Source organism: Dreissena polymorpha, chromosome 2, assembly GCF_020536995.1.
Source record: "Dreissena polymorpha isolate Duluth1 chromosome 2, UMN_Dpol_1.0, whole genome shotgun sequence".
Taxonomy (NCBI): domain Eukaryota; kingdom Metazoa; phylum Mollusca; class Bivalvia; order Myida; family Dreissenidae; genus Dreissena; species Dreissena polymorpha.
Genome location: NC_068356.1, coordinates 87501043 through 87573131, shown reverse-complemented (window position 1 = coordinate 87573131; position 72089 = coordinate 87501043). Strand labels below are relative to the sequence as shown.

At 33.4% G+C, this 72089-nt stretch overlaps 2 protein-coding genes across 2 annotated transcripts; both read right to left on the bottom strand.

Moving 5' to 3' along the window:
• Positions 1-33610: 33610 nt before the first annotated feature.
• On the bottom strand, positions 33611-51400 carry LOC127867954 (uncharacterized). The gene is made up of 6 exons (XM_052409474.1): positions 51308-51400; positions 42124-42254; positions 39669-39782; positions 38385-38519; positions 37679-37772; positions 33611-36438 (listed from the first exon to the last, which is right to left on the bottom strand). The coding sequence occupies exons 1-5, from the start codon at positions 51372-51374 to the stop codon at positions 37755-37757; spliced, it is 465 nt and encodes a 154-aa protein (XP_052265434.1). The 5' UTR covers positions 51375-51400; the 3' UTR covers positions 33611-36438; positions 37679-37754.
• Positions 51401-60040: 8640 nt separating this feature from the next.
• On the bottom strand, positions 60041-65045 carry LOC127867953 (uncharacterized). Its single transcript, XM_052409473.1, has 3 exons — positions 64637-65045; positions 61787-61910; positions 60041-60899 (listed from the first exon to the last, which is right to left on the bottom strand). Exons 1-3 carry the CDS (start codon positions 64959-64961, stop codon positions 60893-60895), a joined length of 456 nt encoding a protein of 151 aa, XP_052265433.1. The 5' UTR covers positions 64962-65045; the 3' UTR covers positions 60041-60892.
• Positions 65046-72089: the final 7044 nt, after the last annotated feature.

Below are 72089 nucleotides of genomic sequence, written 5' to 3'. Positions count from 1 at the left end.
TAACCATGATATAAAGTTGCACATTTTCCATGATCACTTTTTAATAAATTAGCTCTTTTTGTTTCATTCAACTGAGTAATTGAGCTGAAACCGTTTTACAAGAAAGGATCTTAACAGATCCCAGAATTCATATCTAGATATATGTATGTGATATCATGATTACCGTAGAGATCAGCAATATCTCGTAGAGATCAGCAATATCTGCCTGCATGTCGTATTTGTATATTCTTTTACCAAAGTTAATTAATAAATAATATGTTATATGCAATAATATTGCTTTTAATGAATTTATAACCATCAAATTTCTAAAATCCGCAAAAAAACAGAAAAAAAAACATGTTTTCACAATATTACACATTGAAACAGTTGGTGACGGTTTCTAAAAGCATATGCATATATTCAACATAATGAGTACCATAAGCGTTTTTAAATGTGTTGTTATACAAACACTTTGTGTAAATAAAATGTGTAATCTGATTGAGGTAATAATTGTGATCCGTACAATGTTATTATTGATGTCAATTAAATTACAAGAACCCAAATTAATTTATTTTACAGGTGTCTGGTATACTGTATAGCAAATCTGCAAATTGCGTAATTTACCTAAAGAGATTTGTTCAGAGATTTGTGCATTTGTGAACAATGACGTTTAAGTAATATACTTATACAACTGCAGAATTTTACCAGTTTTATATAAGTATAACTACACTTGAAAACATAGAAATTACTAGAAATAACACGGCAGAGGCCGACGCGTATCCCCACGCCGCATGTTTGACCCAGGGGCGCCCCAGGGTTGGTAATGGGACCATGCATAGTTGAGATTGACCGTATTGTCATAAGAGAAGTTCAGTATCAATTATCAATTCCTTGCGCTGAACTGCACCCTAGTCCATATAAACGGACTCCCAGAACCTTTGATAATTCTTGCTATCGCGGCTCTGGGAGTCCATATGCACTCCTTCATACACATGGGTGCAGTTCAGCGCACGGAATCCGTGCGCTTCACTAAACAGAGATACAGACGTCGTTCGAGCCAACTGAGGAAAATAATGAATAAACTTCATAACCATGTTAAATTTACCTGAATGGAAACCTACGGATGTTATCCTTTGCATGCATCCGATAAAAAAACGACGATGTTTCAACACACTTTTCTCGCTGACATTGTTATGTTTAAATTTGAAACAGTGTATTCTGTATCAAATACCACATCGTTATCGACTTTTTGGCTCCAACACATAATGCGACGTAAAAAATATTGGTGTAATGCGACCTGACCTATATTGGGTCAATTTTCCAATATGGCGGATACAGCGTACAAAACAAAACCTTAGTCAATACAAATCAATTATTTCTTGCTTTAATTGTACCATTTGGGTGAGTTTGTGGTATTGATAGGTAAATTTTAAAGGGGCCTTTTCACAGATTTTGGCATTTTTTAAACTTATTCATTAAACGCTTTATATTGATAAATGTAAACATTGGATCGTAATAGCTCCAGTAAAAAATCAAGAATAAAATTAAAAAAAGGAAAAGAACATTGCCCGGAGCAGGTTTCGAACCAGTGAACCCTGGAGTCCTGCCAGAGTCCTGAAGTAAAAACGCTTTAACCTACTGAGCTATTCCGCCGAGAACACATGCTAAACGTAGTTTATACGTTATATAAGCAATCTTCGTAGTTTCACAAAATTTAACGACAAAAACAGAACTCTCCAAATTATTCAATCGTTTCGCGTTGCAACGCTTTATAATTTTTAGGTTTAAAATCGTCAAAAGATGCATATAATGGCTATATTAGAGCATGGTAAATGTTCAGTATTACTGTTTCCTCACAAATATCATAACCAAAACGAAAATTTGCGAATCTGAAACAACTTTTTTCAATTTTGTCAATTTACCAAAGCGTGAAAAGATCCCTTTAATAAGCTCTTGCAGTTTCAGTGTTCATTAATCTTTGAATTGTTGATAACATTTTGCACCCATGGACAAGAGAGAGCGCATTGCAACTCTTAGCCTAAGCTGAGAGTTGAATTATTGCAACTAGCATCATAATGTTATAAATTGTAGTATGCGTGTGTGTTTGTAATTCAAAGTTTGTTTACAGGTCTGAGTTTTCATGACTACAGTATAAGATTAAAGTTTGAGCCAAAGTAGGTCAAATTTACCCCGGCTGCCCGGGTGTTGGTCAAAGAAAAAGTTTGATCCAAAAAGACCTGTGCACGATGTTCAATGAGACCTTAATGTGCACTGGTAGACCATTAATAAATTGTATTATGCATAAAACCGACATAATTATAAAAATAGATGTCCACGCCCCGCCTGCTCGTTTGCGGCATTGATTAACTCCGCCTTTTCATCTCTATTCACCGCTTACATTGACTGCGCATGCGTAGAGATTAATTAATCCCTTGTAGAGTTGAATTCATCCCTTGTGCTGAATTCATCTTAGTAGGGATTAATTCATCTCTAGCGATGAATTCCTTAGAGAGCTTAATTCATCGCAATTGATCCCTAATAGAGATGAATTCGGTGAAAACGGGGTGAAAACGGATTAATCCCTAAAAATCGGCTGAATGAGGGTTATTTTGATTCTTGAGAGATTAATCCCGGTACAAAATCCCTAACCCCACTATAGTACCTTACTTAACAACTGTTGTAAAGTGTTCATATTTCAGTATATTCTTAATACATTTTACTGGGGATGTCTACCAGATAACTACCAGTTTACTATAAATAACGCCAGTAGATTGATCATCATCGTCACGTGGTAAACCCAGGAATGCAAATTGTGCATGCGTAGTGAATTGTATATATTTTATATAAAATTATCAATCTAATAACGTTATTTATAATGCGTTTATTGTTGTGTCATCTATTTTCGCGATGTACTTTCGATTTCACAGCGCAAAATTTTATTTTCGAATATACTGATAATATGAACTGTTTTCAAGTAATGTAATATACCAGTCGTGTTATTTTAATCAATATAAAGTAATAATTATAAAATAAATACGGTATTTTAGAACTTATCTTTTTTCGTCATTCGTGGTTGACGGTCCCTTAAAATGTTAGATCGCATTTTGACATGTTGTTACCTTTATGACACGTAGACAATGTTGCATAGTTCATAGAGAAACATATAAACATCGACAAAAAAGTGCCGGTGACACCCGCATCGAAACTAAAACATTATTCGAAGCGTTTTAAGTGCAATATATATCGTGTATGCAGATAAAGTTAGTAATACCTATTTATAAAACGTAACGAAATAAACACACATATGCCCGATAAATACACAACATACATTCAAAACAAACCCTACATGTTTTACCATGATCTTGTTTTGAGTTAATCCTTGCAGCGAAAAAGCTGTTGTTGCTTTCTTTATACATTTTATGTTTTAGGTAGTGCGTGATCAAGACGATATAAAGAGCAGTAATGCAATATAAAATAATAATACGATATATTGCATTTTGTATAAATTGCGTATCACAAATTATTTTTCGCAAATAGAAAAATAATTTATAATGGTTTTTATTTCATAGCGTAATCAAGCAACATGCATATGAGTTTGCTATGCGTAATTTATTCATTAGAAAAAAGTTTTTAAAATATCGCAGAATATAATGTTATGAATATTGAAACGACGAGTTTGTTCTTGACAAGAATGTTAAGAGCTCCTGTCATTTTGGTTATCATTATAAACAAATATAGATGTGAATGCGTGTTTAAGATAAATGACTATCCTCAAATACATTTAAATAAGATTAGGCGTACTTAATGCTTTTACCATTGTTACAATGCATGCACATTTTGCATTAAAAAAAGCTTTTTGCATAAAGATTTTTGTTTGCAACCTTTTACTTCTTTATATGTGAGTTCAGATCCTTTGAGCCCTTCCACTTTTAGATTACATTCAATTCATATGAGGCACAAGTTATGGAATTATTTTATTTTAATTTCTACATCCTATTAATAATAACAATATACTGATGTAGATGTAACCGTTTATGAAGTAGTCACATTGTTGGAGTTCAAGAACAAATTTTAAACAACTATGATTGACATTTCAATCATGACTGAACGGTTATCAAAAAAAACACCACTAGCTTTAACTACAGTTTGCAATTCCATCATACGTGATTGCAAGTCCAGAAAATGGATTAAATCGTCTGGTTACAATTATTCTAGTGACGGAGGTGCTTGGACTGATAACGTTAATAAAAGTCAATAGCTTTTATACATACACAGAAAAAGAATTTGTCATTCAAACAGTGTTCATTTACGTCCATTTAACTGTATGTGTACATAAACCGGCCTATACAAATACTTCAAATCTAAGCAGCGTCTTTTAGCATTTGAAGGGACCTTTTCACAGATGTTGGCATGTATTGAAGTTTGTCATTCAATGCTTTATCTTGATAAATGTAAACATTGGATCTAAAAAGCTCCAATAAAAAGAATTAAAGAAAGAAAAACGTAACACTCTACTGGGCTCGAACCACTGACCCCTGGAGTAAAAGTATTTCGCTTAAACCACTCGGCCATCCGTGCTCATGCAATGAAAGATGTATTTTATACTTTATATAAGCAATCCTCGCAATATCGCATAATATAACAAAATATAACAACAACAACAAAACTCTCCACATTATGTAATCGTTTTGCGTTGCCACGCTTTATAATTTCCAGGTTTTTAAATTGTCAAAAATGCATATAATGAATATTTTAGAGTATGGTAAAAGTTCAGTATTACTGTTTCCTCACAAATATCATAACTACAAAGAAAATTTGAATCTGAAACATATTTTTTTATTTTGTCAATTTACAAAAACGTGAAAAGGCCCATTTAATAACGAATGTTTGTTTTCAGATTTAGCATACTTAAAAAAATATTTTATTTTTCAAATCATTAACTGCCTCGAACGTTTTTTGGACAGTGTTTTTTAGGGAGCTATCAATTAGAAAGTATGAACGAAACCTTGGATAAATATTCCAATTTAGCAAGAATAATATGTTTGTGTCCGTGCAATACAACAAAAAATGAAAAAAGCGGACATCCTTTCTGCTATCTCTATTTACAGTTTGAATGGTCTGTTTTTTACGAGCATATAATGTTTAACGACGCACAGACAAGGAGAGCTTCCAATACCAAAGCATTCGTTGAGAGAAATGTAAACAAATAGACGTTTTAATGGATCAGATCACTATCTAACAAACTACTCGTAAGTTTATTTCAATTCGTTCACCAATATTCATTGTTAATGTTTTTCATATAAAAATGTGCGTTGCTTTTAAAACAAGGCTTTTATTTTAATTAGTTTACCATCTTCATGTAAGCTGTAAGATAATAATAATATGAGAAAAACTGTCGTTTTTAAAAAAGCAGAAGGTCTAATATAACAATTATGTTACAATAGCACTACACAAATAATGATGACAACCATGGGTTAATTGTATGTCATCTAGACGTGCGCAAACTCAGTACTTTAAAACAATACTAAGCGAGAACAAACATGTGTTTTAATTATTCTTACGAAGAAAATCTTCTATGCGCCATTTGTGGAAGACACTTACAGGGATCGCACCCATTGTTAAGAAAAACATGCAATACAGTTATGTTTACGTACCATTCATTTCCTGCAGCTTCGGTATTCGAAAAACAATTTATTTTTAAATGAGATAAACTATCGTTGGATGGAATACGCTAGTCAAAATAATGATTCGGGAAGCAAGCTTGCAAGTAATGTACCTATTGTAACCAATTGCTGAATAGTCTTTTTATCTGCATTACGTAAAAGCAGCACGTTCCCGGATAATACATGTAAAACGTTACGTGTGTTTTCATGAGAGTACAGTTCTTATTGTAATATGTGTGTGATATTGCATATTTAAGAATGGAACCAGACAAATCCATTAACCGAAAAAAACGTTTGCTGGGAGATATAATTGCAGCAACAATATTTTTTTTAAGCTCATAAACACAACGACAACATATGTGTTTTATTATTAGCGATTGTACGCACAGTATTAGTACTATGCATTAATGTGTATTATTTTTTAATGTATCAATATCACATGATGTTACAGTCAATTTAACCATGCCAAAAAACTGGTTGTAAACGTATTAATTTTTGACATATCGTTTGTCTGTTATGACAGTTATATCAAATCGCTTGACTTTGGAAATTGTGTTTCGTGCACATGGAAAATGGTAATGTAATACATCCACATCACTGCCAAAAGCAGGTCTGCGTTGTTTTTACTGCATGTCAGCCTTGCCACTGTTGGCTACTGACCCATTATTACATAGCTATGGTGAATAAATGATTGTTATTATCCGTGCGGTACAGATCAAGTGTTTTCAGTAAAGGCGTTCATTAGAGCTCATGTCTTTGTGTGTGTATCTGTCGTTCGTTACTAATTAGGATGTAATTTGACAGCGAGCATGGAGTGTAATGACTCTTTTCAGTCTGACATTCATTAGATTACAGGATTCTTTGTATGTGTCTGTCTTTTGTGACTAATTGGGGTGTAATTTGACATCGACAATTAAGTGCAATGACGCATCATCCGAGTTAAGTCTTTGACCTCCTTACTTTTCTCCAGCACGGAATGACGCACTGTCCGGCCATACGTCTTTGACGATCAAAGCAAAAACATATATTTGTTATTTCCGGTACTATAATCTCTAATAGCAATGTACAACTATATCTGGAATTTCGGCCACATGTATATATATTTATTTTTTTAATTTCGAAATGGTATTTATGTATCTTTACTGGAATTCAAAGACAATTACGTTGCTACAACACGTACTGAGCTAAAAAATGTCAATATTATTGCCTGGTCGTTCCAGTTGACTGTTGCATATGCATTACCACATCGCTTGCTCCATAAAATCAAGACTTACCGCAACACATTGTAATTTTCCTTCGGCGTTGTCAGAAAGAAATAATAAGATCATTGGGTACCTATCCATGTGTGTGCTGGTCGTTGTAAAAATTATCATCGGAGCGAATGATACATGGTCATGGTATAAAAAGGTTAGGAGAATATCTGTATACCGAGAGGCGAGACATGGCAATACACGATTAACGAAATTCACCGTGAGCAGTTGACGAGAAATGTGAAAATACAAAATCCGTACTTAAAGTTCTTCAGCTTCAAAGCAATCTCTGACAGGAAATTATATATTGAGAAACCTTACTATTAAGGAAGACGTATTCCACAATAAGCTAACTGTCGCGAACAAAAGTCATTAATTATGAACCGTAGACTTACCTTACGTCTTTTTAAAGCCATTTCGCATGACAACATACCAAATATACATTGAACTTGTGACATTTATTTCACATTTTCGCAAACATAAATTCAATGTTATTTAAGCTACATGCTCGTTCACATTTCAGTACAATTGAAAATGTATTTGACAATCAGCGGACAGTAGTAATGAATTATGGGTCCTAATATTTTCTTAACTGTCCCTGCAACAACGCATAAGAAGAGTGTAAATATAATAATTGTTCAGCCATCGACATAATGGCCTCAGTCAAAAAAATATTTAATATGTCAATATTAATGGAATATTTACTGTCTATAAATAGTGAAAGATGTTCTGATTGGATGAATTGAGCCACAAACGTATTAACATTTCGATTCAATTTCGCGCATAAATAAAACTGGATTTAGAAACAATTTACTACACCCAGTCCACTTTTTTCGAACAATTGTTAAAGAATCAACTGTTTGATTGCTTCTATTACGACGTTGAACGTTTCGCACTAGGAATATCCTTCTTCAAAGCATAGCGAATAGCAGCGCTGTTAATTCATTCATCCTAACATTTTGCTCATTACTTTGTCTAGAAAAAATATATCTTAAGCAGAAATGTAAGTCCTGATTACATGGATAAAAATAAGCAAAGATGTTTTTAGACCTTACTTTATCGTTAAATGCCAACTCTATGCGAACTTTCTACAACATTACAAGAAACAATGTATGGATTAACTGTTAGTGATATTTTATAGTGATGTTCCAATTAACAATTTTGAACTTACTACTAAATATATTGTATGTTCTTTACAAATTAGTGGTATTCATCATATTTGCTAACACGGTTATTACAATTGCACATCTTTAATCTATAGACGGTAACTCCGTTCCGTTGTCCATAAAAACCCTGAATTGTTAAGGCCTTAATAATTTAATACCAAAGAGCTGTTCCTTGTTATTATTATACAGGCATTTCATTCAGTTGATGTATGTGCTTTTCATTATTTCCTCTTCCAAACGATATGAACTGATATTATTGATAAAATATCGCTTATGTAAAACCCCATTGGCACTTGGGATGTTGCATTTTCCTGTTAAGAACAAATCCCACATACATCACAATTTCCTAAACAATCGTACTCTAATTTTGTTTTGATTAAAATATCAAACGTTAAACACGCGAAACGAGTCTTGTTGACAAAGCATTCTCTTCTATGTCTCAAGCAATGTTTGAAATGTTAAACAATAAATATATTAACGGCTTATACTTACGAATAAAAAAGATAACATTTTTTATCAAGCTCAATTCGAAGGTTTAAGTTAATTAGCTTTTAATAATCAGACTATTGCCTATTTTTTCAATGCATTTTTATAAGGAAAGTTGCTTCAAGTATATTATCATATAATTAAAACTGCAATAATATCAACCTTAATTTGCAGGAACTGCTACCTGCCCTAACAAATCGCAAAACTACTAGGGCCGTCATGTTTAGCCGTCTTGGTCCTTGCATACGTGAGAAATGAATTCACCTTTACAGAATGGTAGAGGCTAAGACAAAGTAAACAGTCCATTATCATAAAATGGAAGCAAACAATCTTATCTCAGAAGACCTTTTTAGCAACTGCATTAAGGCCAACTCGTTACGAATCTTTATTGTTCTTCCAATAGTACTCTCTTGAAACATAAAATTTTACGATATGCCATTCCATCCACATCATTATAAAGTTTAATGCGCAAAATATTAAAACTCTTTGAAAAACGACCGTATTTATCTGAAATAATTGCGGGAATTAACAGTATTTTAACATTAGCAAATGCGTGTCGAGTAAAGTGATACTTTTCTAGACGAATGAAATGGCATATTTTAAACGCTAGATTGCTTTAAAACACGCTTTCTCCTTTATTATCCGTAAAAAGATAGTGATTAATTCTCAGTGCAAATGTGTAAATCGACGGTCAGCTAATAACACCTGCATTGATACTAGCACGTTTTATAAACCATTTAATATGTTCGTGATAACACGACATAATTCGCGTATGCAGGAAAATCAAACAAACCGTATTATCGTAAAAATGATACAATCTGATATAACGCTTACCCTAGCAATGCTGCGGCTGTATATTATTTTAATTGGACGATTTATTTTAATTCAAAGCTGTATTATTATTTTCGTTTTCTGACCATTCGCAAGCAGGATTTGTTTTGTAGTTTGGCATCGAGCAATTAGTGTAATGTCACGTCATCCAACACAAAAATTTTAATTTTATCTAACATAAACATAAAAAACATAAATGTGTTTTTTCTTACACTAAAATCTCTCATAGAAATATACAACTATCTTTGTGATGTTTGTGACAAGTCTTGTGTATTAGACCTTTGTATCGGTATTTATTTATATTTACGGGAATTAACAGAGAATAACGTTTCGTTTTCTACATCATTTACTGGCTTCAAGTTATGTAAATATTATTGCTTTGTTTTTGAAGATGACTTTTACATAATCATTACCACTTATTTCGCCCAAGCAAAAGGCAGACCTACCGCAAAATCTTGTAATTTGGCTTCGGCGTTAATCTTTAATCCATTGTCAGCGAGAAATAATAAGCTCATTAGGTACCAATCTATATGTTTGCTGGTCGTTGTTCAAATTATCATCGGAGCGAATGATACATGGTCCGTGGTACAAAAAGGTTAGTAAAAATAGTCTTTATATCGGAGAGCGAGACAGGCAAATAAACTATTTACTAGATAAACCGCGATTATGCGTTAGAGAAGTACATTAATACAATAACCGGGTTATTCCAAAGGTCGCCGCGTATTTCGCTTCTTCTGAATAATATACTGCCATTTAACACCAAAGGAGTGAATATAAATTGAATAGTGATATTAATACCGTATCTTATGGCTGAAAATAGGCATAAAAGTAAATCGTGAAATGTGCCACATAAGACTGTTAAAAGGCTACAGACTGAACACTAAGACTTAATGGTGGTGGACATCAATGACAGAAAAAAGCTTTTCGGAGTTATCTCCCAGTCGAACATTTGAAAGATTTTTTTATTTAGTTTTCAAAATTAAACCATGCATAAAAGTACGCTGCAATTAATAACTGATCGGGTTGGGACTTGCTTTACATAACTATTCAATTTAATATATTGAAACAGAAACAACGTTTTGTCCTTATGCCATACACTTGTTGCCAATGCGACAATAAACATCAGCATAAAAACGCAATCACAACTGAATAAATCTAAAAACGCCGTATTGAAACGATCAATATACATTTATTGTAACGGATTTATGAGTACTAAAACGTCAGACCGTGATTACTCTTGTTAAATAATCAGCATATGAGACAATCCATTACTATGTGCATATTTAACTAGGTATAATATGTTCTAATTTATTAATTTACATAACTTTTATAGAAGCAAGAAAATGCTGCACCATAAACGGATGAAAGAAACATTCTGCTGCACTGCCACCAAATTAATAATCTACCGGTCTACCTCAGTGGTCCTTGCAAAGATGAATTTATCATCTGGTCCTAAAATTGGCAATAATCTGGCAGCTGTACTTTAGTCGATCGAGGCATTCATATGAAATATCATGTATGTTTATATGTATGTGTCTGACTTTTTCTTGTTCGGCCTTAAGTAAAAATTGCCAGACCAGTATTGGTGGTTACTTCGTGATGCATCGACTATCTCTGGAACATCCGTACTTTATGCATTAAAGGGACCTTTTCACCGATTTTGACATGTATTAAAGTTTGTCATTATATGCTTTAAATTGATATATGTTAATATTAGAAGTAAATTTCACCAGTTACAAAAATAACAAAGAATAAAATTAAAGAAACAAAGTACACCTCAACTGGGCTTCAATCAATGACCCTTGAAGTAAATGACTAACACTTTATCCACAAGGTCATCCGAGCCCAAATAGGAATAGTTGTATTTTATACTTATATAAGCAATTGTTTGTAAAGTTGTATTATTTTCAGGTTTTTAAACAAAGATGCATATAATGCATATAACATTTTTCAAAAACGTGAAAAAGTCCCTTTAAATGGTGTACTGATCAAGAATGGTCAAAAATATGCGGAATATGTGATGAGGACTAAATATACTTGATCGAACTCTTCATCAAAGTAATTTAATTTCATAAGTTTAAATGAAAGCGATTATTTGATTTACACGACTTTATATATTCAAAACAGTTTATATTGCCAATAGTATATGTACTGGCAGTATATGTACTTATTTCGAAGCAATAAATAACAACGACGTTTTCATAGTAATAGCGTTGCATAAATAAGTGCGTTGAAATATGCTTTCTTTGGTTTCGAATCAAATATATACAAACAGAAACAAAGCTTCGTTCTTAAAGAAGAAAATTGAACTAAGAACAAGATGACGACGTAATAACGAGAAAGCGACATAGCAAAAAAGCACTCAGAAAACACAAACACAAATAAATTAAAGAATATTTACTAACAGATTATAACTGTCATTACAAATCAATGTACGTGTAAACTGAATTGTGAGTTCTCAAATATCAGGCTTTGCCAAAGCATGATTAATAGTCAGCATATTTTACGATGCATGAGTATAACGTGCTTTTTGAATATCTTCATATTAAATGATTTACACTTTACTGTAAACTCATAGGAAGCACATTTTCCTGCACCTGTACCATAGTAATAATATGCCGGTCCACTTTACACCCAACACCCACTGTTGTTAAAACGGCCATTGATCGTTAAGAATTAATCAATCTAACAACGGTAATTGTGTCGCTCGTGGCATTCATATAAAATATATATTTATACATGTGTCTGTCCACCTCTTGATCGTCCTCGCGAGAAATAGAGTGACAAGTATTGGTTGCCACTGTCTACATTCATAAATGCGCGCTGAAAGGTGCATGATATAAAATATGAAAAGTAATTATTTTTAAAATCATTATCAGTGAAAACGTCGGAATTACTGCAAGTACAAATCTCTTAGATGTAACAGATCGAGCAATGATCAGTTATATATTGATTTCCAGTTCAGTTTATAACGACAAATAAACAATCTAACTTTGTTTTGGTGAAATAAAAATCAAATGTGATAATAATTGAAATATAAACACATTGGAATTTCAGCTGCGCCAGGAAGAGATATACCTAACTATATTCTGCGGTCCTTTTTGTGTGACATGTGACCAATTGCAAAACAGTTTTGCACAAAACAAATGTACTGGACAGGAAACACACAAAAACACACAAAAACAATAAAACTGCATTCATCGCCTTAAAACCGTAAATGCAAAACAGTTGAGGTTATAGGAAAACAATTAACTTGAATGTCATATTTACACATAAAATTATATGAATAAAACTCGGGTCACCACATTCCGCATTGGAGAAGCATTTTGGTTGATACGTAACCTACTGGGTACTTAACTGCTGTATCACCGAGAATTGAAAACAATGGCAATCCGCATTACAATTACAACGTTGAGCAAAGAATAATTGAATATAATTTTTAACGATACTGTTAAAGATGTTAAAATCATGTGAAGAAAAACGGACTGGAACTTTCTTCTGTTTACAATTTCGTCATTTTACAACAATTACGCATAAGAAAAAGGACATATCAATTTTACTTGTTCTGTTAAATAACATATGAAGAAGCTGATAGCACATTTTCGCCAGCATTCATGGACGTTTAGTTCAGTCGAACGTTCGTTGATATCCAAGTGTATTAGCAGGGAAGGCGTATGTGACAATCAGCGAATGGTAGTTACGATTATTTTGGCATGTTGATGTGCTTCAAGTCGTCTGACAACAACAAAAAAGAACACTCAGTCATAATGATTTATTCACTGCAGTGCGGTCTTTGTGTCTGACGCAAAATTCAATGTAATAGGTCATATTAATCGAATATTTAGTTGCTATAAATAATGATAGTGTCTAAACGAAGTTCTGGTTGTATGAAATGAGCCACAAAAGTATTGACATACAAGCGGATAATGTAAGAACGAATTACAATCCGTCCCACTTCTTTCAAACTGATTTAAAGAATCGACACTTTTATTGCTTTCATTGTTATGACGAAATAACAAGATATATGTTCCATTTTCAGCGAAAATTGTCGTGTTCATTTTTTGATCTTCAAAATACATTTTACTGCTAATTAATCTGCCATAGTATAATTTGTAGGAAAAACACTGATTTTATGTAATTAAAGTAACAAAAACGTTTTAATATTTACCACTCAACATCTTCATTTCTAGCTGGTAATCCATGAAAAATTACTAAAACAAAACAATTAAACGCATGCATTTTGCAATTCGCTTTTAAAAGTGCATTTAAGCGAAAATAAAATCATTCTTTATTTTTGAAAAGACACATTCGCACGATTACCATTATTTTGTCACACAAATTGGCAGAATTATCTAGAATAAAAACAGTAACGATGCATGCCTTAACTGTTGATACGTTAATTGTGATGTCCCCTTTAACCATTGGGAACTGAATACTCAATTTATTGTATATGCGTTCCAAATTATTGTTAAACTATGTTTTCTATCACTTTTATTACAATGTTATCGCATCAATCTTTTTTACAACAACATATCACACAAGAGAGATTAACTGCATACATACTTCTACGGTCCATAATTTTGCATCGTCACTTCTGACATAAACAGCCAAAACTGTAAAGGCATTCACATTTCAGAACCAAAGAAGTATCCCTTGATAATATCGTTCACTCACTTCATAAAGTTGATTTATGTGTTTCCATTATTACAAATACAGAAATACGAATTGCGAGTGTTGATATATGAAAAATTTCCTTTTACAAAGTAAATTCCTGTTGCAAATTCCTTTAAAGAGTAAATCGCATATGCCTACATAATTCTTTCACAGCCGTGTTCTTATAAATGGCGTTCTATTTACAAGATATTGTTTTATGCAAATTCACATTCATTTCCTGGATAATTGTAAAAAGTAGCTTTTTGAGATAATTAATATTGAAGTACATTGTATATGGCTTCCAATTTAAAAGATAAAACAATCGGAACGAATCGTGTTGGCAAAGCACTCTTTTCTTAAAATACGTATTCCTAAAACAAATTGTTTTCAACTGTTAACAATTGATTCATAGTTTATATAAGTTTAGTATCATATAGTGATAACGTTGCTTTTCAATCTCATTTCCATGGTTTGACGTAATAATATGCAGTATTGTGCATTTAAAAGTGTGAATGCCTATAACTAACGACACACACTCTGCATTAACTAGCAGTTACAGATATCAGGATAAGCAATAAATTGTCTCATATACGCCTTACTTTTTGGCATCTTACGCAATGAATCTCTGTTTGATGTGCTTATACATTCTTTAAACGAAATCTATATCATCCTTAAAAAGATGTTTTTATTTTAGGTGTCTTATCTCGGACATTCATACGAAAATTGGGGAGAATTGAAATGTTTCATTGATTTATTTATCCACTTTTACTAATAAAATCGTGTAAGAAGTAATCGAAACCATTATCTTAGGTCCACGATCGTAGATAGAGTATAACGTTTCTCTTGACCTTTTCGAAGTATTGTACATTAGAGATTATTTTTATTTTCGTTAATTTCTGTAGGTCAGTGAGCTAAATTATGCGTTTGTTAAACCTCTTAGTCATATAGAGGATGGCAAGTAATAAATGGGCCGTGCTCTGTGAAAATGGAATTAAATGCTTGTGCGTAAAGTGTCGTTCCAGATTACATGTGCATTCCGCACAGGCTAGTAAATGACGACACTTTCTGCCTAAACTGTAGTTTGCTAAGAAGAGACTTTCATTAAAAAGAAAACATCATAAAAGAGGAAAGTATCGTCCCTTATTAGCCTGTGTGGACTTTGCGACTAATTAGGATGTAATTTGACATCAATCGTTGAGTGAAATGACACGTCATTCAAGTCAAATATCTATGTACAGCTTTTGTCAGCCGTTACTTTCTCCAGGATTATATGCAGCGCTACGTATATGTCGTTCAAAACAAGAACAAAAATGGGTTATTTTAAATACTAGAATATCTAATAGAAATGCAAAACTACATTTGGAATGTTTGTCACGTGTATATTTGAACTTCACAATGTTATGTATTCATATTAACGGAAAGTCAGACTTTATTTTTTTACATCGTGAACTAAACTCAAGTTATGTAAACAATTTTGCCTGGTTGCTCCGGACGACTTTAGTTAATCATTACCACATTGTTCGCCCCATAAAAGTCCAGATTTTACGCAAGACATTTAATTTTTCTTCAGCGTCAATCTATAATCCGTTGTCAGAGAGAAACAGTAAGCTCATTGGGTAACCATCCATGCGTTGTGCAAATAGTCACCGGAGCTAATGATACATGGTCATTGGTGTAGAAAGGTTGTAAAAGAGCGTATATAACGTGAGACGAGACAGGAAAATAAACGATATGTCAAATAAAACCTTATCATTTAAAGAGACGTACATAAACACAACCATTGTACTTTTGTGGCATGCCAAAATGGTCACCGCGTTTTTCGATACGGCTGAATAATCCACTGCCATTAAACACTAAAGGAGCAAATATATCTTGAATATTAAACATCCCAGAGGTCGCAACTGGCTGAAAATAAACAATAAAGTACATCGTTAAATTTGCCGGACAGGAGTATATATAAAAAATCTGTAGACTTGAATATTGATGATGCAGAGCGTCCATGAAGAGGAGCAGACAATTCATACATACCACGCAATTGCGATATACGTGTTCGTGAATTGAGATGCTCGATATACCACTTCATCGCAGTAATTTTAGTTTTATTGCATTAAATGACATCGAAATTATTAAACGACACGATTCGTTTATATATGTATACAATATTTTTAATTCTTTTGTCTTTAAATTGATTTCATCTCAAGAAAAAGAAAAGCTCCGCACTTATTAAATACAATGATATTAATGTTTGATTGAGAATCTTGCCATAGCGATACAGCTCGAACTCACATTAATAACACACACACACACACACACATACACGAACGCACACGCACACACACACGCACACACACACACACACACACACACGAACGCACACGCACACACACACGCACACGCGGGCACAAAAATGAATACATTCCTGCATAGAATGGGCTTATTGAATTGTGAATCAGGTATTCATAATGAATGCTTTACATCTCCCCCTGTACGTCGATAATCCAAACTGAGTAGGATAATTGAAACTGAAGAAACAAATGGCGACAGAAATAAATACTTCAGTCATTTATTTCTAAGAACACGTTTATTTATGTTTAGTTGTGACATGATAAACGTTTCTTTATTATAAAATGTTATTTGCCGGATACAATGCGCTAATAAACCCATAACAATTAAAACAATTACGTCAAAATAAAATTAATATGTTTGAAAATCTTGAAAAAGCAAATGAAATTGTCGAAAGGTTAAGGCCAAAAACAATTGTAATCGAAGGTTTTTAATGTTTTAATGCTTGGACTTAAATGAATTTACCTTTCATGAATGTATGTAAAGAGAGGTATTGGCGTAAATGCTCGAAAATGCAATATATTCGTATTTGTTTGGGACAAAAATATACAAATTGGATAATGGCCTAACTAGTGTATGTATAATTGCAAACTTACATCAAGAAGTCGATGGATAATGAACAAACTGCCAGATGTCTTTATGTCAGTTTGGATTTATCCATAAAGTTTAATACCCATCCTGCAAACACATGATTTTAACACAGAAACACACTAGGTGTTAAAAGGAAAATTTTAAAGGACATTCCTGATATAATTTGGCATATCTCTGTTTCAGTTTTGTTCGCTCTTTTTGTCAATTAACGTGTACATAATTCAACACATAGGTCGCATTTCATGTAAATTAGCATTTTTCGAAGACAAATTTATCGTTTTTTTACTAGAAAACTATTAAATCATTGCAAAATTCAAAACGCAAGTGTGTGTCAGACATTCACTTTCACATATGTAGAAAAATTACGTCATTGTAGTTACTAAATTAGCAGAAATAATAAAATAGTCATCTACCTTTCAGTTTCAGTTTCAGTTTCGGCCAACATTTTTTTCTTCAGTTTGAATTATCCAACTGAGTTTGGATTATCGACGCACATGGGGTGTACATGGCGATCACACGAAGCAAGAAATCATGCACTGTTGACGAATAAAAGGAACATTTTGCTGCACTGCGACCAAATTAATTATCTGCATTCATTGCAAAGTTGCATATGTGAATTGGTCCTAAAATGAGAGAAATCGTATAAGCTACACTTGAGTTGCTCGAGGCATTCATGTAGAATATTATGTCTTTTTAGATGTATATGTCTCTCCATTTCTTGTCCGTTCTCGCGGAAAAATTACGAGACAAGTATTGGAAAGTCATGCAATGTTCATGCGCGTAGAAAGGCGTGAATTTTATCATCATATTAAAATCTTACATGTATGAAATTATAAGCATGTGAAAAGTTGGCATAAGTGCAAGTTCAAAACACCACAATCTAACATTTATTAAGAAATTATCAGTTTTATATTGATAGCTATGTCAGCTCATAACGAAACAAAAGCAATCTGATTTTGTTTTGTTGAAATATTATTAATTTTTTTGTTTGGTTTTGTTTGAACCTCTAATGTAGGAAGAATTGAAATATTTACACGGTGCAGCTGACGCTGCTGCATCGTCATCATCCTCATAATCATCATTATCTCCGTCGTCGTTGTCGCGACGTCGCCATCATGATCAACATCATCATCATCATAAAATTAATCTTCAGGAGCGTCATAATCATCATCAATATCAACAAAATCATAATATTTCTCTTTCTTAATATTACAATCAACCTTTAGCATGCTATGAGGTACGTTAATACCAGACAAACAAACCTCTGGCTACTGTCTTATTACTTTTTGTACTATCATAAATACATGATATGGTGTTAGCCATGATGATAATATTGCTGATGCGATTATTAGCATAACACTGGCTATGATGATACTGATGGTTTAGACGACGTTGTTGTTTATTGCGATGTTTGTGTTTGTGAGGCTGATGGTGATTGTGAATATTATTATTATTATTATTATTATTATTATTATTATTATTATTATTATTATTATTATTATTATTATTATTATTATTATTATTATGGTTTTGATTATGATGCTGATGATGGTTATGGTTATTTTGGTGGTAGATGCGGTGAGGATTGTAAGTTGGAAGAAAAGGAGGAAATGGAACAACATATTTGTATACTGCAACCTACTTTAATTGTATGATTAATTACACCAAACATGAAACGCACAATAGTGCTCAATACCAGTCGGGTCAAAACTAAAGTGACTTCTTGAAAATGAGTTCATACAAAGTCAACTAAAACATGAAGTGCTTAATTGTAACTAATATAATATTAAAACAACGAAACATGTGCATGAGAAGAGACAAGTATTACATCAATTCAGGTACATTGTAACGAACAAGTCACGTTTTTTCTGTATAATTTTCAATTAAGAAATTTTTAACCTCTTGAGACATCATTGACAACATATATGACGTTGAGTAAGAGATGATCAATCAAATAATGGATTGAAGAACTCTTACTGTTAGATGTCTGTCTGAGTGTTTGCCTACGTTCATCAAAATAACTTGATGTAACGGAAAATTGCAGGTATCGTAAAATAGGGGGTTAATTTTTTTTTTAACTTGCAGAGTGTTGAACTGCCTTAACACTTTAAATTGAAAAAGCTAGCAAAACCATTACAATTTAAAAAATGTTCTCGTCATTTTACAATATTTTATACTCGACTAATTATTGAAGATCGATTTACTACATATGAATGTAAACCTGTATGAAAATATCATAGTGTCACTTTCGATTTGGTCGTAAATATTTAGTTTATCCTATTAATACTGCATTTCACATTTAACATTAACTAAATTATGTTCAGCATTTTTACGATATTATCCTTAATTTAAATAACTATTTGGTTACAAAACACAGTTTTATTTAAATGCATCAATGCCATTCGGATATGTATTACACAAGGTCATCTGCCTCAACATACCTATTTCTAAGCAATCTTTGACAGGAAATTGAATTTTGAGAAACTTTATTATTATGAAAGACGTATCCGTATTAATAAATTATTAACTTTATAATTTACTTCACGTCTTCTTACATCATAACGCAAAAGACAAAATTACATATTCATTCAACTTTTTGTGTACCTAATGAATTTTAAGACACGTATTGCACATTTGCGGCACATACATGAAATATTATGTCAGTTACATGTTCGTTCACATTCCCGTCAATTATTAGGGGATGCATTTTGGACCATCAGTGAACAGTTTTTATGAATAATGGGAATTGGATTAGCCTCATGTTATCTTATAAAATAAAGAAAACTTTGGTAATTTTTCAGACATCGACATAATGGCATCGTTTTTAATAATGTATTTACTGCAGTGCTGCCTGTGTATGTTAAGCCGTGTTCAATGTTTTATGTCAAAATTAATCGGATATTTATAACATATCATACCAGTGTTATTAACTGCATACATAATTATACGGAATACACTTTCTATTTTCCTGTCTGACATGAATAGCCAAAACTGTAAAGGCAATCATAACTCAACACCAAATGGCTGTTCCTTGTTATATTTATCAATGCACATAATTTAATTGCTTTATTGATTACCGCGTCTTGCACAAAATATGATTTTATCAGTTAAAAGAAAAGAGAGTAATAAATCAATTGGACATGTAATTATCTAGGTAATTTCTTCTGACTTGCGTAAAATGAGACGGGTCAAATAAAAACATATTTCAATGATGAAAGCGATTATGTTACAAGAAATGTAAAGGCACATTAGATAGAGAGTCATGGGAGTTAGATGCAATAAAATGTGTTGGGCTTATTTGTTACAATGTATTAGAAATGCTTATATATGGAACTAGTTAATGCATACGGTGTTTTGTTAAAGATGGGCATAGACATGTCAGATAATGCATTCAAAGGAAAGCAATAATTATGTTTATGTATACATATATCACAGTAGTAGTATTAGTCAAATAATCGAATTTAGCTTTATAAGCAACGTTACCACTATATAATACTAGGGTTTAGACCGTATATATATTATCCATTCAATTTTCTGACCTAAAACATTTCTTAAATCAAAGATGCAGTTAATATAGTGTTTAAAGCCCCTTTAAAACTCACAGTAATTAATTAACATCGATATAATTATGTACACAGTACGTTACGGTTAATATTGTGATATAAAAACGACCGACATCTGGAAGTCATATCCTTTTAAGACAAACGATAATAATCGTTAAATATCATATGTATAAGTCATCATGGATTCTTGCAACAATCATCTGAAAGTGCCATATTTGTGAGTCCAGGACAGAATAGTAAATTTACCCATAACGTGTGATTGCAAATCTTCAATTTGGATTATAGCGTCGGATTACAAAATTCACATGTATATGACTAACACAAACTGACATTTCCAAACATTGGTTTTAGAGATAAAAAAAATAAAACATATATCTACAGTTTTAAGGATGCATACCTCTTCGTAAACAATAATTGCAATTGCATGTACACTATAACGTACGCTTTACACTACATGTGTCTGTCATTATATTAATTATGTATATAATTTTTAAACAATGTTATCACATAAAATAGTACATATAGAAAACCATTATGTCGAGTGAATTATTCCAGTAAAATACACATTATACATTTACTACAACGCGAGGCATCACTATTGATGTTAAATAACATTTAGTACGGTTTGGATCAAAGGTGCATTGTTTCGTCCATAGTTCATATGAACTAAATCATCAAAGAATTATATTTACAATTGATATTACTTGCAGCAAACCATTATTTCAAAGTACACTTAAAGCTTGATGTGCGTATATATATTTGTTTCATTGTGTTTGTCATGTTTATTCCTGATTGAAACAACATTTTTCATTTTTACATATTATACCTTTTACATTCACATGAGAGTGGACAATGACATAAATATGTTAATAAACGCAAGTACAGTACATATTTTCTTATGTAACAATTTCAATTGCGTGTGTGTAACCACTTTATACCACAACATTTTGGTCCATTAAATTTCATTCACATATGATTATATCTTGTAATAAAACTATAACGATATTCAATCCAATCCACAATACTAAAAGGTGTCATGCGCAAAATCTTAAAATTCACTGAAAACGATATAAAATTTTCTTAAAGAATTGCGAGTCCATGCGACTGTAAACATATTTTTCACATTAGCAAAACCATATCGAGTAAAGTGATTCTTTTCTAGAAAAATAAAACGGAATTTCTTAAATGTTAGATCGCGTGTTTTTATCTTGAAAGTCGGTAGTAAATTATGCTGAAGTATGGGCGCAAATATACGATTAGTCAGAGTGCTGGTAAAATCCGCATTGGGAATAACACATTTCAGTCAACGACTTCATTAGTCGAAATTACTTGATGTTTTTGTTATGAAATTACTCGTGCATGCAGGTAATTAAACCATACACAATTATATTCAAACATAATAATTTAATCAGCTTATTCCAATTAGAACTTGCAAACTTTTGACATGATTAAATCTGGTGTTGCATTAATACTTTCAATACAGAGAGTACACATAGTGTTTAGTATTTAAAAAACAGCATGTAGATGAGTCAGATGTGTTGTATTTAGTTGTACATAACCTTATTGTTAAAACAAGTCTTTATGTAATAATATTATGAATATTGCTAACGATAAGTCATCTTATTTTGCAGATAAATTTCAATATAACCTTGACAAGAAAATGAAAATCTCTTGTCACACTGTCCATCATTATGGCAGAACCAAGATGGGATTGCGTTGATTAAGACACATGACTCATCGTCAAGTCAAACATATTAAGACAACCGGGCGTATAAAAGGTTTTCCCAATTTTGCCCATTTCCATTTGATAACTTTTCTCAAGCATGATTCTTCCATAGGTATTATCCCAATGTTTCTCCATATCATTTTTAATTCAATTTTCTCTCATTTGATTCTATGATTTTTCAGGTGTGCGCGAGTTGGTATTCCAAAAATACATAAAGCAAACATGCCATTAAGACCAATAGTCAGCCGTGTGGGATCTATCACTTACAATAGTGCCAAGTACTGTCTAACATTGGGAAAACAGAACACTTTGTGAAAAACTCAAAACATTTCTCAACACTCATAAAAAATAAACAGGTGGAAGAGAATGAAGTTTTGATATCATATGACGTTAGTGCACCAGTGTCCCAGTAGATAAAGCCTTGGATATTATCCATAATAAACTACTCGGGGACCCGGTGCTGAACACTAGAACCTCCAAATCAGGTCACCAAGCTACTAGGTCTGTGCCTTAATTGCACATATTTTGTGTTTGATGGTACTTTCTACCAACAGATACATGGCGCCGCTATGGGATCTCCGGTTTCGCCAAATGTGTGCAACTTATACATGGAGCATTTTGAGGAACAGGCTCTCCGCACAGCCCCACACCCACCCAGGCTGGTGGTTCCGCTACGTTGATGACACCCACACAAAACAGAAGGTTGAACATGTCGAGGAGTTCACAGAGCACATCAACTCCATTGACCCAAACATAAAGTTCACGATGGAAAAAGAAGAGAACGGGTCACTAGCTTTCCTTGACACCAATACATCAGAAAACCGGACGGCAGCTTAAAAATCAATATCTACAGAAAACCGACACATTCAGACCAATACCTAGATTTTAACTCCCACCATCCGAATGAACACACACTGTCAGTAGTAAGAACTCTTTTTGGCAGAGCTAAATCAATAATAACAGAAGAACAGGATTTGAATAATGAAATGCAGCATGTCATCCAGGCTTTGAAGAAGTGCCACTATCCGGAATGGGCACTAAAGAAAGGAAGGGAAAAGACCAGCAAACCCAAGTCCGGTACGGAGAGCAAAAGAGTACCAGGGCAAGCCAAGTCTTAGGGCAACATTTTCCTTCCATATGTTCAAGGTACCTCTGAACAGTTGAAGCGGGCCTTCCTGAAACATAACATCAGTGTATCCTTTAAGCCACATAAAACTCTTAGACAATTACTAGTTCACCCTAAGGACAAACCAGACAAGGAAAATTTATCTACCATATCAAATGTGATGGCCATCCAAAGGACCAGTGTTCAATGGACTATATTGGTGAAACCGAAAGAAATTTAAAAGCACGATTCATACAACACGGGAGACCGAGCTCAACATCATCTGAGGTTTCAAGACATATACATGATTGTAAACCGGGCCACGCGATCACAATGGAGAATGTTAAGATTCTGGACTGTGAGCCATCTTGGTTCGAGAGAGTGGTCAAGGAGGCTATTAACATCCGTGCAGTAAGACCGGCTCTAAACAAGGACGGGGCCGCTACCAACTCTCGCACATCTGGGACCATACGTTAACATCGCTCACCCCGACAATTAGCGGTGTTAACGTTTCCCAAAAGTAGACATTCATTCTGCTGATGAAGTCCGTAGAACACGGACGAAAGCTTCAGGTATAGCTTTCAATAGCTAGTGTGTGTAATTTTACAGTTTAAAACTTTATTGGATTAACTTGTATTTACTTTTGCAAAATGACTTCTGAGCGTCCTATGTACAGGCATCAAAAAAATATACTACTTCTAGATATAAATACAGTTTGCCAGTCCATCACGCGTGCTTGGAAAACCATAACAAGGAAAATTCACATAAAACAAAACTTAACACTCTAACAACATTCATTAGCTTGAACTACACGTTCGCTTTTACGAAGAACATCACGACCTGAATCACTTGATATTGACATGCATATTGCATTTTCAACACTTAACATATAAGGTGTTTTCTGATGTGTCATACAGTGTAATAAGCATGAACGAGGCATGAATATTCATCAAATCGTTTAAAGTTTCGATTTTTTAAGTATGTGTTTTTAAGTGGAGCATACCAAATAACTAAATGTACACGTATTCCTTTTTGATTTACGCTTTGTCTGTTATGAAAGCTTTATCACATCACTTTTCGATTAGAATGTTTGTTTCGTGTACACGGTTAATGCTTATTGTATACAACCATTTCACTACGAAACGCAAGCACGCGTAGTTATATCTGCAGGTAAGACCCAAATTCGGCTCATTATTACATTTCTTTCCTTAATGAATGATTGTTATTATTCGAGCGATACGGAACAAGTGTTTTCAGTTAAACCTTTCCTTAGAGTTCAGCAGTTTAAGTGGTTGTATCTGTCGTTTGTGACTAATTAGGTTTTAAATTGATATCTAGCATTGAGTGTGATGACATGTCATTCAAGAAAAATGTAGAGCTTTTATTTTCCATTAATAACTCCATCGCGGTATATAGCTCTAGCCGGCTTTTCGCATGTCTTTATTAAAAAAACATAGATTTTTTATCTCTGATAGTAGAAATGAATAACTACCTTCGGAACTCTGAGCATAAGTATAGTCGAACTGTTAAATGGTGGTTGTTTATATTAACGGGAATTCACAGAAAATAGCGTTTGCTGCATTGTCTACTGTACTGTCAAGTAATGTATATATTACATGATCATTGTTTATTATATATAATAAAATATAGAGAGAAATATTTATGTATTTATTTATTTATTTATTTATTTATTTATTTATTCATTTATTTATTTATTTATTTATTTATTTATTTATTTATTTATTTATTTATTTATTTACATTATTATACATAATAAACCTTGATCATGTAAAGATAAGTACGTATATAAAATCCTTGTACTTCGGGTGCATTTCATAAAGGTCACCGCGTCTTTCGATTCGTCTGAATAATCTACTTCCATTCCACACCAACGGAGCAAATATACATTGATTATATTTATTATCCCCACTGTCTCAGTTGGCTGAAAACTGGTAATCAAATGCATCGTAAAATTCGCCGTGTAAGAATGTGTAAAACAGTTAACACTGAACATTGAATCTTGATAAACAAATTCCAAGCAGTCCTTATAGAAAAAGCTATGCATATTATATAATAGTTCGTTATGTTTTAATTCCTGTTTAATTACAATACGTACAAAATGTTGTTATTACATAAGTAATTGCTTTGGAATTTAATGTATTTGGTTTTTCAATAGTATGTATCCAAACAGAAACAAAGCTACGTCCTTATGATAGACAATTATATTAAGAATAATCTACTGCCATTCTACATCCACGGAGCAAATATACATTGATTATATTTATTATCCCCACTGTCTCAATTGGCTGAAAACTGGTAATCAAATGCATCGTTAAATTCGCCGTGTAAGAAGGTGTAAAAAAGTTAACACTGAACATTGAATCTTGATAAACAAATTCCAAACAGTCCCTATAGAAAATGCTATGCATATTGTATAATAGTTCGTTATGTTTTAATTCCTGTGTAATTACATTACGTACAAAATGTTGTTATTGCATAAGTAATTGCGTTGGAATTTAATGTATTTGGTTTTTCAATAGTATGTATCCAAACAGAAACAAAGCTACGTCCTTATGATAGACAATTATATTAAGAATAATCTACTGCCATTCTACATCCACGGAGCAAATATACATTGATTATATTTATTATCCCCACTGTCTCAATTGGCTGAAAACTGGTTATCAAATGCATCGTAAAATTCGCCGTGTAAGAATGTGTTAAAAACGTTAACACTGAAAATTGAATCTTGATAAACAAATTCCAAACAGTCCCTATAGAAAATGCTATGCATATTGTATAAAAGTTCAGTATGTTTTAATTCCTGTAAAATTACATTACGTACAAAATTTGGTTATTGCAAAAGAAATTGCGTTGGAATTTAGTGTATTTGGCTTTTTAATAGTATGTATCCAAACAAAAACAAAGCTGCCTCCTTATGATAGACAATAGTATTAAGCAGAAGATGCCCTATGCATAGGTATCTGCTGACGAAGCGATACAACACCAAAGCATGTTAAAAACACAAATTAATAAAACTATAAACGCCGTATTGAAATGGTCAATTCATATTATTGGGAGTTTTTACGGACAAGTACTCAATCATCAGACTAGGCGAAATTTTGTTCAAAAGTCAGCATACGGAGCAATTCATGAATATTATCCATAATATGTTCATATTGAATGATTGAAGGATTGAAGGATTGAATGATTTACACGGCGATCACACGACGAAAGGCATGCTGCACTTTAACTTATGGGAGAAACATTCTTCTGTACTATTACCAAATTAATTATCTGCCGGTCCAATTCAATAGGTCTTTTCATTGCAAATTTGCATGTGTTAACCGATTGCAATCATCAATCATTGTTGTTAGGACTGTCCATTTAATAAAAATGATCTTACAGAGTTACTTTAGCCGCTCGCGGCATTCATCGTTATTATTATGGCAGTAATAATATATGTGTCTGGCAATTTCCTGTTCGTCCCGCGAGAAATTGCGAGTCAATTATTGCTGGCAACTATATATGCTCATAATATGCGAACACAAAGAAGCGTTTTAATAATAATAATAAAGTTATAAAAACAGCGTGTGGAAAGTCGGAATAACTTCAGGTACACAACACCACGTTGAAACATTTTATCAAGCAAGACTAGTGCATTTGTTATAGAAATGTCAGTTCAACACGAAATAAAACCATTATAAAACCAAATTTTTAATAAACTTCATTTTGCTGTTTTATTTGTTATCGCATCTTGCAAAAGGTATTATTTTATCAGTACAAATAGTGTAATAAATCAATTGCAATTGATACTTGTTAAGTATCTAAGAAATTTCTTCTGACTTTCGTCACATGAGAGACGTAAAATAAAAATATATTTCAGTGATGAAAGCGAAAATGTAACAAGAATTGTGTAAGCTTATCAGACATATTTCAATAATGAAAGCGATTATGTTACACGAATTGGGTAAGCACATAAGATAGAGAGTCATGGGGGTTAGATGCAATAACATGTGTTGGGCTTATTTATTAACATTAATTATAAATGCTTGTATATGGAAGTAGTTAATGCATATGATGCGTTGTCAAAGATTTGCATGGACATCTTGAAATGTCCGATAATGCATTCAATGGAAAAAAGTTTCCTTTATATAAAGCTTAAATAGTAACGTTACTACTATATGATACTTGGGTAAAGACCGTATATATATATCCATTCAGTTTTCTGACGCACGACATTTCTTTAATCAAAGATCCAGTTTCTTAAAAGCCACTTTAAAACTATCGATATAATCCAGTTAACAATACGTTATGGTACATAATATATTATTTATATAGTAACGACCGACTTATTGAATTCATATCATTTCAAGACAAACGATTAGAATCTTTTATTATCATCGGTATAAACACTAAAGGATTTTGGAAAAGATCATCTGAAATCGATACGTTTGTTACGTCGTTTTGAGTCCTGGACAAGAATGGGTAATTTCCCATTAAATGTGTTTGCAAATCTTCAATTTGTATTATACCGTCGTGTTAGAAAATTCACATATATATGTCTGACAGACACTGACATTTCCGAAAATTGGTTTTATAGATCAAATAAATTACAAATGTACTTACAATTTTTAAAGAAGCATAACTTTTCGTAAACAATAATTGCAATTACATGCACAATATAACGTACGCTTTACACGATCTGTCATTTTATTCATTATGTATATAATTTATCAACGTTGGTTTAACAAACAATAGTACCTATATAAAACTATTGATTATGTCGAGTGACTTATTCCAGTAAAATTCAGAGTCTGCATTTACTACACATCGTGGCATCGTGGCATAACGACAGCTGTTTAATAACACTTATTATAGTTCTGGTCAAAGTCATTGTTTCGTCCTCATCTCATATCAATTCAATCATAAAAAAATTATATTTACAATTGATATAACTTGAAGAAAACCATTATTTTAAAGTACATGTTTAGCTTGATGTGCGTATATGGTTTGTTTTACTGTGTGTTATGCGTATTCCTGATTAAAAGGACTATTACATTCACTTGAGAGTGGACAATAACATAAATATGTTCATTAAACTCAAGTACAGTATATGTTGCTTATGTAACAATTTCAATTGCGTGTTTGTAACCATTTTATACCACAACATTTTGGTCCATTAATTTGCATTCACATATGATGGTTATCTGAAATAAAACTATAACGATATGCAATTTAATCTACAATACTAAAAGGTGTCATGCGAAAAATATTCAAATTCACTGAGACCGATATAAAATTGTCTGAAAGAATTGCGTTTTCATGCAAGAGTAAACTTATTTTTTACATTAGCAAAACCATATCAAGAAAAGTGATTTTTTTCTTGAAACATAAAACGGATTTTTTTAAGTACACTTAGTGGTTAGAATTTCATAGCGAAATCACGCAGCATGTAGATGTGTATAGGCCATGTTTTCATATGTCTAAATAAACGCAATAACATCCAACCATGGTTAGAACAAAACCTTCCTGTCGAACCAAGTCTTAATAACATCCAACGATGGTTAGAACAAAACCTTCCTGTCGAGCCAAGTCTTAATGAGTATAATAGTATGTATACTGCTAAAGACAAGTCATCTATTGTTCAGATAAATGTCAATATTACATTGACAAGAATATGAAAATTTCTTGTCACTTTAGCTATTATTAAAGAAGAAGCCAAGATGCAATTGCGTTTATTCAGACACTTGACTGACAGTCAAAAATACAACCAGTCGTATAAAATGTTTTCCCATTTTAGACCGTTTCCGTTTGCTGACATTTCTCAAGCAGGATTCTTTCATAGTTATTATCCCAATGTTTCTCCATATTATTTTCATTTCAATATTATCTCATTTGATTCTATAATGGAAACTACTAAAGCTTAACTAATGCAACGGGGATATAAAGAACTGCAACAGAAAGCAATGTATAAAAGCGAGTAAATAAAGGGCAATATGCAATTATAACGTGTTTTTTTGCTGCTAGTGCACCTGAAAGTTAGACCTTGAATTCAAAACGTATAAGCAACAAGGTGGGCATCATTTCATTTACAACGCTGCGATACTTTGGTCATATATTTTAATTTATACAGCTCATACATAATAACAAGACGAGCCTCGCTCTGAAAAACCTGGGCTAAATGCAGGTGCGTAAAGTGTCGTTCCAGATTAGCCTGTGCGGATGACACTTTTTGCGTTTATGTTATGTTTCGATTAAAGGACGTCTCTACGAAACGAAAACACGACAGAGGCGGAAAGTGCCGTCGCTGATAAGGCTGTTCGGACGGTAGAGGCTAATCAGTGACGATATGTTACGCAAATGCATTAAGTCCCGTTTTTCTTATTGCGACCCATATATACATAACTGTTTCGAAAGGGGCCAAATAGCTTAGGTTCATGCACAAATAAAAGAAAAAACAACTTGTATTGACTTCTTCAAAGTGACTTCGTAACGTCCTAAGTGCATGTATCACAAATATATACTACTTCTAGCTATATATACAGTTTGCCTGTCCATCACACGTGATTCGAAAACCAGAAAATTGATTATACCATCTAGTTACATGTTTGCTAGTGATGAAAGTTCTGGAACTGATAACGTTACCAAGGGTTGTAAAGGGTGTTTTTAATTCACATAAACCAAGACTTGATACTCTAACAACATTCATTACCGTGAACTGCACGTTCTCAATTACGAAGAACATCACGACCTGAATCACGTGTAATTGACATGCTTGCTTCATTTTAAACATTGAACATGTGAGGTGTTTTTCCGATGTATAATCAGTGTAATAAGCATGAACGAGGCTTGATATTCATTAAATCGTGTAATGTTTGTTATGCATGTGTTTGTAAGTACAGCACACAAAACAACTATTAGTTAACATATTCCGGTTTAACTTATGCTTTGCCGGTCACGAAAGCTACATCACAACACTTTCGTTTAGAATGTTTGTTTCGTGTACACGGAAAATACTTATTTGATACAACCAAATCATTACGAAACACAAACACGCGCCATTATATCTGCAGGTTATCCCCGAAATCGGCCCATTATTATATTGCTTTCCTTATTAAATGCTTGTTATCATTCGAGTGATACGGACAACTGTTTGTTTCAGTTAAACCTTTCCTTAGAGCTCATCAGTTTAAGTGTTTATATCTGTCGTTTGTGACTAATTAGGTTTTGAATTGACATCGAGCATAGAGTGTAATGGCACGTCATTCAAAACAAATATAGAGCTTTTATTTTCTCTTAATAACTCCATCACGGTATAAAGCTCTAGCCGTCTTTACGTATAACTTTTTTTCGGCGTAGCTGTATAACGTCACTTTTGACCTTAGGTGACCTTTAATCATTATTCATAAAAATGCCCACGGCTAGACACAGATGAAAACACTTCATTTAGTCCATTGGCTGATATGAGAAAACCACTAGAACATTGGAAACAAGACCGCGTCTTTCTAACACTGTTGTACTGCGTGTTCAGCATGAAACAAGTTTATCTCTTATGAAAAGGCATGATATAAAGAACAGTTTTACACTCAACTGTTCACATCAATACATTTCGTGCGTACACCTTCTTCTTACAAGCAACACAATTTTCATGAAATATACGGGGAGATGCGTGTTCAGCATGAATGTACTTTATCTCTTATAAAAAGGCATGAGGGATAGAACAGTTTCACACGCAATTCACTACATCAACACAGTTTACATTGAGAAGATTGTCAGCGCAATAGCGTTTGTACTTTAAGGCTGTGTTCTCATGTTTAATTATTAATACCGTATTGCATTCTGTGATCACGTATAGTTTAAATCATATAAATATTGTTGTTCCTATCCTGATTTTAGTTTTGATAAAAATATGTTTATTGTTTTCGAAATACCTAAAAAAAACATTTAAAAGTATAAAGCTTTGAACAATCCGTCGTTCCAGCAGTGAATTGTTACCTCACTTTAATGCATAGCATTCCATCTCGCAAGGTAGCATTAACCCGGTGATCATGACCGGAAATATCTTAACTGCAGATATTCGGCGATATAATTACGGTATGTCAATAAAAGATTTTTTCAATAATTCCATGATAAGTTTTAATTAATTTAATTAGAACTATTCCACCATAGCGACCAATTTGTTAAGCATCAGCGCGATGATTCAAGATACTATTTACAATAGAATCAGAACACCCTGTTCGAAAACCCACTTCAACATGTCTGTTCTAAGAATGCGCGCATTAATATTTCAAATATGTACAGTTGATTGTTGTGTGGCCATTGACTCGTATATTTTCATTTAATTTTCATTCTTCTTGTGTATTTCTGTTATATATATATATAGATATATGGTCAATGATATCTAATAATGCGAAATAAGCCACGAAATCTGGCGCAATGCAATATTTGCATTTGATGCTGCTAAGAACTGCGCAGAAAAAGGCATTTGCTGTCTCATTGATGTAACTCTTTATATCTCATCAATCAAAACCACAATCAACGCCGTATATCTTTTTTTAAAGATATTTCTTGTTTTATATAGGTGTTTTATATTTGATACTGGAAATGAACAACTACCTCTTGAATTCTGGTCATACGTATAGTTGAACTGTTATATGGTTTTTGTTTATATTTACGGGAACTCACATACAATAACATTTGCTGCATTGTCTACTGTACTTTCAAGTTATGTATAAATTACATGATCACGGTTTATTATAAATAATGACATATAAAGATGAATATTTATTTATTTATTTATTTTTTTATTTATGTATTTATTTATTTTTTTATTTGTTATTATATATAATAAACCGTGATCATGTTAAGATAAGTACGTATATAAAATCATTGTACTTCGTGGGCATTTCATAAAGGTCACCGCGTCTTTCGATTCGTCTGAGCAAATACTCTTTAATTATATTTATTATCCCCACTGTCTCAATTTTGGCTGTTAGCTGATAATTACATGCATAGTAAAAATCGTCGTAAAAGAGTGGGCAACAAGCTTAACACTGAACATTGAATCTTGATGAAAAAATGCCAAACATCCCCTACATAACATGCTTTGCATAATGTATAATAGTTAATTATATTTAAATTCCTGTTTAATTGCATGCGTACAAAATGTGGTTATTGCATAAGTAATTGCGTTGAAATTTAATGTATTTTGCTTTTTAATAGCATGTATCCAAACAGAAACAAAGCTACGTCCTTATGATAGACAATAGTATTAAGCACAAGATGCTCTATGGATTAGTATCTGATGTTGAAGCGATACAACACAAACGCATATTGAAAAAAAAACTATAAACGCGATATTGGAATGGTCAATTTATATTTTTGGGAGTTTTAAGGGATGCTTTAGTACTCAATCATCAGACTATGCAAAATATTGTTTAATAGTCAGCATACGAGACCATTCATATAATTATCCATAATATGTTCATATTGAAGGATTGAATGATTGAATTATTAACACGGCGATCAGACGAAGAAAGGCTGCACTTGTAACTGATGGAAAACCCATTCTGATGCACTGCTACCAAATTAATTATCTGCCGGTCCTCTTAAATAGGTCTTTTCATTGAAAAGTTTCATGTGTTAACCGATTGTAATAATAAACCATTGTTGTTAAGACTGTCCGTGGAATGAAAATAATCTTACAGCGTTACTCGAGCCGCTCGCGGAATTCATCGTAATGATTATGGCAGTAAAAATATGTGTGTCTGGCCATATCCTGTTCGTTCCGCGAGAAATTTCGATACAATTATTGCCGGCAACTATATATGCGAACACAAAGAAGCGTTTTACTATTAAAAAAACACGAAAAAATAAATATTTTTAAAATTATTTGCGTGTGGAAGTCGGAATTACTTCAGGTACACAACACCACGATGTTACATTTTCTCAAGCAATGACCAGTGTCATGTTTATAGCCTTGTCAGTTCGAAAGGATATAAAATCGTATTTTGTTTAGGTAAACAATCATCAAATCGTAGTTTTTTATTTGCTTCACATGTGGTAAAATTTGAAATATATACAACGAGGATAACAATCATCACACTTTCCCCAGAGTTATATACTGAAATTTCACATTAACACAATTTACAAACAAAACACGGACAAACATAACACAAACAAACACAAGGAAAACGAATAAAAACTTGGGACACCGCCTTGGAACGGTACAAGAAATACACATGGTTTAGATAAGATAAGATAGTTTATTAAAGTCTCATCATCATGTACCTAGTTAATCATATATAAAATAACTTTAAAACACAGTACACAAATGCCACTTATAATTGAGTTATAAGAGACTATACATAATCTCAAATACAACTCATAGGGGTTTCAACGAGCTTTGTGGAGAACAAAACACACACTTAGCCCAGAACTATTTGCAGAAAAACCTCAGAGCATCACCATTCAAATTAAATAGCAAAATTTATAATAGAAGAGAATATATTTCAATTTAATTACAATTTAACTTGGTAATTGTTGGACACAACCCAAAGCAGTTGAATTGTTAATGTCGGAGAGACTTTTAAATGAAACCAAAACGAGTATCAACTACAAGTCGCGTTTGATATAAAATTAAAACAAAACGTTAGATACATAGAAACGTGTAATGATATATCAAGATCATCGCCATACAATGTAAAAAGGCAAAATAATAATGGTTTTCAAAAGCCAAAATTTATAACGAGTTTATCTACATAAAGTATTGGACGTTAAATTGTATCAAAAATATCGTCTCAATTTTCATTAAGAACTAGACACATATTCTGAATAGCACTTTAACAAAAATATGCACTTTAGATTACCTACATGCGTCATTAAAAGTAATATGTATTCGGCTGTGACTCATCCGTTTCAGCTGGATTTTGGATCTTCTCTTTCTTTAGTTTAAATCTATAAATACACAATAGCCACTTGGCGCCAAATGAAGATAAAGCCATACACCTTGAAATGAAATACATGTAAATCAATACATATAAGTGCGCAAAAATTGTCATTAAATCTATAGGCTAGTTAGCAAGTAATTTATTTTATTTTTTTAAACCGAAAGTAGGATTTCTATATGTATACGTCCATTTCGACAAACGCGATTATTTTTAAGTTTTAAAGCGCAAACAAGACGGATTTCTACCTTGTAACCACCAGATATACTCTAATTGGCATAGATAAAATTAAATCTATTGCCTAGTAAGAAAGTAATTTATTATTTTTCAAACGATACCGCTTTAAAACCGAATGTTAATTTCTAGACATATACGTCCATTTCAACAAACGCTAATTATTTTTAAGTTTTAAAGCGCAAAAAAAGACGGATTTCTACCTTGTTACCACCAGATATATTCTAATTGGCATAGATCAAATATGTTTCTTCTTTATACTTAAATTTACTTTTATTTCAAGGTGTGTGGCTTTAAGTTGCAAGCGTCAGTGGTAGCTCAAAGTCTTAAGTTGTTAATTGGTTATGTAGGTAATATATATATATATGTGTGTGTGTCGATGTCAGAGAATAATTTACACAGAAATAAACGCAATACATAAGGACATATGCTGCAGTTTTAATGAAAATTGTGTTCACCCCAGATTTTTTGGTATTACGCTGGAATCATCTGTTGTGGATAGAAAAATGAAACAAATCACCAGTGTTGTTAATTGTTAATTTGCCATATCATCATAAGGACAAGAGACAGTCACCCAGACACACAGATACACAGACACACAGACAAACAGACTCGCAGATAGGCAGACACGCAGACAGGCAGAGAGGCAGACAGACAGACAGAAAAAAGACGGACGGACGGACGCACAGACACACGGACGGACGGACAGACGAAGCTGCGACTATATGCTCCCCCAAAAAAATTTGGGGGAGCATATAAAGACATTGCCCTTCATTTTTATGACATGCCATATTGATACAATTAGTTCAGACATATCCTAGCTGAACTAAATTATCAGTAAAATTTGACTTAATGTTCCTCTTGTTTTATGAACTATATCATAATTGTAACAACATTTTGATATTTTCTATCATAACCACGACAAACAGATTAAGGGGAAAGAAACAAAATTCAGAGTTGCTACAGGATTTACATAGAATCAGTAAGTTACAAAGGAGTTATCTCCTCTTTGACAGAGGGGGTAGTCACGTGATAGTCAAGATGGCGACGTCCATGAAGAGACAGTTATTTTTATACCCTTTATTACTTTATTTTTTTTTAATGACGCTCACTTTCCGGCCATATCAGTAAAAAGGTGATAAGCGTTTATTTTGTATTTAAATTTTCTTTTTTATCTCGACTTACCTCCCGTAAATTTTTTTAGTTGAGCCCTAATAAGGTCATCCCGCTAAGAAATGTTGCTGCAGGTAAAGTCTAGATATAGAGCGAATATAACCATGAAATAAACGTCAGTAACTTTTTTGCTAATAATGGCTGGAAAGTGAGCGGAATTTAATAACTTAATACAAAAATAGTGTAAAAAACGGCGAAAAATGCCTGTCACTATCTTGATAATCACATGATTATCCCCTCTGATGAAATACTTTGCATTTATCTGGTTCGAAAGAGTTTAAATTTTAAGTTCAATGTCTCACTGAAGTTGTATTTGAGTCTTGCTCTGGGAAAATAGAGCTTTATGCATGTGCATAAAGTGTCATCCTAGATCAGCCTGTGCAGTCCCCATAGGCTAACCAGGGACAAGCCTTTCCGCTTTTATCAAATTTTTGGTTTAAATCAAGTCTCTTCTAAACAAAATCCAGTCTACAGAAAATGTCATCTTTGATTAGCTTGTGCGCACTGCACTGGCTTATATGGGTGACTCTTTACTTATATGTGTTTAGCCCCATTTTCCCAGAGTGAGGCCCATGTGTATTAATTTAGGATAAGTCAAATAGCTCTTTATCAAATGGCCGAAGCATTCTCACGTCCAAGGTGATATGTCCGAGCTGTCGGGCAAAGTAGTAACCTCTGTCGTGGAATGACTTTACATGCTTGCTAAGCTTACAGGAATTCAACCATCTGAAATAACAACAACAACATTTTTATTCATGCTATGTGGTTAATGACTTTAAAAAGTTGGATCATAACATAAAACTTCTTTTGATTACATGCGTTTGGTCACTTCATGTTGTTTGTTTTTATGCCTTTTTATAAGCTCCTTTTTTGGTTAATTTAAAAAAGGGAAGAGAAGAAAGTTGTGAAATTGATTGAATACATAGAATACCAGTTAAGTATTGAATACAACGAAGCTTATTTGTTAAGCACAGGCACACAGTAAGCGTGTTCAAAAACTTTAAAACATTACGTCATATGGATATTTGTTTATAATGTAAAACATTTCCCCTCCTGACTTTTCTACTCTAAACAACCAAAAAGGTATTACACTGTGTTATGTGTCTTCAAAAGTCAACAACAATCTAACAAGTACAGGATTTGTTTACTTCTTTAATTGTAGCCTGTTTAGGACTTCATCCCATCAGAAAAATACTTAAAACTCTTGCAGTTTTCCCCCAATAAACTGATCTGATTTCATTTCTTTTTAAATTACATCAATAAATTCCTCAAATACCAAAACACTTGATATTTTCCCCCAATGATATCTTAAGGCCGCATCCTCGAGCAGTATAAAGAAAGCCCTGATGTTATTATCAGTTCATATTTCTGCACTTGTTCATGTGGCACATTGCGGAACATCTTTTATAGCTTTGATAATCAGATGAGCCTCACTCTGGAAAAGCTGGGCCTAATATATGGGCTGCACCCTGTGAAAAGGGGTTTAATGCATGTGTGTAAAGTTTCTTCCCAGATTAGCCTGTGGAGCCTACAGGGGCTAATCATGAACAACACTTTTGGCTTTTATGATATTTTTCGTTTAACTGGTAAGAAAGTCTCTTCTTAGCAAAAATCAAGTTTAAGCAGAAAGTGTCGTCCCTGATTAGCCTGTGCAGACTGTACAGGCTAATCTGGGCCAACACTTTACGAACATGCATTATGCCCAGTTTTCACAGAACACATCTCATATATAGTGTGAAAATTGTCATCCCTGATTAGTCACAGGTTAATCTGGGACAACAATTCACACTCAGGTATATTTTCCACTTTAATGCATTTATATATATAAAAGAGGACTCTTCTCAACAAAAATCCAGAACAGGTGGAAAGTGTTGTCCCTGATAAGCATGCTCAGACTGCACAGACTATTCTGTGACATTAAGCTCAGTTTCCCCAGAATGTGACTGAGATAATTCAGTTCACTCACGACTCAATGCTGCAGTCAGCTGGTACTATTTCTTCATTTATCGGCTCTGGTACCAAATCATGAATATCACCCTGACTTACTGAGGCAGAGTGTACTGAAAAAACAAATTGTAGCATGGGTTTTCGCATCCAAGGCGATCATATATCATGCAAAATGGCTCTTATACCATATCCTGCCAGTGTAGCTTATGCCTAGCCTTGGCATCCTCACAGTCAGGTCAGGAGCTACCCTGCCCACTAATAAGACCATGAAACCTTGAATGACTTTACAGCAGGACAGAGTAGCTCCAAATCAGACTAAGGTATTGCACAAGCTGGACAGGAGCTACACTTGCAGCATGTCATAAAACACCTTGGTTTCAATTGAAGGAGAATCCTGATTTTTTGTGGAGGTATTTTGACATTTTCTCAGTTTTGACTCCTTCAAAATATCTTCCTTATATCTTGATGCAAATATAGCAAGGAAGCTAACTCTGTAATATTTTTATATCATAACATTTAGATATTTGCATAGTATTTATCTAAATTTATTCTAAGAGACATTGGCAGAGCATTTTTTTTAAATGCAGAAAACAATAAAAACTGGACTTCAGTATTTGAAGCCTGAACATTTCGACCACATGGTCATAAATGCATGGTCTTCAAAATCTATTGAAGCCCTGAAACCTATTTCCCCATGATGCGATGGTATGATAGTATATGTATACCTTCAATCCAGGGTGGTTTTGGTGCTTGTTACAGAACAGTACAAACACCATCTGCTTGTCTTCTGGTCTCACTTCCTGAGTACGCATTTCATTGACTGCCAGTCGGATTTTGTATTTTGTTACTGGATCAGAAACCTGAAAAACCACGGGTCAGATGATTGGATCTATCGATAAACAGACAGACTGATGGATGGACAGATTGATAGGAGATTTAAGCAATGGTTAGGTAGAGAGCAGGGATAAAAACAGGTATCGATTGCACAGAATGCAAATGAATAGGGGCAGGATGGAAAGCAGAAAAAGTAGGATGACACGATTTCCAAATTGTTGATCATATCATCAACATGTTTATTCTATCATTTGTTATTAAGGTTTCTAAGGAAAGTTCTTTCATTTGCCATTGAATAATTGAAAAGACAAGAGCTGTGTTTGTGAAACACAATGCCCCCTACTGCGCCGCTTTGAAGCCATATATTTGACCTTGAAGGATTACTTTAACATTGACCTTTCACCACTCAAAATGTGCAGCTCCATGAGATACACATGCATGCCAAATATCAAGTTTCTATCTTCAATATTGCAAAAATTATGACCAACCTTAAAGTTTTGTGACAGAATGACAGACTGACAGGCTAAAAAACAATATACCCCCAATCATTCAATCCGGGGGCATGACAAGTATATTTCATAAGATTTGCAAAATGCACAGGCTAATCTGGGATGACACTTTATGTACATGAATTAAGCCCCATTTTCCTAGAGAGAGGCTAATAATATATTTGAACATTTAACTGGGGTATTGCACTTGTGTCTGACAAGATTTTACCCTCATCAGTCAATGCGTCTACCATGTCACTTCAAAACAGCCCAGTCACTTCTACTGTCATAAAATACATTCCTGTCTCGTCAATACATAAACCCTCTTAGGCTCAGAGAAAAAAGTGTAAATGGCTAAAAGAAATCAGCATATATCTCACCTCCTACAAGAATGACCTAATCTGATTGGCTTAGAGCGGTCACGTGCCCATGGAGTATTTTCCATACATCCCGAGTAATTTTCATACTTCCCAAGTAATCGAGAAGTCGCTCTCATATGGTATGAAATTACTGAGGGTGTATTTCCCATATACCGTCAGTTACTGACGGTGTAACTAATAATAACTTTAAGTCTTTCAGGCTTTATGCTGTTTGCTGATCATCAGTATCTTAGGGTTAGGTCTTGAATCTAGTACGTATCTGAGTGGTTTAGGGTTAAAAGCTTGAATAAACAAGAGCAAATAATACCTTAAATCTTGGGAGGTAGATGACAGTTTTAATCTTGATGATGGCTGGACATCCCATTTTCTTTATCCTTCTTAATCTTCTTCTCTTTCGGTTTGGGTCATCCGGTTCAGTATACTTGTAAAATTTCAAGATAAGATCTTATTGGCGCAACAATATGTGGTTTTGTCGCACTTGTTCAAAATGATCCTTATTCAGGGAAAACTGGGCTTAATGCATTTGCGTTATTTGCCATTCCAGATTATCGGTAGCTAGTACAGTCCGCACAGGCTAATCAGGGACTATACTTTAAGCTTTTATGAATATTTTTCAACCGAAAATTCAGCTTAGGCAGAGTGTTGTCCCAAATTAGCCTATGTTGAGTGCACAGGCTAATCTGGGACAACACTTTATGCACATGCATAAGGCCCAGTTTTCCAAAAATGAGGCTCAAATTCAAACAACATAATTCTGAAAATTTGTCAATCACAGTGCATAATGGAATCCAATTTTGCAGTAGTGATGCACTTATAAAATGTAGATATCAACTATACTAATTACAAATTGGTTGGCGAATGTGACTGAACATGCTTAACAATAAAATTACTTTTATGGGGTGATTCTGAAACATTTTTTTCACAAATTCTAAGTTTTCGCATAATAAGTAACTCACAAGATGACCTTTGATTAAAATTTCTGCTTTACTTCTATTACAGTCTGTACATCAATTTTTTTTCAAGCATACTAAAATGTACATTCGGAAAATTACGCTAGTCAATTGTTCCAAGAGTTTGTATCACTCGAGTGGCTTGTGTGATGACGTATCACACGAGAGTCGGAGCCTCGAGTGTGATGCGAAATAGCACAAGCCACGAGAGGGATACAAACACTTGGAACAATTGACTAGCGTACTATTCCTTTTATTATATACAACAACTAACGAAAACAGTTAACAAATGTATTTTTAATTTAACAAAACTGACAAAACAATGACAAAAACGGTACGCCATAGTTTATTTAAGACGCGTATGAATACAGTTTATGTAAATTAACATTCGAACCGGGAAAACACAGGTTTCCAACACGCTTACCTTAATGCCATCGTTAATACAATTTTTATAACAATTAAGTTGACAACTTTAATCCGATGTTTATAACAAAAACGTTTAAAAGATATGCACTTCCACTTCTATCTTCCATGTCTTTATCGAAACTTAGTTTAAACCACACTATTTTATTGTATTCCTATCGAAATATACATTTATGCATGATAAACACACACACCAAAATACGTTTTTAACACATAGTTTACTGTTAAAAAAACAGCACGTCCGACATGTCCTTACAGAGTTTAGATAAAACTATTGTGTTTTGTCACAGAAATGACGTCACACGATGTACTACGTAAAATATTTCGTAATATAAAATATGTCTATTTTCGGTGCGTGTAAAATGACGTCATTAAATGGGTCGAAGTAGTCCGGCTAGTATGGTAATACGGAATTGGAAACAGCGAGTAGCGTTATACGGGATTTTTTATTTCAACGTTTGATACAACCTGTATTTTGTTAAAAGCATTAAACAGGTATATAATAAATGTATATATCAATAGAAATACAAAATGTTGATTTACATTGACCACATTGTGCAATTAAAAAAATTTGGGGTAATACAATAAGTTGAAAAAAAATTGTATTATAGAGGAGGGAGCCTACTTTCACAAATCCAGTTGTAAAAAGCCCTGGCCCAATTCACAGAGAACTGACACAAAATACTACTGCCAGTAAACAGACCCCATATGTACTATTATATTTTATTAACAGTCCAACCTGAGACAGCGGTTGGTCAACAGAAATGGCCGAAGTGGCAGTCGTAGACCAGTGACGGTATGCTGTTCTCAGGTGACTAGTTTTTAGACGGTTGGTCCGTTGGTAGTATTGCAAAGTAATAATCCCACCCTGTTGATTGCAAACAGACATTAAAACAACGGCTAATTGCTGATAAAGGAGTTTGAAATGCAATGTCTGGTTTGCCATATCACCTGCTAATTACAACACTCGCTAGTTTAGTGTTCATGTTGACTTTTTATACCTTCTCAACACTCTACATTTTTTCCCCACAGTGGGCCGCATTTATCGCATTAACGACAGTTACTGCAATGACATTTTAGCCGCAAAATAGACGCAAAAAAGACACTATGATGTCAGAGGTGAGAGACGCATATTGATATCAGTGTTCTCTTTTCGCTCCATAAAATGACTGCCTCGTGACTACTAAGCACAGGTAAACAATGGCTTCGGAGTGGAATATACTGGCTGTTGGCCGCTATGGCCAGGTGACTATTATACTCAGATGTTATATAGAAGGATTTTCTTCAGGGGGGGATTAAGAATTACGACGGCTGTAGACAGGTGACCACTGCTCTCACGTGACCCCTACATCAGACTGGACTGTACATAAAACATTACCTTTGGCTTACTTCTGCCAGGTCCATAGTGGCACTCCCTTGCTTCCCGGGCAATGTTGACAAATGGAACTTTGGAGAAAGGAATTTTAAGACCCTGTCGGACATCAAATTTGATGGGAGCTTTTGCAAGTGATGAAAAATCTAAAAAATGAACACAGAAAACAGCTAATAAAAAAGTTTATACAATTAACACCTGGGTGCACAAATATAATTTCATAATTAGCATAATTATAGTGACTGTGTAATGTTCATTTTAAAAGATGTAAAATCTGAAAAAAAAATCAAACATGAGAATTGCCATGATATAGCCATCGACTTTTGTTTTGAATAATGTACATTTTCAACAAACTGACAACGCTAAAACAATTAAAAAATTTGCAACATTTATTTTTAAAGCAGCTAAATTGAGAACTGAATTATATTATCAATAGTCTCTCTCCACATATTACTGTCTATGTGTTGTCAATCAATAAAAATTATATGTTTTCACATTGTTAGAACATTCAAGTTTAATTTGAATACGACAAGACTTTAAAAAATGCATATTATATAATTACCTTTATATATAAATGTTAAAAATATTTGTTTATTTTGAATATGAATGTCTTTAGAGTTGCCAATTCTTTCGTTATAGATTGTTAACTTATATTGCCTAAAATTGTATATGTATATACCTGTATGTCATTGACCACGGTTTACTACATTGTGTATTATATGTTTGTGTACTCATGGGCTTAAAGCCTGATGTATTCTGAAATAATAATATATATCAACCACAAAGACATACTGGAATTTAAATATCTGTGGTAGTTATTAAGAACAAGTGTATTTTAAACTTAAAGCTGACAATCTATTTATAAATCTAACAAAAAATGAAACCATGCTAATAAACTTGACATTTAACTTTTTACAAAATTTTACTATAAAATTAATTTTGAAAGCAAAGTCTGCATAGTTAGTAATTACACACACAATTGCAGCATCATACTTCAATTTAAACTCAATCAATTAAGTGAAAACAATTTTCTATTTTTAATCACATTAACCTTGACCCAACTGGCAAAACATGCAATCATGCAGCATGCATACAAAATGACAGCTCAATACCTCCATCCAATTAAATTTATTTCGGGGAAATTATTGTTCTATTGTTCGTTATATTTAGACATGCATAATTCAGGGCTCGAATTTAACTTTTGTTTCTACTTGCAAAACATTGCGAGCAGCTTTAATACCAACTCGCAAAATCAAAAACATTCTCGCAAATTTTGCTGGAAACATAAATAAAAAGCAAGTTCGGACATAAGTTTAGTACTATTAAAACAAAATAAAATATGACATCAACAACAAGTTAAAGTTTTATATTAAGTTCTTTTTCCCACTTTTTCACTGTTTTCGAAGAAGAATTAAATTTCTGTTGTTTTTTTCTAACTCAACAGTTAACTTTGCTTTATCTTTCGTATTGTTATTTCCGTCTGTGGGCAAAAAGAAACTAGTTATTTTCGCTTCGACGCCATGTCTGTTCAAGTTTAATGTCTTTTATAATGAACACGTGTGAATAGTCGACTGTTTCACGTTCTTTTTACCAATACATTGTATCTGTACTATGGGTATACCAGTCTAAATACAAGGTGCGCGCTTCCGCATACGGGTATTTGAACGTTCTATAAATTGACCTACGATTTAGCGTTCACGACGTTGAGCGCATTTAGCAATATTACTCGTTTGTTTCACTATTTCTTTACTCGCAAAAAATACTAGTTGCTTAAAACTTAACTCGCAATCGGTATTTTTCACTCGCATTTTGCGAGTGTGCGAGTTTTAATTTCGAGCCCTGGCATAATTGCCAGGGAGTATTTGCTTCCAAAATTTTTAACTTTGCAGCGTTCACAATTTACTTAGTGAATCCTGAAAGAAACTTTACCTGTAAGCAGTATATGCAAATATGCGAGTCCTCTGGAGGAAATTTGAAATGCTGACCTTGCATTGTGTTTTTCCCTGTCAAACTGAAATGGCTATGAGCGACAGCCTAAAACCAGAACAGCCTACGAGTAACTCTGCAGTCTATTTAGGTTTTATGCTGATTGCTGCTAAGGCCAAAAACAAAATAGGTGGACCCTTTTTTTTCATTTTCGTTCATATAACAGGGACGTTCCCAGGAAATGTTGACTGGGGGGCCCAAACGGGGAGGGTGCGGGAGGGGATGCCCCTCCCGAATAGATTTTCTTTATTAGGCACTGTTCAAGGTGAATTTTAATGCATATAGAAACATATGTTGTGTTATAAATTTATGGATATATAACAAGTAAATCAGCACCATTCTGAAGTCTAAAGCTTTAACCATTACGGGCCGTCCATAAAGTTTGTCACGCTCCAGGTGGGGGAGGGTGAGTAAGAAAGTGACAGTTTGTGACATGGGGGAGGGGAGTCAGGCCATGTGTGATTTCACACATTTATTTAAAAAAAATGTATAATTTATTTATTATTTCTTTAGTAGAGTTTAAAAACAATTTTCAAAAAATTGTGAAACATTTTAATTAGTTTTATGTCAAAATAAGACGAATTGCGTATCTCCTGATTCTGTTGTTCGAATGTTCAATAGGCAACTTGGCTGGGCCGGCTTATTCAATAGGCACAACCTCCACACAGATTTCAATGACGAAATAATTGGACTGTTCCATTTTTAGTTAGTAAAGGGTTGAAAGAAAATCTAAATTAAAATTTCGTTTTTATTAGAGGTTAACACGTGGATAAATATTTATACTGCTCATCGTAACAACCCTACCGTTATAAAAGCCTTTAATGTGAAAGTTCTTTTACCGGTAAGTGAAATTGTAATACGGTTTAATAGTGAATTGAGTTTTAGATTAAATTTAAATCAAGTATTAATTTTTAAAAAAAGTTCGAAAGTGTGAGTTTGTGACGTACTTTAGGGAAGGGGGTCCACGATTTTGTAACAGTTTGTGACATGCCGAGGTAAAAATGGTAAAAAAAGCGTGACATGCTTTATCAACGACCCCTTTGGTGTGAAATTCACACACATGTTTAAAGCTTTAGATTTCAGAAATGTATTACACTTTATAAAGAAGTTGAAGCAACCTTTGAAACTAAAAAACCTTTATTATGAAATTCAACATAAAGTATGACTGTAGAGGAGGTTTGATTTCAAAGAGAAAATACTACTATGGTTATAATAAGATGTAATATCAAGCAAACAAAGCATATATATATATATATATATATATATATATATATATATATATATATATATATATATATATATGTGTGTGTGTGTGTGTGTGTGTGTGTGTGTGTGTGTGTGTGTGTGTGTGTGTGTGTGTGTGTGTGTGTGTGTGTGTGTGTGTGTGTGTGTGTGTGTGTGTGTGTGTGTGTGTGTGTGTGTGTGTGTGTGTGTGTGTGTGTGTGTGTGTGTGTGTGTGTGTGTGTGTGTGTGTGTGTGTGTGTGTGTGTGTGTGTGTGTGTGTGTGTGTGTGTGTGTGTGTGTGTGTGTGTGTGTGTGTGTGTGTGTGTGTGTGTGTGTGTGTGTGTGTGTGTGTGTGTATTTCTTATTAAAAGCTTTAGTAGCCTTCCATTTTAGTACCCCTCCCCTAAAAAAAAATCCCTACCTTAGTACCAACCCTTTTTTTTCCAAGGAGACTCCAAACAGACCTATTATAATTTTTTTGGCCTAATCAGTATTTAAGAGTAGGAAATCAAGCCTTTTAAACTTGAATCTAGTAAGAAATGTACTTAATACAATTAAACTATCTAAGGGACCAGAACTGTGTCAAAATACGTATTGTGGTAAAGGGACTGAGGGTTAACTGTCAGAATGTGTATCTGCAGATCATGTCAAACATCACACTTTGACTATCAATACAAAAATAAATAATACGGGCAAAAGCCCGCGAAGCGAACGTTGACCGTTCATACATATGGGAATTTAGACATAAAATTACATAAGAATACCATATATGGATACGTCTCAAAAAAAATTGTTACGCGACATATATTTTCGCGATGCTATTTATGACCTTGAACAAATCAAAAACACTTTGACATATGCTAAATCACATGTAAATACATACCTCAGGAAAAGTTGTATCAATGACATCATAATTGTGTAGCGAATCGCACTAAATATTCTCGCATAATTTTTTTTTCTTCGCAACCGTTCCAGAATTAAGTCATTACTCAATTATCTCCCCTGAATGCTCTTCTTCAGTGGGTATAAGCCGAAGACTGGTTCACTTCATATAGTGACAGTCTTTACCAAACACAATTTAGGTGAACATAACCCGTGTTTAATATTTTGCCGAATCTCAGATTTCTGTCGAATTTATTTGTTTTGATCTTTTCGATATCTTATTGTTATTATTATCCTGACAAATCACAAACGCTTGTTAAAAATTTATTTGTTTTAAACATTATAGTTGGCATCTCTATTCTTCCAGTATTCTCGCGGTTTTTCAATTACGACACCGTACTGTTTATTTGTCAGAATTTGTGACGCATTTTCCATTCGCTCTCAGAAAGAAGTTTTACGTGTGATCATGAGCAATATTCTGGTCGTTGTTATCCACCAGAAAAACATTTATTCACAAAATTTAAAGATGTTCCGATCGAACTTCTTAGTCCTTAAGCCTTAATTTTTAACGTATTTACACCTCGTCTGCTCGCACTTTACCGATATCCCGAAAGGTTACATATCACTATAATTAGTTTAGGCCTAAAACCACAAAATCCGATACCATTGGATTTTCGTACCACAATCTTACGTTAAAAATCTTCCAGATTGTAAATCAACAAAAAACCAAGACATTTATAAATTGTCTGCATTATTGATCAAATTTAAGATATTTGTTGGTTTTCCGTTTTTAGAAGCTGTTCTGCCAAGGCAAGAGCTGGGCATCATACAAGCCATTCTATCCAGCAAAACTGACAGTTTTGGTTTACAGAAATCAACAACGGAGGGATTCCTGAACTAACAAAATTTCCAAGCTATACACACAGTTATTATCTGTGGTGATCTTGATTGGTTCTGTTTGTTTACTTGGATGGAACATGTGTGAACTTTTATAGAACTTTGAAAAAGTTTATATATGTCTATCTATAAACAAAAAATCAGCTATGGTATAATAAGATCAGACGTGCAAACAATGTCAAAGGGTTGTTAAATTAACAATTTGAACGCAATTATGCTGAAGAAATATGAAAGTTCCCATGAAATTTTGTCTGTATATCGACAAATGTCTGCCGATAAATGTCAAACTAGTAATACAAAACTTACCACAAATATGTAAAAGCACTTAGTACCTGTGATCATTTTATGTAAGATATTGTTATTCTAAACAGTAGCACACAGCTTGTTTAGTAAATGCATAATGCAATTAATATGATTTCCGTTTTATTTTGTAATTAATAAATTGGTTGTTACTTGTTAATCCATGATAAATGTTTTATGGCTAATACAAAACCAGCAATAATAATTTTGTAAAAAGGTAATACAATAACACCACTTTGTAATTTCATATACGTAAATATTCTTGAAATGTAGGTTGATGACAGTGTTTTAGTTTTACTTATTTTGTAACTTTTTTTTATGTGCAAATAAATGATGTGAAGTGATTTGTATCTCCACACATACCACATACTTTTTATATATGTACTGTATTATGTGTTATTTGAATGTTTAAACAAGGGCTGTTTGTAAAATATGCATGCCCCCCATATGGGCTCTCCGTTGTAGTGACAGCCATTGTGTGAATATGTTTTTTGTCACTGTGACCTTGACCTTTGACCTAGTGACCTGAAAATCAATAGGGGTCATCTGCCAGTCATGATCAATGTACCTATGACGTTTCATGATCGTAGCCATCAGCGTTCTTGAGTTATCATCCAGAAACCATTTTACTATTTCAGGTCACCGTGACCTTGACCTTTGATATAGTGACCTGAAAATCAATAGGGGTCAACTGCGAGTCATGATCAATCTACCTATCAAGTTTCATGATCCTAGGCATAAGCGTTCTTGAGTTATCATCCAGAAACCATTTTACTATTTCAGGTCACCGTGACCTTGACCTTTGATATAGTGACCTGAAAATCAATAGGGGTCAACTGCGAGTCATGATCAATCTACCTATCAAGTTTCATGATCCTAGGCATAAGCGTTCTTGAGTTATCATCCGGAAACCATTTTACTATTTCGGGTCACCGTGACCTTGACCTTTGACCTAGTGACCTGAAAATCAATAGGGGTCATCTGTGAGTCATGATCAATGTGCCTATGAAGTTTCATGATCCTAGACATAAGCGTTCTTGAGTTATCATCCAGATACCATTTTACTATTTCGGATCACCGTGACCTTGACCTTTGACCTAGTGACCTGAAAATCAATAGGGGTCTTCTGCCAGCCATTATCAATATACCTACAAAGTTTCATGATCCTAGGCATAAGCGTTCATGAGTTATCATCCGGAAACCATTTTACTATTTTGGTTCACTGTGACCTTTGACCTAGTGACCTGAAAATTAATAGAAGTCATGTGCGAGTCATGATCAATTTACCTATCAAGTTTCATGATCCTAGGCATAAGCATTCTTAAGTGATCATCCGGAAACCATTTTACTATTTCGGGTCACCGTGACCTTGACCATTGACCTAGTGACCTGAAAATCGATAGGGGTCATCTGCGAGTCATGATCAATCTACCTATCAAGTTTCATGATCCTAGGCCTAGGCGTTCTTGAGTTATCATCCGGAAACCATTTTACTATTTCGGGTCACCGTGACCTTGACCTTTGACCTAGTAACCTCAAAATCAATAGGGGTCATTTGCAAGTCATGATCAATGTACCTATGAATTTTCATGATCCTAGGTCCAAGCGTTCTTGAGTTATCATCCGGAAACCACCTGGTGGACGGACCGACAGACCGACCGACATGAGCAAAGCAATATACCCCCTCTTCTTCGAAGGGGGGTTTAATAAAACAAGATGTGTTTTTGAAACACAATGTCCCCCTCTGTGATTGATCATAATCATAAACTTAAAAGCTAAGTTACGTTATTAGTTTTAAGTCGATTATACATTAAGGGAGCATTACAATTCACACACCATCTCATGATTATTTTTGTTAACGTGTTAAAACTGCTATAATTAATTTCAGTTCTTATTTCATTTACATGATTAATATACAAAAAATAAATGGATATTATTATATATAAAGGTTAGGTTCTAGAATTAACCTTTGCAAAATTGAGAATGCAATGCTAAGACTCGGTTATTATGTGTCGCAGGTTTTGTGCATACCGGTATTGAAATTTTATTTTATTTATTTTTTATTTTATAGAGAACATGACTGACAAAGATCTATTTGACAGTGATTATGATGGAAGTTCACAAATACATGAGCACAGTTGTTTTGTGGTAAGTAACATATTAAGCAGTTGCATGTTGAATACATTGAATTTGATGGTTAACAATTATATCCTGAATTTAAACTTAATTATTTAATAATACAGAATATACACATGCCCCTACTGTAAGAAATAATATTATTGTGGGAAATGTAATTTGTAAGTATGATGACAAAAATATGTTTATGTCTGTTCATTTGCATAGATATCGGACTCTGACAAGACACAACCACCTTCACCTTTTGGTTGACAGGAATATTCCAGTGAAAGACCAGTTGTTCAACAGCCTTTTTTACAAACAGTATGTGTGACTGCATCTTATTATTAATTTTAATATTACTATTAAAATTAAATTGGAAGTTACTTCATTTGGCAAAGGAATTCCAGTTATTTCATCATATGGGGCTACATTAAAATGATTACTTAAATGGATGAAATATTAAATGCCCTTACAATTGGCTTATTTTGATCTCAGCATGATTTTTTAGCAAACTTTGAAAAAAAGAAACATTGAATCAGTAAAAGCTTGTAGAAAACATTTTCGGTTAAATGTTCTGTTCTTTCAGTTTGTTTGTATCATTTAATTAATATTTGCATGCAGTGCACTATTATATTTCAGCATCTTTGGAGTTCCTTTCATGAAGAAAACAAGCTCTTAATTAATGTATCGACAATTATTTACTTAATCCAATAAGTTGTTTAAAGATATTGAGCTGTAACATACATTCGCATATTATGAGTTCGAAACTTCTTACAGTAATTATTATTATATTTTTTTAATTATTTTATTATATGTTTATCTTTTTTTTAATAGTGTGTGTGTTAAACTATTCTAACAAATAGTGTTTCTGTTTCATCTTACAAAAGTATATAATATTAATTATAGCAATGAATTGTCGTTCTTTCAGAAGAACTGGTGCTGCCATTCCTAATCAACCGACATATCAGAATTCTGGATAAGAATTCAGATTACTTACTGCATATTCAACCGTAAGTGTTTTTCCTGTTCAATATAACTGCTAGTTCATAAATAAAAAAAAATTGAAGAGACATAATATTACTTTGACAATTTTCTTAAATACCTAGGTTGTATCACATTTGTATTGGGTAGGTGGGGCAGTTGTACATGTTTTGGATAATGTTATTTTTAAAATACTAACCAAATAAGTTTTTGTTTTTTCAACATTTATTCTTGTTTTGTTGTACATTATTTCAACTGTGAAATTGAATCACATGCAAGTTTTCAATTTAGAAAAATCAACTTTTTATTGTCTATTTCAGGAATTTTTGGATCCTGCGTTGGTGGGGGGTAACGTGTTTCAGACCAGAATCATGCCGGACCATCCTATTGCAAGGACATCTAACATAGCTGAAATGTATCTGTAATGAATTATTAAAAGTTTGGATAACAAATGTGTTCTTAAATCATTATTTAAACAAATTATACACTCAGGTTGACTTTTTTGAAAATAATGAAAAATGACAATTTTTACACAAGAGATTTTTCAATGTTTCCACATTCACTAACATTACTTTAGACAATGTAAGATAGACAAACCATACATATTTGGAAATGGTTAACTAATATCTATCAGAAAATGTATAATTTTACTGGGTTTATGTCAATTTTCAAAATCAGTGGTTATTGCTAGCAGTAGCATTAAAGTAACATTGCAAAAACACAGTGTTGCAAATATATATCTTATTAAATCCATAGTAATTTTGCTACCTTGACTGAATATTCTCTTTTTAAATAGTAAAATATATTTTTCCTTGGTTCTTGACTCGTGAAGACGGATATATTCCTCTGCTTCGTCGAACGAATTGAAAGCGACCGCCATACTTGATATGTGCGTTCGTAAGATTAAGATTTTCGGCGGATACACATCACTCATACAAAACACTTTACAATTCAATCGACTGGTTTTCGAAAATGGAGGAACATGATCTTAAAGGGATCTTTTCACGGTTTGGTAAACTGACAAAATTGAAAAAAGTTGTTTCAGATTCGCAAATTTTCGTTTTAGTATGATATTTGTGAGGAAACAGTATTACTGAACATTTGCCATAGTCTAATATAGCCATTATATGTTTCTTTTGACGATTTGAAAACCTAAAAATTATAAAGCGTTGCAACGCGAAACGATTGAATAATTTGGAGAGTTCTGTTGTTGTCGTTTAAATTTACGAAACTACGAAGATTGCTTATATAAGGTATAAAATACTTCAACTGCGTATACCCGGCGGAATAGCCGAGAGGGCTAATGCATTTTTACTACAGACTAACTCCAGGACTCCGGGGATCACTGGTTCGAGCCCTGGTACCGGCTACTTTTTTTTCCTTTTTTTAAATTTTATTCTTGATTTTTGACTGGAGCTTTTAAGATCCAATGTTTACAGTTATCAAAATAAAGCATTTAATGACAAACTTCAAAATATTCCAAAATCTGTGAAAAGGCCCCTTTAAAATGTTAAATGGCAATTTTGGCTTATAAGGTTGCAGATTGTATGAGATATAAATATCGCCCTTCGGGAAAAACTAAATACTGCTGCTCCTTAATCGTCTGTTAGGTAGTTTGGACCGTTTTTTTTTTAAACTGCATGTTTGGTTCTGTAAAACATGTATTTAGATTCTAAATCATTTCTGTCGAATATTTATGAAGGAAAACTACTTGTTTTTTTTTCACAAGATTACATGTTCAAATACTTACATGTGTCTGAAATAGAAATATCTTCCTCTTAGAAAGATTCTATACTGCAGAATCCTCTATCGCCAACAATCATTCTTCCCGAGAACCATCAGGGAATGGAACAACCTTCCACCGGATATCCTGTCAGCTGGCTCAGTTGAAATTTTCAGATTTCAACTAGCCAAACACTTTATCTAACTTCCTCTTCGTCTTTTATCTCACACTGTACATACTTCACACTTTTACTCTCACTTTTTCTTGTAACTCTTATGCGCGCCATTGCAATAATATTCTCTCAGTTGAAAGTGGCCATTACATGCCAGAAGAGAAGAAGAAGATCTTTATAAATTTGAAAAACACACTGTACATAGTAGTTTTCAAAAATGGCTTTATATACCGCGCCTGTCTTGCTGATATTTTTTGTCTAATGTAACGAAGTAAACGAGGATTGTCAGAGGTTTTTCAAGTGTCCGGCACGTTCTTTAAAGCGAAATTATACGATTTTGTCAAATATTTATTAATTTATATAAAATGTGAAAAAACTTATTAAACATATACTTAAATTAAATTAAAAACAATTCAGAAGAACGCGTGTCGAAAAATGCGAAATAAGCCAGATATTTAATTCTGAAATCGAAAATGTCTGTACAGTCAATTCGCCAGCATGTAAATCATGCATGTACGATGTGAATCTAAATTTAGTTTTCCGGTTCATTTTAAATTCCTGCAACGATATCTATTCATACGACACACGAACACTTACTAAAAGACGAATGCTTCGGTTATTGTAGGAAAATATGTACAAATTATCTTCGTCACAATCGGCTCGGGGCGCTAATTTGTCTTTGCTGCATTGTATGAAATTCGCCATCAATGTTGAATTTTTTTTTGCCTATTTTGTGTTATTGTAAAATATTTTTTCAATTTATTACAATTTAACACATATAAAAAAGCGTATAAACTCGCTTTAAAACAACAAAAAATAGCACATTCAATTCCAATCTCCACGCAGAGTTGTCATTCCTTGCTCGTGCAAGCATGTCGCGCAAGAGATATATTCAATTCATAGTGGTTTTTAACCAACCACACGTCTGCATTATGTAACTGCTTGATCCAGAATGGAAGCAGTCGCTTTTGATTCCCTAGAAAAGGCGAATGAATATATTCGAGAAGAAGAAATACGACACAATGCTAAATTCATAGTTAAATACTCAAAAACAATGGATCCAAACAAACACATAGGTACGAAGTTTGTCATGATTAACTGTTTGTATAAAACTTAATAAACATCTCACTTTCCTTCTGCCACTTATCATGATTTGGTCTAGCCACGGAGCGTATATTGACAGCAGTTGAAACGGTATTTGACCTTTACTGTAGTCAATTCAAATTTATGAAAAAACTAATCATCCGATTTTATTGGTTTACACGTTCTCTTGATGCTTATTAATTCCTCTTTCAAAAAAGTATAACTTTTAGTATATTTCCGTTGTTATTAATGGATGTATAGCGAGTTAAACACGAGAAATACACATTTTATGTTTAACCCACGCGCGTTTAACCTTGTCGATACTTTGTTACGTAACCAGTAGCTATCGATTAGCGTACATCGAAGCGCCAAGGTTATACATTGTGATGTACCCACTAACGTTTTTTTCTAATTTTACTTTACTTTCTCGGCCGATTTTGACAAATTATATATCATTAGAAAGCCTACATTTCGTAGTTTTCAGATATATAAATATATATGAAGATTTACTTCTAATTTGGGCAGCCCGGCGAGTTATAACTTTAACTTTTGCAAATATCATACCGGTTTAGAATCTATATTTACGGTAAACATGGTCGTACTTAATACAGATTTGTAACGTTTATATCAGGAGTTCAGTTTTTAAAACTACATCGTGCTAAGGAGAATAGAATGCTGTATACGATAGAAAAAAATATGGGTTTCAAAATGAAAGTAAATAAGGAATGACTTTGTACGAAAGTAGCTCGCGTTAATAACGCTCCGAACTGATGCTACGGTCTTGGCGATAATGCTTAAATTTCCGTTGCCAGGATTATTATATTTTTTATCGATTATATTGTTCACGAAACATATCAATAAATCTTACTATTAATGAAGCTTAATAAATCAACCATTTCAGCTGTTGTTTATAACACTGAAAGGGTGATAATTTTATATGAGACCTCGTATATAGCGGACCCTCTTGATATTTTCGGCTTTGCACACTTCAAATAAAATGGTTGTGAAAACATTCGTTTGTTGTTTATTATCAAAGAGATTATTATGTATAATGATATGAAAGGTGATGTACCTTAAATTATCAATTAATTAAACTTATTTAGAGATTCTTGAAAATCACGGTCGGTGTTACGCAGATCATTTCGTATTTTGACATCAGTGCATCATGTCCAACTATTCAAAATCGGATTTTTTTCACTGGGATGATGACGACTTAGATTTAGACGAATTGTTAGGCGATTACACATATAGCAGTGATGATTCTGAGAATGTTAAACCGTGTAAAAAAGTAAAAGTGACAAAAGCAATCGAATCAGTGGGTGTCTACCAGTGTACAGAGTGCCCAAAAATTTACAAGACAATGTCTCGGTTTCCGGGTCTTATGTTTCCCAAGCACGGATAGTCGGATACGAAAGAGTGAATGGTAAATAGTTCATTTGTTTCATCATGCTTATTTCATCGATTGCATCTGAATCGGAGGGCATTATTGCTATTGGTAAAGAGTAACAGATCTTGTTCAGTTTAACAAAGGTAGATTGTTTATACTCCATTACATGTTTGTATAATCATTCTTGATTGTAGTTGTCTTTCACTTGGAATTAATACAAAAATAGAGAGGTCATTGTTTGTAGCTTTGACACCTTGATTAAGCCTCATCAGGGGTGTGAGGGCTTGATTGTAATACCCATTAATGGCACGCTCCCAACCAGCTCTTGTTTATAACACAGACAGGGTGTTAATTTTTTTACGAGACAGCGTATATAGCGGACCCTCATGATGTTTTTATGCATTGCCTACTTCAAATAAAAAGGGTGTCAAAACATTCATCGTTTGTTGTTTATTTTTAAAGAGGTTATAATGTATAATTATATGAAAGGTTATTTACCTTCAATTATCAATTAGTTAAAACTATTTAAAGATTCTTGAAAATCTCGGCCGAAAAATATCAAGAGGGTCCGCTATATACGCTGTCTCTTAATAAAATTAACACCCTGTCTGTGTTATAAACAAGAGCTGAAATCGTTAATTTATTGACTTCATTAATAATTAGCTTTATTGATATGCTTCGTGAACAAAATATTTCAATATATTCCATAAAAAATATAATAATCATGACAAAGGAAATTAAATGGCCGGTATCTAAACAAAAGCATAATCGCCAAGACCGTGGCATCACTGTAGGCCAGTTCTCTGCGTTAGGACCGCGCGATACTTTCGTACAAAGTAATTTCTTACTTAATTTCATTTTTAAAACCTTTTTTTCTATCGGATACAGAATTATATTCTCCTAAGCAAGATGTAATTTTTTAAACTGAACTCCAAACATAAACGCTACAAATCGGTATAAAGTAAGAACATGTCAACCGTAATTCTAGACTCTAAAACGGTGTGGTATTTGCAAAAGTTAAAGTTATAACTCGCTGGGCTGCCCAAATCAGAAGGAAAACATAATATATATTTATATATCTGAAAACTACATAACGTAGGCTTTCTAATGATATATAATTTGTCAAAATCGGCCGAGAAATGAACGTATAATTTAAAAAAAGACGTGAGTGGTTACATCAAAATGTATAACCTCGGCGCTTCGATGTACGCTATTTGCCGATACGGTCCCGTTTCATATCCGTCTTATCTAGAGTCCGTGGTCTAGCTAAGGAACTAACTAACTAATGGGATTGTTTACCCTCGGGACTTCGGTTAAAAACCATTGCCCCAACACACTGCTTAACATTAAAACTCTGCATTTAAAAGGTCGAAAACGGCCATAAAATGGACAGCCCGATTTTACTGGGCTGTACCATTGATACAAATATAAAACTTTGCAGTGTTGGTGCGGTGCTTTAATAAAAATCTAGTAGTTTAAAAATTAGCTTTACACTGGTTGATCCTAACGCTGTTAAATAGCTGCGTTTTCATTCGTAGATAGACTTTTAAAACGACGGCGCTGATTGGCCGAAATTTCTTATTAAGAATTACAAGTAGGTCAATCCGTTTAAAAATATAATTTTCCCACGGCGGACGACCTTAGCGTTGCACTTTTACAAAAAGTTAACAATAATAGTTTCTGTGCAGAAAATATAAATGAAAGAAAAGGATAATTACATCCAAAAGAACTTTTAAAGAAATTCATGATTTGTTTATGTTATGCTACTATAATTCTTATTAAATATTAATATTAGTATGATGTTGTTGTTATATGATTATTGTTTTGTATTGTTTTTTAAAAGAGAGAGAGAAAAGCCCAATTTTTAAAAGTAAAGATGGTGAAAACACACATACTGTTGTATGTGGCATCATCATTACTAGACCCACTGTTCAGTATATACTGCTATGGGTTTGTTGGAGTCTTTAAACTTTGTGATATGTGTTTTAAATGTTAAAATCCAAATAGGATTATTTTTATATAATGCCTATAGAAAAAAAGGAATACACAGATGTGTAATATGTTTGAGAAACAAACACAAAATAATAATATTTGAGGGTTTTCCAGATCACAAAGTGGTTTAACATTGCCACTATATATTTACATACATAGTCAAGTACCGTTTTTATGTGTATATTTAAGGTTTAAACGAAATGTCATACAACAAGATCTAATCGTTTGAAAGATATGCTTATCTATGAACATTAGTTAGTAGGGATGCTAGATCCTGATTTAACAGCTCTCAAATGTAAAGTGAGTTTGCATGTATACATGCAATTATATGAAAAAAGAAAAGAAAAAAGATAATATATAGCATAACACATAGGTAGTATAACTCTAAAATCTATATTAATGTTGCAATTAAGTATTTAGAGTTATTAAAAATTGTAATGTGTATAAATGTATGTATGTGGCTCAATGTTAAACACTTGCAGACAGGGAATATAGCCGTAATGCTCCAACGTAAGATCCTGTCTGTATAGAACTTAAAGACGATTGGGCTATGAAAGAAGGACGTCCCCCCAGAGTGGCGTTAAGACAATATTTAAAGGAAATTTAATGATAATATTTATATATTTACAGGTAATAGCTTGCGTGTCGCCAAACGGTTACCTCTTTAGGACCACATAAAAAACAATGGTCAAACAATGTACTTTACAGTTAAAAATTAGACAAAACAAACAAAGTTTATACAAGAACGCATTTATGTACAGAATGTGCAATATTATATGCACTTATTGATAGGTAAAATAACAAGTTGCCACCCTGGGGGGTTAAAAGAAGGAGTTTGGAAGTGTAGGTAGGTGTGGTGGGGTAGGGAGTTTCCAGCAGGGGCAAATCAACTTGTGTTTGTGTAGGGGAGATAATTTTGTATGGAGAAGTATTGATGGTTTTGTCCCCTAGACCAGAGGGAGTGCACGGTAAATGGATCTAAAAAAACTACACATGGTGATTAATAAATAAAAATGAAGAGATAAAACACTCTGATGTTTAGTATACTGAAATATTATAGTAATATGTGGGATTTGTAAACCACATAAATATTTTATATACTGAAATATTTAGTAATATGTGGGATTGGTAAACCAATTCATATAACAATGCAGGAAATAACCCACAAAAAGCTATCATCCATACTATAAAAATTAATATATAGGGGATGATGCAAGTTAGAAGAAAAGGTACAAGAACACCTTATTTACTTATCATACAAAATTAGTAAGTTTCTCAAGATTAAGATAAAAATTGTACAACAGTACTTTATTTGTTATGATTGTTGATATACCGCTTATAGGGAGAGTTACAATAATCCCATAAATTGAAAATACCCTTAGAGGATAAAATGGTATTGCAAGGTGTACGTGACCCTGCACCGTGCACTCCTGTCTGACATGGTTCTTCGAGTTTGAAGGAGAAGGGGGTGTCAGAGGGGAAGGGAGGGGTTCAATGCAGCCAACCTACCCAGGTTACTGGTCAGCCTCGTCCTTTCTTTTAAATAAAAACTGCCATAAAATATGTATATATTAAGAAACTGAATAATGTAAATGGTGGACTAACGTCATACTCTCATAAACAATGTATTAAAATAACGAAGACCAGGTCAATACCATTGGCCTGATTTAGAAAGGGCGGGGTAGAACAATAAACCCATTAAAAACTTAAATAAAAGTTGTGTAAAAAAGACACAAATCCAACACAATTACTAGATTGCGTCAGTTTGGTGCAAAGATTACACAGTTTAAAGAATAACAGTCACAAGACTGGATAATTGGGTGGGTGTTGGCTGCTCTCCCTCCCCAAATGACCTAGATTTTGTCAGTTATCTGGCAATCTAGTAGGTATTTGGCGAGGGCAGAGAAGACCGGGCCCCTAGCTGCTCCCTTGGGGTCTAGCACGTTGGAAAGGTTTAAAACTAGTCCATGGGAGTGCAATGCAGCTTCGAGGTGGTCCCTCTGCGCCCTTGTGGTTAGGACATTGCAGCAGCATGTGGGGCGCAGTGAGGGGTTCCTGGCACCTAGGACATGCAGGGTCTATACCGAGGACATACTTTCCCGCGCCACCGGGTAATAGGGTGGTTCCCATCCTCAGGCGCGCGATGGCTCTGTCAAGCACAATGCTTAGGCGTTTCTTGTTTGATTTCATTATTTTTATTTTTAGCAGTCACATAAACAACCAAGCTATGTAATATGGAATTTTTACACCCATCATTGCTGCTTCTTCCTGTATTTGCGCGATGATTATCTGAGATATTAACTCCAATGTTGCTATATTCTCAAATCTTTTCTATAAAGAAGGAATGTAGTTGACAATTGTTAATAGTTTTATTTGATCGTTCGTTAAAAAGTTGTAACTCTGTTAATCTTGTATCTTCAATGCAATTGAGTAATTAAATAGTAATTAAATTGAATGCGTTTTAATTCCCTTTTGTTATTGTTTAATTTGAGTTACAATGCCATGACGTTAAATTTTATTTACACTTAAATGTATTATGAATATTGCTGGGCCAAGTGTGAGGTTGAGCGCTCTATAACCAGGTTTAAACCCCCAATGCTTTGCATTGACTGTTCCAAGGCGGTGACCCCAGCTTTATTCATATTTTGTGTTTATGTTGGTTTGTATTGTGCTGTATTGTGCTGTTTTGTACTGTTTGGGCAATCGGTCACTTGCCTTAAATAAAGGACCAACTAATTGTTTTTAATGAAAATTCAATACTGCTCCAGCAGCTGGAGTTTCACTTCTTTTTATTGCTGCGTATCTGTCAGGCGGCCTGAGGGTTTTCGCGGGTCTGGTAAAAGTATGTCGACGGGAAGACAAATTTCTTTCCTTAAGTTTTAATCGTTGATAAATATATATATAGTAATAAATACAATAAATAACAATTCCAATGATAGTCAAATTTTATTTGGCCTTGTAACACAGCGAAATTAATTCAAATAATATCATAATTGAATTACCAAATCGAACAAGAAGTAATGTAAATCAAATAGATAAATTGATCATACATACAATTTCATTTAAGACAATTATAATTCACATGTAATAATTCATAGAATATTCATGCAAACACATTCAAAGCATAATTCAAGCATTCCTTGCATTAAACATTATACAATATGTTAATAACAACTCAAGCTGAAAACAAATATTAAATATGTAAATAAACAGACAATTTCATAAATGCAAAGCACTACACAAACAAATATACAAAGCAAATTAGTAAGCAACAACAAATTATCATTTCTCTTATCTCACAATGACCTATTCTATAAAATGATTTACGCAAAACTACTTTTAATTGGGAGGGTGGGACTGGGAAATTCAAATTTTGTAACGCTGTGTGTTCAACGCTTACATAAAACAAGTATGAAACAATCTTAAAAAACCCGTGCGCTCGAGTTTACAAATCAACCAATCATAAAAAAGGTTAACTTCGCTCAGAAATCTATTATTAGAAAAGCCACGTGACAACTATAAACCAGAGTTAACTTGCGTCATACATTAAACATTTTAATTCGAGATTAAAATTAGCCAATTTCTTTCCTTAAGTTTTAATCGTTGATAAATTATATATATAGTAATAAATACAATAAATAACAATTCCAATGATAGTCAAATTTTATTTGGCCTTGTAACACAGCGAAATTAATTCAAATAATATCATAATTGAATTACCAAATCGAACAAGAAGTACTGTAAATCAAATAGATAAATTGATCATACATACAATTTCATTTAAGACAATTATAATTCACATGTAATAATTCATAGAATATTCATGCAAACGCCAACAAAATGCCAAACACACAAAAACAAACAATACAAGAAAAGCAACACAATTAAGTAATAGCGACATATACTGAAATAAGCAAAAGCGTGCTAATTAAAGCAACAATAACAAACAATATATAGAGATGATCATAAATAATCAAACAATGACAACATGCAATTTCTTACCTACTGCCTTTATATCACTGCACAATGAATCAGTCCATTCTAATTTCTGTGAAAAACAATACAATTATTTACATATATACACTATCAACAAGTTATTATATATGTTCAGATATGAAATTAGCAATGTCCACTTTGTCTTCTAAAGACATATGCAAATATTTCTTATAAGCGTCTGAAGACCAGTCACCTAAAAGCTGAATTTTATCAGCTGATACATTTAATCTGAATGCAAAGGAAGCAAAGCCCCTTCTTAAAGAATGAGTAGAATAAGAACTTGGATCTACATCACATTTTGATAGAATTTCACGCAACTTTTTTAAGTACATGTTATATGTGACTGGTTTTCCTGACTTCAATACAAATAGAGGAGATCCAGGTCTAGGAGGAATTTTACTTATCATATCCTTAAAGGATGCCATTGGACATAATGGTGAACTTTTAACTCTTACTAATGGACTGCATAGTACACGTTGTCCAAATTGTATAGTTTTAGTCCATTTCATTTTAACCAGTAGCTTATGCTGTTCAATCAAAACATCACCCCTCAATAAGAATTTAGGATCTTTTAGGTCTTGTAACGTTGTTGGAACTAAATTAGATTTTCTAGCTAATAGAAAAAAAGCAAAAAAAAATTAACGCCAGAAAACTGATGAATTTATGTCAGAATTATCTAGTACCGCATACATTTTTAGCAAAAGTTCTGGAGATATTGGTAAGGCTTGTTTAACTTGATGACATAGCTTTCTAGAAACTCCTTTAAAAGTTAAATTTAGTATGAATTGATTTACTTTATCTAAAGAAAACCCAAGGATTTGATGCATGGTGCGAACTCCACTTACATAATTACGAATAGAATCAACTGATTTAAAGGATCTACTAAGAAACTGTACATATAATTGTAAAGTTAGAGTTGATGCAGGAAGAAAAACTTACCCAAAATGACAGCAAAACAAAAGAAATGATTCCCACTGGATCCTCAAATTTTTCCTGGATCCCTCAGCATAGGCTCGTCTATTCGATGCTCTTAAGTCCTCACCAAGTTGAGACATCTGTCTGACTACAACAATATGATATACTACCAAGGATTAATAAATGTAAAATCCTTTTCTTGTACTAAACTATTATACAAAGTCACTTCGTCTGTAATGTCTACGAATGTCTTTCTATGGCTTTCATTTAAATGCCACCTAGACAAATGATTCCGCTATCCTGTTTTCAACACCAGATATGTGTACCGCCTTAATTTCAAATTCATTTAAAGCTGCGGAAAATATAATTTCTCTCAAACATTTTTGCATAAATTTACACTTTGCTTTTCCTGAATTTAAAGCAATACACACAGCCATGTTATCACATTGTACTACAATCTTTTTACTTTTAAATGTCATATGCCATAGATGTACACACACTACTATGGTCAACATCTCTAATGCACTTATATGTAATTCTAATTCTTGTACGAATGTGGGGAAAGTTGCATGAAAATAATGTCCATTGTATAATGGCAAAAAAGTTTTCCACCAATATAAATCCAACTTCACTTCATCTGGTATTGCATGACAATCGTGTTCACAGTGCAATGCATATACCTCCCTAAGCCAGTTCAAAAGTCTGTTGATAAATATACGGCTAGCTTTAACACAAGCTCCAACAAAGTTCAGCTTGCCTAGTAATTGTTGAATCTCCTTCAAAGAAGCAATTTCCTTTCCTAGCCAATTCTCCACTAATAGCGTTATTTCAATCAATCTATCAGGTGATATTTCCATAGTCATTTTAATAGTATCGAACATAACACCTAAGAAAATCATTCTTGTAGTTGGTTTTACAGATTTATCTGTAGATTCTTCCAAACCACATTTTTGTAAAATTATTTCTAAACATAAATAAGCAAACTCGGCATATTGTACTTTTTCAGCCCCAGCAAAATCATCTAAATAATTTAGAACAATTACACCAAGCTTAAGTAATATATATGCTATAGCATTTGTTACCCTTTGACAAATGTAGGCTGCTGACCTTAATCCCATGGATAAAACAGTATCACAAAATATGTGCTTTTTGTATATGAATGACACTAAATTATAATCACCGGGACAAATGCTTAATCTGTCTATAAGCCCTTTTAAGGTCCTTTTTAAACAGCAAACAACCTTTCCCGTTTGCTTTTATCAATTCACACATGTCATCTATTTTCGGGAACACTAAATTAATAGATTCCCCTAGATATTCTGACTTGTTAATAAAGTCATTTAAGGCAGAACCCTTTGGAAAACTCAAGTCCAAAATAATTCTCCTATCTGTGACATCCTTTTTTGGCACAGAGTTTAACGGGGAGATTTTTAACTTACTAGTAAAAGGATTAGATTTAAAAGGACCTAACACTGCATTGTAACTCTTTTCTTTCAACAAATAATTTAACATTGCTTCTGGATATTCATTAGCTCCTCTATGATTATAATATTTCCACACTTGAAGCATGGTTTCTAATGTATCCTTATATTCTACTACTCCAATAGGAAACTCATACTTGAACAATTCACAGACTGCCTTATCATAATAATCATAAAGCATTGTCTTCATAAATTCTGTATTGATTCTATTATTTACTGGGATTTTACAACCAACAAAATTATGTTGTGCCGAAGCTTTAACTTGTTCATGAATTCTTAACATCTCCTGTATATCATTATGTGAATTATTTGTACCTGAACAAAGTTTACATGATTTTGAATGTTAACACATATGTTTACTTAAATTAGAGTTTAAATGATCTGATTCTGATTTAAAACAGTATACAGGAAGAAATTTGTCTATAAGCACATCTTCTTTTTCAAATTTGTTTGAAATGATGTTCAGTCACATCTGTCGACTTGGGCATTCTTGTGAACACTCTGAATGTAGAAGTTTCTTGTCATCTTTTTGCCAACATGTGGCACAAATATGTAGGGCGTACCGCATCTTTCCTTTAACCACTGTTGTATGATCATTCTTATGTTGACATTTGTTTCTCTGGTAAAGTGAACAAAACCACACATTTGACTCTTCTTTACTTGCAGTCAGAGAATCTGATTTCTTGCTTTTGAATGTTTGTGAAATTGATGCTTTGATATTGCCTGACTGTTTGATTTGGAATTTGTTTAAAATGGCAATTTCTAAATATTGAAATTCATCATTCCATGTTTTCTTCCCAAGTTCAATCTCTCTTAGTACTGCTGCATAATAGCATTTCAGCCCTTCAAACTCATATGTCATACTTAGGTACATTATGCGTTTGAGCAATTCCAATCTACCATTTCGTTCTGTTGATTTGGTACTAGAGTCAGATATAATTTCTAATTCTCCCGCTATAAATAAATTTAAATCTAAACTTTCAAATGTCATGTTTTTGCTCACAAATTCATATCTTAGATATGTGTGTGGGTATCTTTGGGAGTGTTTAACTTTATCGTTAGATGTAATTGCAATGCCTGACTTTTTACTTTTAACTTTCTTGACCGACCGTTTTGAACTAATATGAGATATATCTGAATTAGAGCTAGAATCTTCATCAGAATACACCGACTCTTGTTCTGAATAGTTATTAATAGATTCCTCCATGTCACCATCTGATTCAGATTCATCTATTAGACCCAGTTTTGATATTTGCTTTTTAACTTTATTTCTAAGCAATTTTATCTTTTCTCAAGTCATCAATTATAATTGTATTTCCATGATCACTCTTTTTACTACTTTTACTTTTAGTTTTAATGTAAGTTTTATCGTTAGAAAGTATTTCTACTTTACCCTTTAGGGATTCGATCTTCGCCTTCTGTTTTTCTAATTGCTTTTTGGTTTCATGGAAATCCTGTTGTTTGCGTAGTTTTTCTTCTTGTTTCTTGAGGTTTTCAATTTCTTCCTTCATGGAAGAAAGCTCATGTTCATCTATGTCATCGTCCTCTAGCAACTGTAGGACGCCATGTTTGTTTACATCTGCTGCTGTAGCCTCTAATTGTGTTACTTCGGTCGACTTTTCTATTTTTAACCTTTGTTCGCCCGTGTCCGCCATCCCAGAAGTGTTAAATTTCTTATAGTCGATCGTTTTTGTGTCCCTCTTTGAACGATTACTCATCTTTATTCCCAATACGAGCTTTTTAACGTCTTTGGTTTCGGGTTTATTTTCCCATCACACCACAAAGTAATTTAACCGGACGTCGTATCCGCACCATGCAATGATCGTGTTTAGATGTCGATTTGCATCGTATACATATCTCAATTGTTCATTATTTAAAAACACACACATTTATAAAACATAATCGATTATTTACACAATGAATAAAGTCACAGTGCGTAATTCACGATCTATTTGATAGTTACATGATTTTAACGATTTTTATACTGTAAAATTAGGTAAATGATGATGTCAGCAATCTCTACTTGACAAAAGATTCCTGTCTCGAAATGTTCCTCCAATTTAACACAACTTCCGATCGTCAACAATTTCGGAAAATTCAAATTTTGTAACGCTGTGTGTTCAACGCTTACATAAAACAAGTATGAAACAATCTTAAAAAACCCGTGCGCTCGAGTTTACAAATCAACCAATCATAAAAAAGGTTAACTTCGCTCAGAAATCTATTATTAGAAAAGCCACGTGACAACTATAAACCAGAGTTAACTTGCGTCATACATTAAACATTTTAATTCGAGATTAAAATTAGCCAATTGTCGGTCCGGAGATTCCACTCACCCATTACAAATTTCTTTGTCAGGGAGTAGATCTCAGTAGGTGCCAGGAGTTCCCCAGCATCTACGGCCCTCCTCAAGAGGCCCTCCTTGGCCCCCTGTCGGCCTGCTTATTTTAAAGATTTATCTAGGCACTGTTGATGAAGTTCCAAAATGCTAGCTAAAATATCAGGCCTAGATCTGCTATTTCTGTTTTTTATAGACTCAAGAGATGACATTGAGTCTGATAAAATAGCAGTTTTAGTAGGTTTATTGACCAATATCCAGCACAGAGAGTATTTTATTGCCAAAAGTTCTGCTGTAAAAATAGAGAGAGTGTTGCTGAGCCTGTGCGTTTTACTAATGTTTTTGAAGGAATTACAAAAGAGTTGGCTACCAAACCAGAGTTAGGGCATTTGGAGCCGTCAGTCAAAGCTTAATATGTAACAGTGCAGTGTCGCGTTAACATTAACCATTACAACAATTATATCCAATGCTTGCCAGAAATGTCTGATACTTTAAATAAACCGCTGATTTTATCCATTAATGTTACAGCGATCGAGTCTAATTGAAAAACTGTATATATTCTGAAGTAAAAGTATGTGTTCGTTGTAATAGCTGTAAAAGCACGATAATACAGTTTATGAAAATCAGTGAAACTCCATTTAACAATGAACTAACAACAGTGGTATGCTGCTCTAGACCCTTGGTTTGGGAATATTGTAGACTACAGAGGCATAGTTTATATATATCTGGCTTTTTAAGTCCAAATACCAGAACGTTTTAGACCACCACACAGGTCCGGATAATTATAAACACGGAGACATAATTTCATCAAACTAAACAAATGACCTCTTTTTGATATTACATACCAAATATTACAGCTATAGACAGTGTCCTTCAACGTAACTTAATAAGTCTTTATTTTTAAAAAGACGATAGGAGCCGGGTTATTTTAGGTCTTTGATTGAATGTTACAATTCGGACGAACTTTATAGAGTACAAACATGTTATGTTACATACTAAATAGTGACGCTACGGCGCTAGTTGTTGCACATAATATGTTTTGTATATTTCCACATTAAACATATGACCACTAAGTCGTTGTAACCTTTCACCTGAAGAACATTATTTAAATAAGCTTTGTAAAATACCTGTAGACGATGTTGCATACCAAATACCAAGCATTGTCTGGACTTTGTGGTTTCAGACAGGAATAAGGCAATTTATTCCGATAGTAATAAATTATATGATTTATGCAATTCAGCTGTTTCGTCTATTTGTTTACATATCACGTTCGGAACTTTTCGGTTTTCATTTTCAAATGTTATCGACGGGTTTGATGCTTATCATGTTCCATAATAAAAATTTACAGACCATATTAAAACCAGTCAGATCAGTTCACATCCGACACCGAGTGTCTAAAACGCAAAAGAAAGTTTCTTGGTCTTTTGCAATTCCCGCCCGCCAACCCAGCTTGCTCCTTTGTGCATTGTATTTTATAAATTTACTGTGTTCTGCCAGTGTTATTTTGTATTGTATAAGACAGGCAAATGCAAGCATGTATGAATATGTCTCAATCTTGATATTCATGTTCAACAATCCTTGTGTCTTACTGTTGCATTTTTTGTATTTATATGTTATACTGTCCATGCATACGTTGACACAACTCCTTGCTTGAAATTTATTATAATATTTGGAGTTATAGTTTTTGTCAATTATATGCTTACACCATAAACAGATTGCTGCTCTAGTTTTATTGTTACAGAACCCAGACATACCGTTTGTAAGACTGGCCTGTGCAGAGCCGTCGTGACGTACCGAGGCTCCATAACAAGTTCCATCACACACACCGAGTGAAAAAGTCCTCCGTCCGCATGTGGCCATACCAACAATACCAAGTGTTTACAAGTGTTTTTAACGCGGGCCTGATCAATCCTCTGGTGTTCGATGAATATAATAACAGTCATCACCTGCGTGTTCTAACCTTAAAAGGCCTTCACTTATTTCAAACATTCTCTATATCCAGGAAGCGCACTTGGCCCCATTGGACCAGACATTCCACCGTGTGTGAACTATTGCAAAATACTGGTTGGATTTTTTGTTGACTTGTGTTACAATTTGTTATTTACTCCAGCTAATTCCTATGTCGGTTTTTTTCCACCACTTGCCTCACCTAAAATGTTAATAACTTTAACGTTCGTAATCTGGGTGAACGGCAAAACATTTGTTTTTTCTGCATTGTATTTTCTAAGTGTGATTTTTGGCAATTTGTTTTTATTCTAAACCAGTTAATTCCTATGTCGGGATCCCTCAGTACTTACCTCACCTAAAAGTGTTAATAACTTAAACGTTCCTAATCTTGATACACTGCAAAGCATTCATTACTTTTAGATTGTATTTTCTGAGTGTAATTTGTTATTAACCTGTACAAGTCCTCCCCCTTCAGGTCTGTTATGTGCTGCTGCGAGTAATTAATCTATGGGAAGGGATTTCCATTATTTCATATTGTCCATCCAGCTTTTTTATGACGACCTCGACGTTGACCTCTCTGTGCTCTGGATAACAATATTGCACAGAGAGTCGTGCCTGGTGACGTGCCGAACCAAGCAAGCTTTCGTCTATTGACAGTCGCCGGTAGGGGCTCTTGTGGGCCAACAAGTGTTGCAGTCATGTTGCAGGCGTATTACCCTGAAATAAATCACCTAAACACTAACATACAGAAATTGGTTGCTTAGAATATACGCCATAAGTGAAATTACACAAACATGTTATCTTGTGAAAATGTTGCAACAATTAACAATTTTAGCTGACTATTATTGATGCCATAAAACTCCGTCGTTTGACAGTCGCCGGTAGGGGTTCTTGTGGGCTAACACGTGTTGCAGTCATGTTGCAGACGTATTACCCTGAAAAAAACACATACACACTCACAAACAGAAATTGGTTGCTGAGATTATACACACTAAGTAAAATTTTAACTGACTAATCACTAGGGATGGGAACGAATACTGAAAATGATATTCGAATATTCGATGTTTAAACCTTATATTAAAATGTCCGAACATGTAATCGCTTTGAGCAGCGTACTATGTCATATTGCCACTGATACCACTATAAATCGTATCATATGTGCAGCTTTGAAAAACTTGATAGAGTTATACTTTTAGAAAAAAAATATTAATGTGTTCTTCTTTTTAAATAAATACTGTTTGTTTTTATAAGATATAAGATGTTTCCGGAAACCATATAACATATAACCATAATTCTATTTTATTTCAATACTTCTGTTTGATTCGGATCACTACCCATCGATAATATTTAAAATGCTTTTGTTTTTGCTATATTTCTGGAATTAAAAACAGGGCGATTTAATTGGTTAATATTTGAGTAACTTAATCCTGATTAATAATTATTGATTGAATATTTAATATAATATATGGGTAAAGCATTCAAAACAAATATGTCATCCGTCCCTTTCTCGGTGGGACAGTCCCGCTTTGGGTTATTTGGCCCAGCGTCCTCATACGAGATAATTAGTACCGACATTGGTATAACACCACGTGTTTTCTATAAAATACAATAAATTTCCCTTTTGAAGGCCTGTCTTTCTAAAACTTACTACCACTTATTCCTTTATTGCCCTTTATTTCCATATTTAGTTCTACTACTCGAGTGCACCAGTGTTGTTTTTTGACACCTTATCAGCGATTCATCGGCAAATCATTGATTGTGTCAGGCATTCACACCATGGTGATGTATGATATGGGTCACTATTTGCTATTGTTAGACGTGTCGAACTGAAATAGCCCACTGCGGCCTAATAAAGTTAAAAGATACTGTTTATTATTCCACCTGAGCTTAAAAGACCTGTCAAAACACAGATTTTGTATATCAGACGAGTTAAATGCTTATCGATACACATTGGTATTTCACATAACTTAATTTTCATTTTCGACTTCTTATCATAAAACAGTTAGTACATATTGCATCAATATAAATTTAAAGTAAATTGCGATTGGTCTCTCCATATACACTCCTGTTTGCCAATTATCATCTCGTTCATTGATGGCAGCTGTTAACCAAACAATAATTTATGCAAGAAAGTCGAATGCACTAAGCTCAAACTGCGACTTTGTACATGCACTTATAACTTTTTATAAGTATCTTTGCATAAAATAGAATATTCAAATATGAATATTGCATTCGAATATTCGACCGATTTTCGACTATTCGGATATTCGATCCCATCTCTAATTAGTTATTACTGATGTCATAGAACGCCGTATATTTGATTTTAAGCACACTTCATTGTGTGTGCATTGTATTGATGTGCGTTGATTACATTGTACCGATGTTTCAATAAATAACTGTTAAATTGGAACTTGTTGCATACCAACGTTGAGCTATGTAAAGAACGATTATTTTTTGTATACAATATGCAATTTACATGAAGTCTAGTCATTGAATATATATATATATATATATATATATATATATATATATATATATATATATATATATATATATATATCTGAGTCGTTCAAACTATTCAAATGAAACACTGGATTTTAACTTTGTTGCTTTGTTGGTGTTACTGAAATCAGCACATACATTTGTTGTTTTTTTACTTTGGTGGTCAACAAAATCCTAAAACGACATTGTTGGAAACAAGAGCTTGCATATCTTTTATTTCCGCACCATATTTTTGTTCGGTGGACGGTTTCAGGGATTTTTTAATTTGTTCAAACTTATTAGTGAGCTGCCGTTCTCTTACATGTTAATTATAGTTAAAATAATGAAATTTAAATACATGTATTTGTTTTTAATAAAATGCCAGTAAAAGATTTTACGTTGTACCAGTTAGCTTTTTGTACTTCAAATGTACATGAATAAGCCAGTACTACTATTTACAGTAGTGTAAATATTATTATTAATCAATTCCCGAAATACAATATCATCATACAACGAAGGCAACGATTGCCCTATATTTCATTTTCATATATTGTCAAGCCGCATTTAATATAAAAACATGATCGAAACAATAAATACAAATGTAGTTTTGAACAAATTTAATAATAAAATATTCATTAAAAACTCAATATAATAAAACAAATGAAATTCCACAAGATCTATCAGTTGAGAAATTATTGTTTTTATCCACAACTAAAAATGTCAAGCATTTATGCAAAACAAATTCTATTTACTTTAGAATAAGGGCATCCGGATTATGGAAAAACTAAAGTAAGGATATTCATATGTCAACAAATTAACTTATATGTACATGTACTTATACGCAAGTGGATTTTTTTTATATAAGCCAAATATTCCTTCGCCATTGTTGGATAATTTAAAACAGTAAAACACCTTATTATAGGAGACACAAGATAACATACATAAGACTGAATGTCTCAACGTAGCGACGGAATCAGTTCAAAATTATGCAGAAAATCGTGTTCGATTATTTCATCAATATTATTAACTTTATTTAATTATATTCTAAAGGATGACGCGAAAGCGTTATCGGCGTGGTACCTACACTTGGGTCAAACCGATCCTTAAAACTGTAGAGGAATTTCTCTGATAATTAGAGTGAAAATTGTTTTAAACATCATTTTGTCAAAGTTTCTATTAAATCGCAGGTCAGTTTACAATTACGTTCTTTTACATGTTAGAACGTATTTTTCAAATGCTTTTAAAGTAGGTTGGTAGATTGTGTGCTCATTGTATTGACTATGCACGTGACAACGATAGGCTTATGCACCGTAAATTCTTTGACTTTATGTATAGATAAGGTTTGGGGATAATTGAGTAGCATATGTGTCGCTGTGTACACATTATTTTCTCGCTTGTGCGTCTATATCGCACAATAACAAAAGGCGCATCTTACAAAACAAGCGGATGTTAAAAGCATTAATGTATTTTACTTACTTTTAAACGAGTTGCCCCTCTTTCAGAAGAACATGGGTTTTTTAACAGAACAATCTTTATCTGACACTATATTTACTTTGTATGGAGACGAGCAATCGACTTATTTCGATACAGCAAGAGTTTTACAATAATTTATTACTATTTAATAGGGATGGCAAACCAAAGCAAATCCGTCACCGGTTAACCTGTTTCGATATTGGAGCGGTTAACCGGTTAACCGACTGTCTTTGTACCACATAAATAAAAAAACATCCGAAAAACGTATACGTTTACAAAGACCTATAAAATATGTATTGTATAGGTCTTTGACGTTTATAAACAATTACATGTATATGCAAATATACTCTGTCTTGTTGATTGTCTTGTAGCCTAATTACTTGTGCATTGTGAGAAATCCAGACTTGATCATACAGTATCGTTCAAGATTAGCCTGTGAAGTCCGTAAAGGCTAATCAGGGACGAAATTTCAACACACACTGGATTTTCGTTAAGCAGATACTTTTCTTTGATTTCCGTTTATAAATCGTGTCTTTGTTTTTATGCCGTAGCTCTGTAGCACCGATGTTCAAATCTAGCTATTAAAGGCTTTTAATGACACACTTCA

Bases quoted from the DNA above. Each gene is read 5' to 3' on its own strand.
- LOC127867954 (XM_052409474.1), bottom strand. From the start codon at position 51,374: ATGGCGGTCGCTTTCAATTCGTTCGACGAAGCAGAGGAATATATCCGT. The intron at 39,783-42,123 runs GTAAGCCAAAGG...AAATTTTACAAG, and splicing joins CCACTATGGACCTGGCAGAA to TATACTGAACCGGATGACCC. The intron at 38,520-39,668 runs GTATTATTTGCT...GTGGTTTTTCAG, and splicing joins TCTACCTCCCAAGATTTAAG to GTTTCTGATCCAGTAACAAA.
- LOC127867953 (XM_052409473.1), bottom strand. From the start codon at position 64,961: ATGAGTAATCGTTCAAAGAGGGACACAAAAACGATCGACTATAAGAAA. The intron at 61,911-64,636 runs GTAAAGTAGAAA...ATATTGTTGTAG, and splicing joins GAAGATCGAATCCCTAAAGG to TCAGACAGATGTCTCAACTT.